This window comes from Akebia trifoliata, chromosome 8 (genome assembly GCF_017979445.1).
Source record: "Akebia trifoliata isolate Shusen 1 chromosome 8, ASM1797944v1, whole genome shotgun sequence".
Classification (NCBI taxonomy): Eukaryota; Viridiplantae; Streptophyta; class Magnoliopsida; order Ranunculales; family Lardizabalaceae; genus Akebia; species Akebia trifoliata.
The window spans coordinates 11,818,617-11,890,705 of NC_141382.1; the positions used below are offsets into that span (position 1 = coordinate 11,818,617).

Genomic DNA, 72,089 nt, shown 5'->3' on the forward strand with positions numbered 1-72,089 from the left:
TTTTGTGAGATATTTCTTTAAGAACCCCTCCATTTGAGGGTCCAAAGAATTAAAGATATAATAGAGGAGGGTTCTCCAAAAAATTAAAGTCAATCAAGCAAGACTAAGGTCAAGGTATTAAAGTCAATCAAGTGAGACTAAAGTCAAAATTAAAGTCAATTAAGCAAGACTAAAGTCAAGGTATTAAAGTCAATCAATTAAGACTAAAGTCAAAATCTTAAAGTCAATTAAATAAGACCAATCAAAACCCTAATAGAGTTTTAATTAAATAATAACTCTATTTAATAGAGTTCTAACTAAAATACAATTCTATCTAAAATAATTCTAATTAAAATACAACTCTACCTAAAACAAGTCTAACTAAAACACAACTCTAATTAAAAGAACTCTAATTAAACACTAACTCTATCTAAATCAACCCCTAAAAAAATCTATAAATAGAGGTCCTCATACCCTATTTTCGTATCAAATCATAAACCCTAAGAGAAGTAGGTCAAAAAGCCTCCCTAACCTCCCATAAACCTCAATTTTGAAGTCCCAACTCCTTACCTAACACCCATACCTCAATTTTAGCTCAAAAAACACCTAGAAGCCCTTCAAAAATACCCCAAAGCCCATAAACAAATCCGAAGAATTCATATATAAGAAAGAGATACTTCAACTTGGAGATTAGAAATCAGATCCGATGAGAGAACGAAGCGAGGAATACTGTATAAGAAGTTGTCCTATCAGATCTGAGGGAAAAAAATCATTGCGTTCGAAAAAAGTAAGTATTTTTGTTGTTTTATTGATTAGGTCTTTTTAGCAATGTAGTTTTATTTGGGAATTAGTAGAGACCGGCGTTTGCCGGGGCGGGGTTGCTGCCTAACACCTTCCAACTCCGTAACGTGATCCCCGGACTTAGTTTCTTATTTTTCGTAGATTAGTTTCTTTTGTCTTTTAGAGTCAATGTTCGGTTCCTAGACCTAATAACTAGGTGGCGACTCCCAAACCTCAAAGGTCAAAAGCGGATCCGTGCACCCCGCATATCGAAGGCGCTTTCACTAGTATAGCATATCCAATCACAAAGATCCCCATTCCGTTTATGGTCCTGAGAATCAGGGGGGTTGTCGGGATCACCTCCCCGTGACAAAGGTCCCCTTAATTCGAAGAAAGCATCTATAAATAACACGATATGCATAGATTTGGGGGAGCTTTTGGTGGATTGGAGGTCTGTTCAATTTTATCTATTATTTTTATGTTACTCTAACTTGAGCATTGGAGAGCTTTTGGTAGGTACCATGTCGAATGGCGCAATGAGATGGAATGAGTGACTTCAGACTTGTGAGACAGAATCTATCAACATCATTCACCGAAATCTAACCTCACAATAATAATAATGGATTTTATGATGACTAGAAAATTTAATTATTGATGAAAATCATAACTTGTAAATGGGTAGTACAACTCTTAAAGAAATAACGATGGAGGATAACAAAACATTCATCTCATATTACAATAATCAAAGAAATTTCATAGTAAAAATAAATCCAGAAAAACAAATGACCTTATGAAAAGTAGGCACATAATAAAATTTAGCAAGGAAAAAAATGAACTTTTTGAAATGTGAAAACCCACAATCCATAAAGAATCTCACAAAAGTTGCACATAGTATTTATAAATATCAAGATTTAAAATCGTGATGTGGTACCCTCATCGGCTCAACCTTACCTTCTTTTGGTAAGTTAAAGCATACATCTCCAATTTAATTCAGATTTAGTTACCAAATCAAGTTAACAAGTAATATATTTGATTTTTCCTCAATAGGTTGCCCATTTATATTAAATCTCACAGGAATACCTATACATGTTACAAATAGTCGATAAATTACAAAATTAGACATCTAATCAAAAATACAAAATATGTCAATATTATGAATCACTAGTAACATACTCTGAGAAGAAGTAAACCCATAAGAAGCGAATGCAGATGATCTATCACTTGACATAGTACCTGTCAAACAAATCCATACACTTACAATTAAGATTAACATGCATATAAAATTAATTTGTTAAAATTAAAAATAAATAAAATGTCTAACCATTGATTACTAGCATTGTCAATAATTATTTTACATGTTATCATCTTCTATGATATCAACTCATAATGTTGTTGTTAAAGTATCTTCATTCATTTTTGCCTCAAACACAAAGGAATCTTCATAAGAGTATATGTCTCAATTCAATATCTTCAGAACTTCTAATACAACATGCCAATCATTTATATGTCTACTATGATCTTTGCAATAGAAGATTTGAGTTCCTTGAGAAGCAAGAATAAATGGTTCATCAGTTTCTCTTCTATTTTTCATCAATATTTTAAAATTAACATAAATCAAATTTGTTTCTTGATCAACTACATATCCATTTGCATCTTTTATGTGCACCCAATCACAATAGAATACTGTAACTCTAAAGTCATGATAATCGAGATCTAGAATTTGTTTCACAATGTCATAGTAAGTAATTTCTTCATTCATCAGATTCGTATCTCTGATACTTGACCTAAAATTATTTATGACTTTCATAGAGACCCTGTTGTTCTGTGTTGTTTTATTCATATCTGAATCTATTGTACAAAAAATATATCCATTTATTAAATATGTACTATATGAAATGACTTCAAACTTCGACTCATCAACAAGTCTTTTTAGGGGACAACTTGGTTCATTTTGTAATTGTTGTCTAAACTAAGGAATATAATCCATTACCTTTTCTTGTCGTAAATTTTCTCTCCGAATTTGACTGTCGAATGTGTGGTTCTGAATGTAGTATACTTTCTATACACGAAAGTAATGTGAATATATTAAATAATCTTTAACACAATGTTCAAGTGTATAGGAAGATTAAATTTTACATACCTTTCGCACTCGATGTTTTTAGGTGATTGGCGGAGTACCCATTTACGTGCTTGTTGGTATTGAACATTTTTAAGAATGCAAACCTTATACTTTTTGTCAATAAGATAGGGTCCTTCACTACTAGCATCCATTACAGAAAGTGCCCTCGATCCGCGAGGTGCGCGGATCCGTTTTTGACCTTTGAAGTTTGGGAGTCGCCACCTAGTTATTACGGTCTAGGAACTGAATACTGACTCTAAACGGATAAAGAAACTAATCTACTAAAGAAAAATTAAATCCGGGGATCACGTTACGGGGTTGGAAGGTGTTAGGCACCAACCCCGCCCAGCCAATGCCGGTCTCTACTTATCCCAAATAAGACTACATTGCTAATAAAAACCTAGATAGAAAAAATAAAAGAGATTTTACCTTCGAACGCAACAATTTTATTCCCTAAGATTTGATAAAACTGCTTCTTGTACCATACTCTTTACTTCGTTCTGTCTCCGGATCTGATTTCAAATTTTCGAGGCAATGTATCTCTTCCTTAGATCTGGATTCTTCGAATTTTGTTATCGATTTTGGAATGTTTTTGAAGGGCTTCTAGGTGTTTTTCAGGCTAAAATCGAAGTATGGGTGTTAGGTAAGGAGTTAGGACTTCAAAATTAGGGTTTGTGAGAGGCTATGGAAGCTTTTTGACATACTTCTCTTAGGGTTTTTCCTTTGATACGAAAAATAGGGTGTGGGAAACTCCTATTTATAAAGTTTTTTAGAAGAATTAGGGTTTGATTAGGGTTTCTTTAGGATTTTGACTTTAGTCTTATGAGATTGACTTGATTAGTTTAGATTAGGGTTTTGATTTAGGGTTTTGACTTTAGTCTTATGAGATTGACTTGATTAGTTTAAATTAGGATTTTGATTTAGGATTTTGACTTTAGTCTTATGAGATTGACTTGATTAGTTTAGATTAGGGTTTTGGCTTTAGTCTTATGAGATTGACTTTAATACTTTGACTTTAGTCTTTCTTGGTTGACTTTTAATATCTTGACTTTAGCCTTACTTGATTGACTTTAATATTCGGAGAACCCCCTTTTATTATATCTTTAATTCTTTGGGGCTCTAGATGGAGGGGTCCTTAAATAAATATCAAGGCAACCATCACAATTTTACCTGAAAACTTGATTGATCGATTTTTTGGTTCAAAATTTTAAATTAATTTTATTAATGTTTCACTTTACATTATTTAATGGTTTATTTATTAATTTCAAAAATTTTAATTATTAAAATTGTAAAATTACCGTTTTGCCCTCAGAGATGATTTTTTTGCGTTTTAAGTCGTTTTTTCAATTATCTAAGATGTTTTGGAATTAGTTTTTCATAAAGAATTCAATGGGAATGTTGGTTTTTGTTATTTATGAAATTTTTTGTATGAAATGGTTGTAAATTTTATGAGAGGCACTTTCGTAATTTTGTCGAATTCTGTGAGAATTGGCGAAATGATTTATTTGATTTCGATTTGTTATTTTCTGTGTTTGAATGAGTTTTCCTAAGCGTAACATTTTTTTTTAGGTTGTTTTGATGTTAGAGGTATTTTGGTAATTTGGTCATTTTTAGTGTTTTTTATCGTGAAACTTCTTTTTTGGTCTGCAAGATGATCATTTCTATGTTTCTAGGGTCGTATTTTCCTAGCGTAGCATGATTTATAAGGTTTGTTCAGTTCGAGATTCCTCATCCGATTTCTGAAATATATCTGATAACAAAATAAAGTGTTGGAATAATCATCCATCATTGGGAATCGTTGTGATCGGGTTAACGAGTTGATTAATCAGGCGAGTGCAAAAATGAGGTGTCTACAATTACTATCTCACATGCTTACTTATGACATCATTTTCTATCATTAGACATGTAATTTATGGAGTACATCATTGCCCCATCCCTGGGGAAACATTCAATAATAGATCCCTCTGGGTATGTATGATTTAATACATATTTTTTGTACATTTTTATCATCTTGATATGCGTGTGTTGTCGAATATTAAATCTTGACTAAGATCTCTTAAGACCATGCAGATGATTCATTTTCATCTATAGAGGCTTTTTTGTTTATTGTTTGATATTTTTCTAAATTTTGTTTGGATATTTTTCATATTTTTTAATACCTCAAAACTACTCAAACATCGATAATGTTTTCTATATTCTTCATTTCCATTAAATTGCGATTTTTGACTTTTGAAAATATGTCTTGAATTTGTTAAAAATCTTCTATGTCACATATAAGCAAACTTTTGTTTTCATGTTTTAACTACAATACATCTGTTCCTTCGCTACAAACAGGACAATCATATTTTCCTACAATCCTACAACCCGACAAATAATCATACACGGGAAAATCATGTATTGCATATAACAAAATTGCTTTCATTGTAAAATTACTTTTTTTATGTGAATTATATATTATTGTTCCACTAGACCACAATTCTTTCAATTTTACAATCAATGACTGTAAGTAAACGTCAATATCGTACCTAGGACCTTTTTTTTTTCTTCTAGGAATTAATAATGTTAACATTGTAAACTCCTTTTGCATGCATAGAGATGGAGGAAAAATGTACAGGACAATCATAATATGCTAAAAACTATAAGAATTGTTATTGTTCACAAAAGGATTAAATCCATTTGTTACAAGTCCTAATTGAACATTACGTACTTTTATAACAAATGTGTCCCACTTACGATTTACTTGTTACCAATAAGAAGAATATCTTGGATGGCACATACTTAATTCATTTAGTACTGAATTTACATCTTCATGTCATATCATATTCTCTACAATCCACGGTATATTGTACATTTTTTTAAGTCATAGTGTTAATGGAAAATATATTAATTTTTCCACGGTAAACGTGAGTTTCTCAGTTTCAAATCATTTATCATTTTCCATCTACTTTTACCACACGTAGGAAAACTATCATTATTTTCATGTCCTTTCCAATATAGTATGCAATCATTACGACATGCATAAATAATCTCGCACTTCATATGTAAAGATTTGACCATCTTCTTAGTAGTAAAAGTATTATCTAGCAAAGTATTCTCATCGAACAAAATCATTTTAATTAATTGTAACAACTCTAAAAAACTCTTATTAGACCATTGATGTCTAGCCTTCATACTTAACAAATCAATTATTACAGATAATTTTATATTCTCAATTCGACAAGATGGATATAAAGATTGCATTGAATCCTCCATCAATTTCTTATATTGAATATCCTCTAGTGAATCATCATGAACTTGAACATTTTTTTCGTTATTAACTTCATCCACGTATGCAGTCGTATTAGCCCTTATATGATCTTGAACATTATCCTCATTACAAATACACTCAAATGTGTCATTTACCATATCAATAATTCTTGAGAATGCATCTTTATTACGATTACTAGTATACGAACTAATACCGATATTGACATCACTTACGGGGAATTCTTCGTGGTAGATGAATATCTTGTAAAAAGTATCTACACCCCAATTTAACACAAGGACAACAATACTAATTATCACTCCCCAATTTATGTGTATTATTTCTTATGAATATAAAGAATGAATTAATCCCTTTTAGGTATTTAACATATAGTTTTGGTGTCGTCATCCATTTTTTAGTTGGGGATATAGATGACGAAGATATTTTCTACGAATCAAAATAAAAATGACTTTATTATTGATGAAATAATATGAATAAAAAATTGAAATAGAAAGAGAAGTAAGTAGAACATTACCTGTTGATGACGAACCTTAAGTAGGTTGAAAAAAAGTAATCAAAGATAGTTTTAGTGAAGATTTTAAGGAAAAAACAATTGAAGAGAAACTAATAAAGATTACAACTCCTCCATTAACAAATCCCCCATCATATTTAAATTAAGAATAAACCTTTTATATGTGTTTGTTTGGTCATACCATCTATTAATTTAATTAGAAAAAAAGTAAGACATTTTTCTTACTACATTAGTTAGATGTGAAATCTTACTGAGGGTTGTTTAGCTCAGATATATTAGCAAATTGGTAATCCAACACAATAACCCTTTAGATTTTATAGAAATCTTACTAATTTGTCATATATTAGGGAGAAAATTTAAACATATCTATACAACAAATGGTGACTACCGAATAATCTATCATACAAATTGTTAACAATCACATTGGATTTGATTATCGCATCCAAAACATCATCAAGTGAAACCTTTTCTAAAGAGAGTCATGGTATTGAAACCATTTTATCCTTAAAAAAAAATAAAACTATTTTTCCATACAAATAAGGTTAGTGTTTAACTAAACTAACTTTCCTTTCAAATAATGTGATTTCTGCCTTGTATCGTAATCAAGAAAATAGAAAAAAGCATTATAGATCAATTTTGAATTTATAACTCGATATGCGCACTAGATTTTCTAAAAATCATACTAATAAACAATCATCATTGTCGATTATACTCAAAAATATTAATCATTCTTATCAAAGTTCTTTCTTCATTACTCTTCAATTATATATTGGAAGTTGAAAGAATGTTTCGTAAATTAAATTCAAACACAATTTCATGAATTTGGAATCAAAGTTGTACTTAATTACACCACAACAATTTCTTTATATTTGAAATAAAGAATATTTATGAAACTTTAAAATAATTAAGAAAAAATATGATATTCAATCAAAAGCTTTGACATACTTAAAGATTCGATCACAAACCCAGTATAAATTTACTTCAAATTTGAAAGTAAGTAAAAATGATTAAAGAGGGGGATATCGAACAAAGCCCTAAAACTCGCAACATGAAATCACTTTAATCTTCTTCTCCAGTTCAGACCAAATCGAAATCAAACCAAAAGGAAATCACTTAATCTTCTTCTCCAGTTTAGACCAGATCAAGTTCAAACAAAATCAAAATCAAACCAAATTGAGTTCAAACCAAATCGAAATGACTTTAATCTTCTTTTGAATTCAAACCAAATCGAAGCAACCCTAAAAATCACAAATTGAAATTTGAATGCGTTTGACTAGATATTCAAAACCCTAGTTATCTTTTTTCAAAATCCAATATTTGTGAATGAGAGATTGAACAAAGAATCAACGATTTTTGTTCAAAATCCAATCGAGATGGAAAGAAAGAGTCAAAATTCGAGATTTGTGAGTAAGAAACTGAGTGAAGAATCAAAGATTTTTGTTCAAAATTCGATCGAGATGGAGAGAAAAAGTCAAAATCCAAGATTTGTGAGTGAGAGATGAGCGAAGAATCGAAGATTTTTTATCAAAATCTAATCGAGAGAGAGAGAGTCAATTGATTTTTATTCTTCGTTCAAAATCGATCAAAAGAGAGAGAGAGGACAGAGTCAAACAAATAGTTTGTGAGTGAGAGAGAATTAAGAGTTGAGTTGTGAAAAAATAGTGATTTGCGACTGTTGGAATTCATCGCTTAAAACGATGTCTTGAAGTAGTAGTTTTTTCCGTAAAACTAGGGTTGTTATTTGCCCCTTATGATGTAGTGGATTGATATGTGCAACAAACTAATAGCAATAAAGACTAAAGATGGTACATGAGGGTAAACTTTTGATCAAATATATGAAATGCAAACGATTAAGATGGTGCAGTTATACCATAGGATAAGGCCATATGTAGTGAGAGTTCCATCAATCCAGCAATATCATTCTTGCTTCCTTTGATAATTTCATTTTTTTTCATCTTTTTCAAAAACTCCTTCCTAGGACTGAAATACAGCTGTTTTAGCTCATCGTCACCTGGATTGTGACAGTATGATTCTTGCCCTTTTGATGATTCCAACCCTCCACATCTTAGCTCATCTTTTGAAGACATAGTTGCTTCATCTAAAAGAAAAATTAAATGCTAAACAATCACAAATCACACTATATAATTGAATAAATAAATAATAATTTTAAGTAAATCACAATTTGATTGATGTAACTAAAGTTCCTAAAATTTAATATAATATTAAAAAAATGCCAAAATCAAGGATGGAGATGGGAGTAAGCTCAAAAAATAAACTCAAATCCACTCTTACCCTCCAAATAAAGAAAATGATTAAAAATTCAGGACAATCATAAAATAAAGAAAGCTAATACACTATTTTAAACATCAACTTTCTCACTTCCACACATTACACCCATTCATTGGAGAAATTTCACTTCTTTTAGCGACTACTTGAAACCTTAATCGGTCATGATTCATAACCATCAAAATAAGAGAAATCAAAACTAAATTTATACAATTCCCAAATCAAATAAGTCTTAATCTAATTCATTGTGTTGAATTAATCAAAGTTATTTTTTTTTATTTGATCATTTAATTGTTCGTTGTATTTTCCTAGTTTTTAGGCAATTTGTTGAGTTTATTTTATTATTGCAGAAGTGGCAGGTTGTTGCCTAGTCTATAGGTGTTAGTGGTCAAGTGTCTGTTGTGGTGGTTTTTCGTTAATATATTTACCTATATAAAGGTTATTAATTAATGAATTCAATAATAGTAGAAAAACATTTATCTTCATTGTGCTTTATTTTCTTTATGGTATATTATTCTTCCTCTATAAAAGTGTAACAGTGGTATCAAAGCTTGGTTGTAGTGCATGACAGAGTGAGATAGTAGTAGCATTTTTTCTATTTTATTTTTTCTTCTTTTTGTAACAAGAGTGTGATAAATGGCGTTTGAGACAACATTTATGCAACCAGTTATTCTTCACTTTGATGGTCACTACGATCATTAGAGCATGATGATAGAGAACTTCTTGAGATCCAAAGAGTACTAGTAGGTGGTTGAGTCTGGTGTAACAGAACTAGCTGTTGGTGTTGTGCAATCGAAGATGCAAATGGTAAAGTTAAAAGGCTGAAGCTAAAGGATTTGAAGGCTAAGAACTATCTTGGAAACAATTCTTATCAAATAAAATTTCAAGTAGATTTGGGATTCTATGAAAAATAAATTTCAAGACTCAACAAAAGTCAAGAGGTAACAACTTCAAATACTTCGTTCATAGTTCAAAACACTTCGAATGAAATCGGGAGAGTTGATTTCAGATTTTTTTCTCAAAAACGATGGCGATTATCAACAAAATGTGTATCCATAGTAAGAAGATAGATGATGTGACTATGATAGAAAAAATTCTTCGAACAATGATACTAAAGTTTAATTATGTGGCTTGTTTGATTGAAATGTCAAATGATCTAGATGATTTTTCAATTGATGAACTACAAGGTTCGTTGTTGGTTCATGAACAAAAAATGTTCCAACAAGACAAAGAAGAGCAAGCATTATAGGCCTCCACCAACAACTACCCATCTTTACCATCAAACAACGTAAATCGAAGAAGAAAAAAAAGAAGAGGCAAAGGTAACAATGATAGTAGAAATTCACACAAAAATCTGAAGATAATCAAGGGAAAATAAGAGATCAAGGTGGTCACCATTCAACTGTTTACAGATAAAAGTTAGTAGACAAATCCAATATAGAGTGCTTCAGATGTCACAAGTTTGGCCATTATAAGTATAAATGTAGAGTTAATTTATCTACAAGTCATGGTGAAAAGTCTAACTATGCAGAGAAGGAAGAAGAAGTATCTTTGTTGATGGTTTGTCATGCCAAGGAAGAAACCCACAAGAACCTGTGATACTTACACAAGTTGCAGCAATCATATGTGTGGAGATACTTATGCATTCTTTGAATTGGATGACACCTTTCGTGATAGTGTAAAGTTTGATGACAATTCTAAAGTCTTTGTTATGGGAAAAGGAAAGGTAACAGTCCAAACCAAAGAAAACTATGTTCAGACTACCTGTAATATTCTTATTCTTTTTGTTCCAGATTTAAAAACAAAATTTGCTTTGTGTTGGTCAATTTCAAGAAAAGGGATATGAGATCTCTATTAAAGATAGAATTTGCAGAATTCAAGATGAGAAATTGGGCATAATTGCTCAAGTCAATATGACAGCAAACTGAATGTTCTCGTTGTATCAGCACAACACAACTCCAACATGTTTTTTTGCTAGATTGAAGGATGAGACATGGTTATGGAATTTTCTTTATGGGCATCTGAACTTTGACGGATTGAAAATTCTTTAACAAAAGCATATGGTGACAGGTCTTCTTCAAATTGAATTTTCCTCTCAAATTTGTGAAGAATATGTTGTTAGCAAACAACATTGAAATCAATTTCCGCAAGGAAAATCTTGGAAAGCAAAGAAAGTGTTGGAGTTGGTCCATTCTGACATTTGCGAGCCGATAAATCCATCTTTGAATAGAGATAAAAGATACATAATTACCTTCATTGATAATTATACTTGAAAAATATGGGTATATTTTTTGCAGGACAAATCTAAAGTTTTTGCAGTCTTTAAGAATTATAAAGTGCGTATTGAGAAAGAAGCTAGCTGCCCAATTAAAGTTCTTCGTACTGATCATGGTGGAGAGTACAACTCACAAGAATTTACAAATTTTTGTGAAATACATAGCATTAAAAGGAAACTTACAATAACTTATACGCCCCAACAGAATGGCGTTTGCGAGAGGAAGAATCGCACAATTCTGAATATGGTGCAAAACCGTTTGACGAGGAATGGCATTTGATTTTATTTTTTGGGCCCAAACCAGTCAACTGGAGCATTCACATTTTGAGCAGAAGTCCTATACTTGCTATTCAAAATATGACACCTGAAGAAAATTGGAATAGATGTAAACCTACTGTAAACCACTTCAAATTTTTTGAATGCATTGCGTATTCTTATATTTTGGATCAAAAGAGGAAAAAACTAGATGACAATGGAGAAAAATACATTTTTCTTGGTGTTAGTGATCCGTCAAAAGCTTATAAAATATACAATCTTATCACTAAGAAAATCATTATTAGTTGCAATGTAGTTTTTTATGAAGACAGGTTATAGACATGGGAAGACAATAGAGTTAGATAAGAGATTCCAACAAACTTTGATGGAGATGGAGAAGAAAAAAAGGACTAGCATGTGGAGATTGAGCAACAATCAGCAAACTTGATTTCCACAATCCCACAAAGTCTACCAGTAGCTATCGTTGATGTATTATCAAGGGAACAATCTAATGCAGCAAGCAGTTCACGCTCTAAACGTATTCGAAGGTGACCCGCATAGATGGAGGATTATAAGGTACAAGGAATAGACTACAATGAAAACCCACTTACTCATTTTGATTTGTTTTCAGATTGTGACCCTATAGTTTTTGAAAACGTTATTAAAGAATCAAAATAGCAGAAGGCGATGGATGACGAAATTGTAACTATTGAAAGGAATAACACTTAGGAGTTGACAAAACTTCCAAAAAGTCAAAAGACGATTGGTGTGAAGTGGGTTTATAAGACCAAGCTGAAGGAGAATGGAAAAGTCGATAAATACAATGAGCGTTTGGTAGCAAAAGGCTACAAGCAAGAGTTCAACGTCGATTATAAAAAAGTTTTTGCTCTGATTGCGAGGCATGATACAATTAGATTGGTGATCGCGTTAGCAGTGCAAAATTCATGGCCTATCTTCTAGTTGAACGTGAAATCGACATTCATACATGGAGAATTGTAAGAAGAGGTATTTATCGATCAACCTCCTAGTTATGTGAAATTTGAAATGAACATAAGGTGTATAAATTAAAAAATGCTCTACATGGATTAAAACAAGCTTCATGAGCTTGGTATAGTTGTATAGAAGTTTATCTTTTGAAGGAAGGATTTTAAAAATATCCTTATGAACATACACTTTTTATGAACATACACTTTTTACGAAAATAAGAGGAAAAATGCTTATTGTTTGCTTATATGTTGATGATCTTATATTCACTGGTAATGATAGTGTCATATTTAAAAAATTCAAGGAGTCCATTATGCTTGAGTTTGATATGTCTGATCTCGGCAAAATGCATTATTTTTTTGGTATTGAAGTAGTGCAATCTATTAGTGAAATTTTTATTTCTCAAAAAAAATATATCCAAGAAATACTAGACAGGTTTTAAATGTAGAATTGTAATTTTGTATTCATTCCAACAGAGTTTGGTTTGAAGCTAACCAAAGATCATGAAGGAAAGAAGGTTGATAGCACTCTTTACAAGCAAATTGTTAGAAGTCTAATGTATTTGATAGCAACAAGACCAGATATTATGTATTTTGTGAGTCTCATTAGTAGATACATGGAGAATCCTACAGAGATGCATCTTCTAGCTACCAAGAGAATCTTTTGGTACTTGCAAGATACAATGGAATTTGGCCTATTCTACAAGATAGGAGTTTTTATGCTGGGTTCAAGGGTTGTTTCATGGCCATCAAAGATACAGTCAATCATCACTTTGTCAACCACTAAGGTTGAATTTGTTGCTGCAACTTCATGTGCATGTCAGGCTATATGGCTGTAGAAAATTCGTAAAAAGTTTCATTTCAAGAGACAAAGGCCTACTACATTTTTTTGTGACGATAGCTCAACAATCAAACTCTCTAAGAATCATGTCCTACATGGAATAAGCAAGCACATTGATATGAAATATCATTTCTAAAGAGATTTCATAAGTGATCTCATCTACTACAAGAGTGAAGACTAGGTTGTAGATATATTTACCAAGTCCCTCAAACTGCCTGCATTTCAGAAGCTAAGGAAGTTGCTTTGTGTTTGCATGTTAGATAATCCAGTTTGAGGGAGGGTGCTTTGGAACTTACTCTTATGAAACTAATATTATGCTTATCTTTTTAAGGGAGGGGTTGTTGAATTAGTCGAAGTTATTTTTTTAATTTGATCATTTAATTGTCCGTTATGTTATCCTAGTTTTTAGGCATTTTGTTGAGTTTGGTTTATTATTGCAGAGGTGGCAGGTTGTTGCCTAGTCCATAGGTTTTAGTGGTCAAGTGTCTATTGTGGTGGTTTTTCGTTGGTATATTTGCCTATATAAAGGTTATTGATTAATGAATGCAATAATAGTAGAAAAACATTTCTTTTCATTGTACTTTATTTGTCTTTATGTTATATTGTTCATTTGTAAAAGCGTAACAAATTAACATTGTCAACATCAACACCTAGCAAGAGTAAACTATGGACAAGCTAAGCTTAACAAGTATTCATCCAACCATCACATGCTTGTGCATGTGTGCATAGAAAGGAAACTATATCTTCTGGTGTGTAAAGCAGTTATTTTATGAGTTTCCCATTTTTCCCACATTTAACTACTAATAAGAAGATCATATTATATAGAAAGAAAAACAAGAGAGTATTGCACATAGAAAAAGGGGAGTTATGCAAAGGAAAAGCACTTCAAATTTATAGTGTGTTTGGATTGAGAGAAATGAAGAGAAAAGCAAAGAAAAAAAAGTGAGTTTCTCTCAATTTCTCTTGTTTGAATTGAAAGTGAGGAGGGAGAAAAAAAATAGAGCGAAAAATGGGCCAATTTTTCCTCTCTCTTTTTCTCTTCAAATCAAAGAGAAATGGATAGAAAATAAAGTCTCATGACTAATAAGAGCACTAAAAATTACTATTCTAGGATTTTTTCTCTCCAAAATTAAGTTTTTCTACCGTTAAACCAAACAAGATGGAAACAAACTAGATTTGTTCTTTCTTTTTCTTTGCTTTTTCTTCTTTTAATGAGTTTCATTTCTCTAAATCCAAACAAAGCGTTAAACTAATTCTTGTCACATTGTTTGAGCTTCTTCTTCTTCTTTAAGTTGATCTTTCTAAAACTTGAGAGAATTGGGAGTTTCAACACTTAGGATTGCTTCTTCTTGGATCAAAACTGAGATCCTTTTTCCTAGAATTTATTGGCTATTTTATAGCCTAATTCACAAGGTTAAAACAATCAAATTATGTCCTTTTGAAAGGAATTATTTGAATTTTAGTATATGAATTGGTAAATTATCCTTTCAATTACATGAAATTTACATCATTTTTTAGGGACAAACAAATTGCACACCACCTATTACCAATTGCACTCCATCACTTACAAATTCTCCTTTTCCCTCCATTTGGATGATTACACTCCAAAATTAATTTAAAAATGTGTTTCACTCCTTTTAAAAAAAAATTCCTTCTTCCTTACCATGCCCACCAAAATTATTGTTGGTTTAGTAATTTTTGCAAAAAGTACTTTGTCATTTTGGAATTAAATTTATTTTAATTTTTAAACAACTATTAGAAAATTAGTACCTTAAGTTGAAGCTAAAGAGAACGAACAAAATCAATCACAAAGCACGAGCAAAGTAGTGTACAATAAGAGAATACAAAGCTACAAAGAGAAAAAAAAAAACACACAGAGGGTTGGTATCTCAAATATTAAAAAATCAAAACAAAAATGGAAGGTTATTTAACATCATTTTTTTGATGGGTTTAAAACTTGATTTCGCTTCTCGTCCATGCTAGATATCGAGTCGTCTTGGACGAGTTTTCCGATACGTTTGAGACGTTTCGCTAAAAAACAATGTTTTAAAAATCAAACCAATAATCAAACATAATTTTTATCTAATTGGTCGGATTGAAGTCCAATCGAGGTTCAATTTGATTGAGTTGCTTGTATAATACAACTTTCATATAAAATATATACCCATAATTGAGGTATAAAATTGGTAATTCTTGAAGGTAACAATCTAAATTTGATCTAACTGAGCTTGATAGAGCAAATGCTCTCATTTAAGTAAGATAGATTTTGGTTCTTGAGACAGACTTTGGTTGAGTGAGACACATTTCCCTAAGAAATGACAAAAATGCCCAACTAATCACAATGCCCTCATAGTTCACAAATATTGATCACCTATTAATTTATATACATCTGATGCACATGATCATTCCCACAATTTATGGGAAGAAGACTTGGAACGATATTGTAACACCCCGGATTTTCAACTCATATCTCGAGAAAATTAAATGATGAGATTTGGAGGAAAGTATCGAAGGAGAGACTTAGAGTAAAATACTCGAATATTATTATGATTACTTTCAAGGAAAAATGACTTTGCCATTAGATCCAAAATGATCGGAATATATACATTAGCCTGTAAGCAAGTTCGAATTCGAGTTCGGATGAAAAAGTTATAAAATCCTCGAATTTCTCGTTAAGTGGGACCAAAAATAGTGAAATTTCGTTAGAGTGAGAATCGAAAAGATTTGATGACACCGTTAGGTCTACAATGAAAAATTATTCGAAATGGTATATTCACTTGTCAATTTTCGAGTCCGAATAGTTAAGTTACGATCGAAACTAGAAATGAGGGAAAAATTACAAGTATGCCCTCAGCTTTGCTATAAAAGAAATTTGATTTCTTTTATTTCATTCATTACTCATCTTCTCCAAAAAACCAAACGACAGCCACTTTCAACCCAAGGGTTTCGACCCATTTTCGTCAAGTTCTAGCGCAAACGAAGCTGAGTTGAACCTCGACGAAGAAGGCAAAGTTGTCCACCACGACGAGAGCTACAACTTCACCATCTTTGGTTGTCTATTCTGGTTCGTTTTGTCCATCCTCCATCAAAACCAACCGGGTAGCTCGAGTGAACCTCAACACATTCCATTCGAGGGCTTCATCGAGTTAGGAGTGAGGTCTATCTTTCGTTATAGAAGAGAAGGAGAACGTCGTTGTCGGATACCTCGCAAACCCTCGTTCGTCTTACATCCAAGTTAGCCCAACCTCGACTCTCTTGCCACCAACCTTGATCCTTGTACGAGTTCATCACCTTTGGCGTCCACAAACAAGTAGGGGACTTTCAATTCCTATTGGTAACTTTAGATTTCCGAAATGTGCATTTAGGTTTTGAAACAAAACGTATTGTTTGCATTTAAATTGTAGAAATTTGTGGTTTCATGGTAGAAGTAGATGTTTTGATGATGTTTTATCAAATTTTAACTACAAACTCGTGGGTGGGTCGAATGGTTCGAAAAATGAAAGAAGAAATCAAAAATAGGATCGAAAACTCGAAGGTTCGAGTGAGGTTCAGGCTGTAGGCGGAAAGAGTCGGTGCCACCGACACCTGCCGAAGGCATTTTATCGGTCCCACCGACAGAATGAAGCTTCTGCCACCGACGAAATCAAGAAGTCGTCAAAAATTTTGTTCTGTCGGCAGATGCCATCGGTCCCACCGACACCTGCCAATGAGTATTCTGTCGGTTCCACCGACAGAACAATGGTTCCTCCACCGACAGCCACCGACAAAAACAGTTCTCTTCAGAACTGTGCTCTAACTCTTGGCTTGACTTCCCCATTGCTTATACTGGATTTCCCACTCTTTATTTCATTAAAAATAAGTAAATGTCCTCTTTAATTTTTACTTTCTATTTACTTTAATTTCTTTAATAAAATTAGGGTTTTACCCCCCATTTCGGAACAATGGGAATGGTTTCAAGATCCAAATCTCAAATGATCAAAATCTGAATTTTGATTTCAAGACCAAAACGTAAATTTCAACGTTTTCGGCAAGTTTTCAAAATGTAATAACTTTAGCACTACTTTGAATTAGATTACAAAAACTATATGGTGTCGAATCTCGTGATCGAGACTTTCATTTCGAAAAACTCGTTTTCAATTTCGAGAACTTTGAAAAATTGAGTTTCCGACACTTAGCCAAATTTTCACCAACTTTCCTTGTTTTTAACAGCTTTGGTCCCGTGCATCGCCGGGACCTTATTTTTTTAATAAACTTTGATGATTTTCAATGGAAAGACCAAAAGAATGACTTTGAAATATTGGAAATGGATGGTTGATTTGAAAAGATGAAAAGTGAGAATGTCAAGAAAATGGGAAAAGGGAATGAACGGTAAAATGTCAGAATCACACCCAAGGGGTGATGTCTGCATTTTACATTGTATGTTGTGTGTAGGTTGGTGAAAGGATATCCAGGTTTTTAATGAAAGGGTTGCATGCATGTTTATTTCCGATTATGTTAGCGTGTGTGCTGAGTACTGTTATTTATTTTTAGGCTGGGTGGCCACAGTTGCATGGTAGGAACTGGATATCCATTCTCAACCATGTTCTGTTAAATTTTTTCTTTATTTTAAATAAAAAATCATATATATATATATATATATATATATACGTAGCTATTTTGTGAGCTGTTAAAGGGTTTGTAAATGCCTGAAGGGATAGTGCGTCACATCATCCGGAGGGGTGTACTATCCTGGGATGTACGGTAGGGACCACCAAGCTCATACGTGGTATGGGACACGTATGAGAGTGGAGTCACAACTGAAATCCTGGTCTATTTCTTTATTATCTTTACCAGTGAACGTGTATTGTAAAGGTGATCGTATACAAGTGGAGTGTCATTTGGGAATCACATGCACACCTGATAGGCATAGACGAAGATGATTGGTCGGTAATCACTAACAATCTAGCAGTAGTCGAACGTTCTAACACATCGAAAAGAGACCCATTGCTTACGATCACGTCAAACGACCAGCCTGAGCCGGATAAATGGTCCCGCAAGCGTGGTAAACAGCGACCAGCCACAAAATTAGGAATTGCAATGTTATTGAAGAATATCATGTCCCGACTGGGAGCGATCCAGTCATGAATCCCAACTCTTTAATTCCAATACTCCACCACTTGTATTATGTATTTGTTATTATATTTCAAATTATAAACTGAAAAGCATATCTATTATTTCAATGTTGTCAACAACTATATTTGCATAAAATGGAAAATGTATAATGAGTATGGATGATTGATGCTATGTGAAACTTTAAAACTGTTTAGTTGCTCATCCCTGACTATGTGTACCAGTTGATCGTATTTTATTCTGTAAAACCTTGCATGTGTTAAAATGTTCAGTATGCTTTATTCGATTATGTTTAGGGAGGGTTATTAGTAGGAATTGTTTGTGGACCTACTGGGTAACCATTGTTTCTCACCCTTTCCTTCCTATTTTTTTTAGTTTTAGCACTTGCAGTTACGGAGGCATGCACAAAGTCGGTAAGTGAGGAGTGCCTAGTCGGTCAGATCGACGGCTAGAATTTGTTGCCCGATGAGCACTAAGGCCATACCCTTTTTGTATAGTCAATTCATCCAGGGGTATACATATTTTGAAGTTGAGTGTTAGAGTTGTATTAGAGTGAGGCTGGATTTTTGTAATCATGTATATCACTAAACTTTCGCACTCTGATCTATTTACATGTTAGATGTAATTAGTCTTCCGCTGTTATTTTCTGTATCTACGTCTTTATATATAGGTTTTGTTGTAACTTGGATTATCAGGTTTTGTGTTCCGTTGAATGCTAACATAAACAAAGGAGACCATGTCGAAATTTCGAAGGACCACCCAGTGCCTCAAGGTGGTCTTGGGATTTGTGTTAACGTTCGGCGGGGCGCCACAGATATGCATTTCTCCATTAAGGATTTGGTCAGTCTAATTTATCTTAGATATCTTAGATACAGGTTTCATGGGCGATTTGATCAATGCATCTAAGCCAAACAGTATCAAGAAACCTTTAATCTATTTATTTCTTCTCTATTTTTTGTTCCTTATTCATTACAAGAGAGATGGGAGGAGATGAAAGAAGATGAGAAGAGGGTTTTCAAAAAACCAATAGGTGATTTTGCAGTTGAACCTTCAGTTTGAAGAAAATTGTTGGTTCCACTTAATTTTATTGGTTCTTAATGAATCGAATCGATATTCTTAAAATATCCAGTTGGACTTGGTCTAACCGTCGATTCGATTTTTAAAATACTATTCAAAAAATAAACATGGGGTTTTAAATCTCGTTCGAAAAATTGACTTGTTTATTTGTCTCGTCCATGCTAGATGTTGAGATGAGTCAGGCGATAAGTCTCAGTCTTGGACAAGTTTTGAAACCAAATTTGTTTCATTTTTCGTGTTTTTTTATTATCGAGACCATGGTTTTAAAACTCGTCTGAGACTGAGGCGTATCGCCCGAGTTAACTCAGTATTAGGATTGAATGAGACCAACTCACAAACCTATTTGAGACGTCCACGTATCGTGAAATAAACGAGACGTCTCGGACCAAATTTTGCAAAATCTTGTTCGAGACAAACGATACCTAACAACAATGAATAAATAACGAGAAAAACAATATATATTGGACGAGATTTTCAAAATCTCGTTCGAGTTAAATGAGACAAATGAGTTAAACATTCTCAATTCTATATTTTTTCTCCAAAATTGATTTTTCTTCATCTTCTCAACCAAGTAAATAAAAAAAAAACAAAGTTTTGGGGGAATACTTCATCTTCTTCATTCAATTCAAGACAAAATCAGATGAAACATACGTGACAATGAAAATGAAAATGAAACATACATGATAATGTAAATATTTTATTTATTTTGATAGGTATATAATGATTTTTTTTTTAATTTTATATTTTTTTGATTTCATTTTTTAATAAGAATCATTTCAGAATTTTTAAATGGTTAACAACCATTATCTCAATGCTGAACAAGACAACTCAAACAAGATGAGACATATCGTCCAGTTAACTCTGTATCAGGGCTGAACGAGACGAGACATGAAACCAAGTTTAAAAATAATGATCGAAACAAAGAAAAACTGAGTGTGTGTTTGATTGTGCTTCAAAAAGCAAATTTTCACAGTTTTTGCAATCAAAACATGATTTCGTGCCTTGATTTGCATATGAAAGCATTTCAAAAAGTAGATTTGTTTGTGTGTGTGGCTTTTGACGAGCGAGTTATATGCACTTCTCACATTTGCGTTTGAAAAATGGCTCATGTAAAATGATCGTAATACCCTTCATCAAATAATGTATTTTCAACTTAAGTCCCATGACCTAAAACTCAATCGATCTTAGTCTCGGATAAGATTTTCCAATATCTTGTCCGAGACAAATGAGACCTTACAACAATGAATAAATTGTGAGTTAAACAATACTTATCAGACAAGATTTTCAAAATCTCATCCGAGTTAAGTGAGACAAAAGAGTTAAACGTCATCAATCCTATATTCTTTTATCCAAATCGATTTTTCTTCGTCTTCTCAACTAAGTGAACAAAAAATAGTAAGAATTTAGAGAAAAATTTCATGTTTAATTTATTTATTTTGATAAGTATATTATGATTCAAAAAAAAATTTTTTTTTTTATGAATTTTTGAATTCATTTTTTAATAGTAATCATTTGAGAATTTTTCAGATTTTTTAAATGGTTAAAAACCATTGTCTCATTGTCGAACGAGACGATACATGTCGTCCGAGTCAACTCGGTATCGGAGATGAACGAGACGAGACGAGAAACCAGTTTAAAAACCATGATCTCAGTCTCACTTCTTCGTTCGACCTAAACCACAGCATGTGATCTACGATCGACGCCATCGACGACGGAAGGCATCGCCGATCGACGCCACCGACGACGGCAGGCAACCCGATCGAACTCTATTGCTACATAGGTGAGCTCTCTCTCTCTCTCTCTCTCTCTCTCATCGATCTCCATTTGATAAGCAAGCACCTCCAAAGACCTCATAATTAAGCTCTCGCGATTTCTAAGCCCTAATCGAAAATTTCCTCGAAAAATTTGGATCTTCAGAGCTTCTCAAGTCCTTCAAACAAGATCCTACACAGATATTCCTCAACCACCTTTTATCGATCCCTCTTCTGTTCCACCAACACCTCCAAAAACCGAAAGAGCCGTCGAAAGGACTCCCATTTCTTCGTCTTTGAATGAGCTTGAACTCGTCAAGTTCTCCCCCATTGCTGAAACTTGGTCAGATTTTTATTTTTCTTATTTTTGTTTGTTTGATTATAAGAGATAGAGCTGATCACAATTCAGTTTTGTTTTGTTTTTTGGGATCTTTTCGATTATATTTGCTTTGCAAATCTGTAAAATTTTGTTATTGATTTATCAATCTCTATTATTATTATTTTTTTATCGGTAAATCTCTACTATTATTAGAGATGATTAGTAGTAAAATACTTAAATTAATTTATTGTAAAATAGTACTTATTGAATAAGATTAGGTTCATTTATTGTTCTAATCGTTTATTGGTGTAGAGGCTTTTTTTTTTGGGTTTAATTTTGAAGCATTGAAACTTTATTTGTTTTATAATTTAGGAAAAAATAGTACTTATTGAATAAGATTTTGATGCTCATGTTGGAAGTAGCAATATACTCGGACTAACAGATTCATCCTATATGAATTAAATCAAACCACGAGCAGGATTTCCTAACAAAAAAGTACAAAATTATTGGATATGGCGATTGGCGAGGCTTATGTTGAACACGATGTCCTAAAGGAGATAAATGCCTCCTAGGATTCAACGGCTTTTCTTCTTGCAAAACCCACATTTTTGGAGAATGTGGAACTAGTAAGAAAACCTAGAGGAAAGAACATGAATGAGAAACAAAAGGAACTATTTTTGATTGGTAGGGTTATTTTTATTGTAATATACATTACTTAGACTAGAGACAAATTCTTCTTACAAAAAATACATTAATTTGGTTAGAGCAATCTCCTAGTGGGACATGTGCTAGGGCAGCTGACCCACAAACCCTCCACTTCATTGAACGCTCAAGATGTTAAAAACCAAGTCTTTACAGACTTGTTATGTGGATTTGTTATGTATATATGATGTTATGTGGATGTTGGATTATGTATTATGCTTGTATTTTCTTTATTAAGAAAATTTCATATGTCCATTTTTAAGAGAAGATATTGTTGAAATTTTTATAGAATTATAAAATTTATTTAAATTAAAATAATTATTTTTATAATTTTTTAATATAAATTTAATATATTTATATATATTTAGTGTAATTATATATTTATAAGGGTATTCTGGTCATTTTACCATAATACAGCAGAATCCAACAGTTGTATCAAACAATAATTACCAAATTCTGGTAAACAACACAATACTTTTACAAGATTATCGAACAAGCTTTTCAGTGTTTCAGCTTTTTACAACAGAATCTGACAGCAAATTTTGGCAGTGTTATCAAACGGAGCTTGAAACTCTCCTCCTCTTCTCACTTCTTGGAAAGTCACTCATCAATATATTCGCCCCCATTTCAGGTTTGATATCTAAGTCCACAACTTAGGTAAATCGTACAAAACACAAACCCTAAACTTTATTTGTTTTCTAATGTAGGTTTTATTTTGTAAATCACCGATTTGCACTTTTATGTTCTCTCCAACAATTATCTTCACTGGTGTATTAAGAAAACTATTATCTTCCTATTGATCCTCGCGTAAATTATTTAATTTTTTGGCATAACTTATCCAAATTAAATTTCTTCAAAAAATCTAATCTTGTTTTGATTTTTTGCAAAATTTAAATCATCTTTTGTGCACCACTTGTTTGATAAAATGTCTCGTATAAAATTGGGTGAATTAAGAAAACTATTGCCTCCTTTTGTAGCAAATGTTAGGCCACCTTTTCGATTGGTCACAAACCAAATTTCAAAATTTTAACAAAATCCTAACTTTCCAATCTAGTAGTCAATATAGCATTAGCCGGATGGTTAGGGTTTTGGGTTCATGGTGATTTTCAATTCCTACCCAATTCAAATGCAACTACAAGAATTTGGATGGTTTGGGTTGATGGTTGTATGCCCATGTGTTAGAAACTTTGTGAAAGAAGTTCAAATAGTTGGTGGAGAAACCTTTTCCCTTTAATGTGGATGGGTTTTAAAGGATTGCTCTTATGAGTTAACTTATGCTTGTGTTAGAAACTTTGTGAATTAAGTTCAAATAGTTGGTGGAGAAATCTTTTCTCTTTAATGTTGATTGGTTTTAAAGGATTTTTCTCTTATGAGTGGACTCATACTTGTTTTTATCAGTTTGAATTTTGAAGGAAAATAGTATAAAATGCCTTCCCTCCAGACTGCATTGCCTCCTGAACTAGCCAATAATGTGATCAGGGTTAGTATTTTTTTTTCGGTGCTTCTCTTCTATTTATCTCACATGCAGAAATGCACACACGTACAATCTCTTTGTGTTTACTTTACACCAATTTTTTCCTGCATTCTAATCATCAGTTTTTTTTTTCCTTTTAGAATTTTCTTTAAATTCTTAAAAGTTGTTTCTTTGTAGCTCTATCGTGAGTGCCTCAGAAGAGCTAAGTTTGTTGGTCATCGGGTAAGATATTATGTTTGATCTCTCCCATTCTTTCTTTCTTTCTTTCTTTGGTAGTTTTTCTTGAATTATGTGATTCCTTCAATTTAATAAAGAACAAGATGTGACTAGTTGAATTTAAAACTTCTGTAATGTTGATAGCGGCAGTAAACCCAATGATGTAAGGGAAGTGTTAGAACAATTATTCCCATTTTATTATTTTGTTTGTTTAATTGTTGTCAACTATGAACTATCATGCCCATCTTTTTCTTAATGTTAATGTTTCAAGAAGTTGTAAAATATAAAACTAATTGTTTCTTTGTTTGTTGTAATGGTGGGAGAGTGATGCTCCTTATCCTGTTTACACATCTTGATATTGTTACGAGAAGAGTCATGATTGCAATGATTTTCACCGGGTTGAAGGAAAGATAGGTTGACAAAGCTCGAAATACCTTTGTGAAAAAGAGGCTACAAACCCACCCAAAGCGCCTAGGTGGGTTTTTAGTTGTGGTTCAGCCTGTTACTCTTCTTTGACGGATCTAGGAGTATTATTAAGAGAAAGTGGAACAATGGAATAATAACAGATTATAAAATGTAAATGTACCTAACTTCCTTACCCTCATGAAATCAATAACTTCCTTACCCTCATGTGCTTCAAATGGAGTGATGTGGTCAAAGATTTGCCTGGGCAAGCTCTTTGTCCAGCTGAACCGTAGTCCCTTCAGGTGCTAATACAAATGTAGTCATGGTCATGCTTTAAAGCAATAGGGTTTTGATGTTTGCTTCTGCTAGATACATGAAGTCAATATTACATTTACTCATCAGAACATTAATACAAATATACATACAAATTTATTTCATCCTCATCTTATCCTTATTTTTTATTTTTATTTTTTTACTTTTATTTTTGGTTCTGTTTTTAGTGGATTATTAGGTGTATTTGGTTGGTTTTTTCTCCCTTCCCCTTTTGTGCATTATGTCCTTTTCAACTTGGAGGTTCCTCCACCTCTGGGGAAAGTGTCCTCTCATAATGTTTTCTTCTCTTGGAATGCAAATTATATTTTTTGTAGAAGGATAAATGAAAATAGAAAATGCCAGGTAAGTTTGTTTATTCAGTTTCTAAATTTTAATTTATAATCTGACGCTTTTTTTCCCCAGTACATGGAAGTGCTCCAGACCAAAAAAAAGAAAAAGAAAAAGAAAAAAAGAAAATGGTTATATGCTAATTGTGCTCACTTTTACTTCGAGGCACTGAAGTTTTTGTGGACTCATCAATGCCTAAAGTACCGCTTCGCTTGTTAAAAAACTATGTTCCAAAAAAGTGTGCCTCAACCAACTCTGTAATTGTCTCTGAAAAACGTTAAAACGTTGCCCCTGGTTTTCTTCAAGTTCGATATCTCATCCTTTTTTCCCAGAGAGGCTTTCAGTTAGTTACAAAGAACTTCGATTTTATACGTCAGGATGTTTCTATTTTTTACCATTCTATAGTTAATTTTTCTTATCTCCCAATATTAACTCTATTAAATAACACAGTGAAGAGTATCTTTAATCTTCTCTATATTTGCTTATGTTTGTCTTAATTGTTCAGCATTGATGTATTCTCATGTTTTCCCTTTTCATGGTCATCTTGTACCATGTGATTATATGCCCAAATCCTTTTTCCCCTCCATTTAAAAGAAACAAATAGTTATAAATTTAACAATTTACATTTTAAAGTATGCAGCAAAATAATACTGAGCTCGTGGTTGATATGGTGAGGCAGCAATTCAAGAAAAACATGCTTGAGAAAGATCCAGAGAAGATTCAGAAAATGAAAGATGAGTAAGTTACAATTCACCTTAGTTACAGTTTCTTTGTTTTTATGTGCACTTTCATACTCATGGAGATCGTGCACTACATGAAGCTGCAAAATCACAGAGGTGTTATGGGTCATGATAAATGAGCCAAAAAAACTCCCAACTCCTTTTCTAGTTCTGCCCTTTCTACCTTCTCTTTGTTTTGTTTCTATTACATGCCAATTGGAGTCAATGATACTGGATTTTATTCTGAATGTGGTTATATTTCTGCAGTGCTGCACGAGGACTTATAAATCACATACTTTTTGAAGCTGAGAAGTTGTCTGGTCGAAAATTTAGCTCCAAATCTTGATGGTTGGAATGGCTATCTTTTACTCTTGTTTATTTACTTGGTGAATTTTAGCTCCTAGTGCCCTAATAAGCTCGAGTAACTTACAAAGCTGTCTTATTTATTTATTTATTTGTTGGTGTTTGAATGTGAAGGTATGCATCTTTTGTAACTCCATGAACTTGAGCAAGTCTTGATGAAGCTGCAATGTAATCTACAATTGGAAAATAGTTGTCGAACTGATTGCTAACAGCTAAACTTGCTTGCATATCAAGAAAAAAAAATGTTCACCCCACATTCTTTTTATGAGTAAAACTTCTTTTTATAACATTGAATTATATATTTTTTTCTGCCACATCAAGAAGCACATATGTTAAACAGTAATTTACAAGAGTTACTATGAGCCTATTTGGTAACACTATTGTAATTGTTAGCTCTCAGAATTGCTTAGAAAATGCGTGGGGTCAAAATTGTGTTCGATACTGTCATTGAAAACTGCTGTGTTTAGTGTTTGATAAAAACAACGGTAAATTCCCAAATAATTATAAAAGTTTTCGGTATTTTTGAAATGTTGTTAATGTTGACAAAGTCATCATGTAAAATTGATAATTTGATAACATTTTGTCAATATTACGTAGTAGTCGTGTCAACATTAGCGTGATAGTTGTGTCAACATTAGCAATATTTTGGAGATACCGAAAACTTTGGTAATTATTTGGGAATTTGCCCTAAAAACAACTCAAAAGTAAGATTTTTATAAATTGATCGAATACCCTTATATGTAATTAAAAAATTATATGTTTATTTTTACCTGATAAGATAAATAAATAAGTAAATTAAAAGGTAAAATTATCTAAATATTAATACATTATATTTAAATAGACAATCAAAATTTCGGCAACATCTCCTTTACAAATAATGATCATGAATTTTTTCACATATTCAACATCGCCTATTTAATCCCAAAATATAAATATCATCCATATCTATGCATTGAATCTTTTGTAAGCAAAATACTCAAACATGGTAAGGTAAACATCTTAAAATAACTATAATCAGTACAATATTATTAACAATTGCATCATATAAAAGAAAATGATCACATTTCTTCTTCTTCATCATCATTTTATTCTTAGTTACCTTTAGTTTCATCAGTCCAAATAAAACAACTTGCATGTTTCTGTAATAAAAAGTTAAACATTTAAAATAAGGATTAGTAATAAAAATATTATAACTTGCATTATCTCCCACGTTGGGCATGTATAAAACATCATTCAATTATTTTCTTTTGTGGTGGTCATGTATATCCTCATCACTCAATCATATGAACATGAGGCTTGTAGCGTGCAATACTATTATGTATCCCAATAAAATACCTTTATTAAAGATTAACAAAGAACAATAATTATTAAAAAGAACATAATATATGACTACAAATATTAATAAAGTTAAACATAATTGGTCAAATCCATACAAATTGGTTACACCAATGTTAAATCCACAATAAAACATTGTTTTAAAACTATGTTATTGTTTTTGTTTTGACTAATCATGATTGTATCTCTCTTTCTTTCTGCATGTTCGTGATGGTCTAGGTATTGTTTGAGGGATATTACCATCATAGTTACTATTTGTCCTCATGAGTTCTTTGAGATCCATATCTATATAGTCCTCATTATCATATATTGCGAACTCTAGATCTTCCAATACTTCTTTCTTGATGAAGTTGTGTAATGTCATACATGCAACACTATTGTCATGTTGCATCTCAAACTTATAGGACGTCATATTCTTCAAGACTGATCACCTTCCCACTTGTTCGTGCACTACTCTTATACTTTTGTAGATGGTAATAGACACCTCGATAAGGTGCAAGGTACCCATATATTAATGGGTATTCAACATCCACCAAATAAAATTTTCCTAGTGAAATAAATTACTCTTCTAATTAACTATGAGTAAAGAGTGCTGATAATATGATGTCGTTTTTCGCACACACCCTTGATACGCACTGACGTGTTTGCTCACAATCAACAATCGTTTGATATGTAGCGCGAATGACATCAACAATAGAAAGAACTTCTCTCTCTTGCACGTTGCCCACAAATTTATCTTTTTAGATTTTAAATCTTAAAAAAGGTCGTTGGGCCCATAGTGATTGTCACATTGACAATCCAACAATACAACCTTTTAGATTTCATGAAACTATTCATGTTAAAAAATATATATTTTTTTCGAGCTTGATCCAAGGTGTTGAAAATGGATGGCCACCGAGCACCCAAACTTAAAAATAAAATTCAACGGTGAAAAATAACTATTTTAAAAGTTTTTTTTTCAAGTTCATATAATTTTGTCCTTTACAACTCCATTGCACTGGATCATGTTTTTGAGTGTCACAAGGTGATCAGATTAAAATTTTTTCTTTTTTTTTACTATAAGCAAGAGGGAGAAAGGAGCGTCAGGATGTGTGCCAAAAACAATGTCATATTATCAAAAGTCATAAATAAACTAAATTGTAAATAATTTTATAGGGGTTTTACCTAGAGGTGGATGTGGGAATTTAGACGAAAGGTCATCGATGACATAGAGAAACAAACATGAATCATTTGCAGGTCCTTCCTAACCAGCACAAACATATACATAAATAGCATATCAAATGAACAAGCAGCCATACAATTATGCATTTTTTCTCCCTTACGTCCTCTATAAGGCGTTTGTAGACATGGATTTTTTTTGTTGAAAACCTAATCTCTACTTGGATTTAGGGTCGTCACCATTCTTTTTTAAAACAGGGTATGAATGAGCACTCGAATTTTTTTTATTATTTTAAAGATTAGTTTTGTTCTGACTCTCGTAAGGATTTGGCACTAGCCTACCTAAGATCTAGGTAAATGATCAATTTAGGAAATAGGGAAGGTGTTAGGCACTATATTTCCTCCACCTTAGGTGGTAATTTATGCATTGGTCAACTTTTATTTTTTGAAAAAATCTAATAAATAAAATTGATAAAAATAAAATTTGTACACTCAATCTTTGAGGGATTTTAAGATCAATCCTCTACTACCGCCTCTACTGTTGCAGTTGAGTTTTATGCTAATGTCTATCTTGAGGATGTGCTGTAGAAACAGCCACCAGAAGGTAGAAGGAAACTCTCCTTTCAATGGTCATTCCAGCTACTATAAATCCATGTGGGTTCATCGAGTGATTAGCTATCTCACCAGTAATAGATCGAAATCTTTATCCCTCGTGTTTCATGAAGTCCTTTCGGGCCTAGATCATGTGGTCACCTCATTAAAAGAGGGACCCTATGGTGACTAGACCACAAGAACTTAGATATTAACGAAGGTGAATCTCCAAAAATAAATGAAAAATAAAGGTAAAAGGGGAAGATAAAATATGGAGATGGAGAAGGAAAAGAGGGGGACTTATTTTTCTACACCCACCTTAAAGCTTTGAATCTCTTTTTTGAATTTTCTTCTTTGTATTCTTGAAGTGTTTATTGATATTAACTTCAATGTAGAATTTTAGGGTTGAGATACTTGTAGTATGAGGATTGAAGTTGATAGATTTTAGGTTGAGAGTTGAATGAGTTAAGGTAGTAAGTTGAGAGGTTTTAGTAGGTTTGAGGGTTATGTGAGTTGAGGTTGTGGGTTGAGAGGCCTTTGAGAGTTGAGAGAGATGAGAGTGTTGAAAGGTGAAAGAGTTGAAGAATGAGAGAGTTGAAGCTTGAACTAGGAAGTTCAATCATTGGGAGATTTGTGAGAAAATGGTCGGTTTATATAGATTTTTAAAAGGACTTTTTAAGGATAAAATTGGGTGAAAATAGAAAATGATGGTAAATGACTTGGGGTTTATGAATGAGGTATAGGGAATTTGTAGTTAGAGGAGAGTTAACTTGGTAAAAAAGGGTTGAAATGGATTACTTGACTCATATGGGTTGGATCTTTCAATCCATATGGGTTGACTGGTAGGCAAGATTAAGGGTTTGAGTGTTGGTTGGAAGAATGGTTATGCAAATGGGGGAGGTATTTTGATTTTAGAATGGTGAACGATATGGTGACACATGACAAAAAGGTATGGAGGTGTATGAGTTAGATGAGTTGATTAAGGAGAAATGGTATGAGAATTGCTTGTTATGAGGGTTTAGAGAAAATGATGGGGGTAGGTTATGACATGAGGTGTGGGTTAATGATGATATCAGGTTAGGTAAATTGATTTAGGGAGGTGGGTTGTGGTGACAAGTGTTCATCTTGATGATCATTGATTCTTTTTGTGGTGATTGATTGAGATTATGGATGTGGTTTTGATTTTGGGTTTGAGTAGAAGTGTAGAATTGGTTTTTGTGTATGTTGGGCTTAGGTTTAGGTTGGAATTGACTTAGGCTAGGGTTAGGTTTAAGTTAGAATTGGTTTAGGTTAGGGTTAGGTTTAGGTTGGAGTTGGTTTAAAGTTGATTAGATGGGGTAACCCTGGGACCGGAATGAGTTAGGGTTAGGGGTGTTCTTGGTGGGCTTGCAATGATATTGATAGTGGGTTGGAGTGAGGGGCTTAGGGTTTTGAGAGATATTTTGATGAAAATATTTTTGAAATGACCTTATAAGTTCGTTGGAACCTTTATTTGAATTGAAAAACAAATATCTTGGGGTTTTGGGCCTTTAGGCTCTTTTTGAATTTAAAACACAATTTTGGGTTGTTTTGCACTGGGCCCATTCAAATTGGAGTGTCTACAATGTTTGATTATCTTTTGTGATGATAGCATGTATGTGTGTGCCATCAATCATACTAATATAATCTTGTGTTATTTTAATTGGTTTGACATTAATAAAATATCCTTACCTATTATAAGATTATAAAAAAACTAATAATAGCTTAAATTATGGTTATGTCATCACGTTTGTAATTCATATTGTCTTAATATTCCGCTTCTCTATTATCATTTTGTCACTGTGCTACCTATTTATACTAATATCATCTTTGAATAGTGTTATTTAGTGCCTTGGATTTTAGCATAGAATAATGAGTGTTAAAATTTGGGGACGCTACAACAAAAGTCTAGGGGGATAAGACCACATGCATTTCAAGAGGGAATAACCCAAATTTCGCTTATTTCGCAAGGGATGTTACGAAAATACTTTTTTTTTTTTAAAGGGAAGTGTAATGAATGACATTTTCGTAAAAAAAAAAAAAATAGAAGGATATTTTCGATATTCAAAAATGATGACATCATCAAAATAAATATTGGTAACTGTCAACAAAAATCCAGGGAGTAGACCACATCTTGCAGTTTATAAGGGGTGACCCTAATTTTGACTATTTTGTAGGGGGTCTTACTAAATTACCCTTAAATTTATCTACAATAAATTAAGTCCATGCCAAAATAGACTATTTTAATATGGGAAATGCTCAGCAACAAACATTTTGGCAAAACATTTTTCAAAACATGGGTTAGAGGTTTTGGAATGGGCTGATTTTTTGTGAGGATGATCTCTACGGTGAGGAGATCATCATCACCAAAAATCAGCCAATTCCAAAACTTCTAATCCCATAAAAAATGATTTACAAAAAATGGACGGTCCAAGATTTTTCAACTTGTAAACTGGGGCTAGAAGTTTTGGAATGGGCTGATTTTTGGTGAGGATGATCTCCTCACCGTAGAGATCATTCTCACCAAAAATCAGCCCATTCCAAAACCTCTAACCCATGTTTTGAAAAATGTTTTGCCAAAATGTTTGTCAAAATATTTGTTGCTGAACTGGACCCTTTTAATATATATAGGACCAATTTAGGTGTAGGGCCCATTTTTAACTTTTAGGGATTCTTTTTATATTTTATAAAGAATAAAAGAGTTATCTGTACTTTTTGAAGGAAATTAGAGATAATGTAAATTTTTTATTCCTCCACGTTAACAAATAATGTGACATCTGCAGATAAATTATCAATAAATGAAGATACCTAAAAGAAAAAAAACGTAAAAAATAGGAATACACAATCACTAGTAAAAAAATAAGGACCAAACAGAATTCCAATATTGTTGGCTACATTCTTACCAAAAGGTATAATTCACCTTTGTTAAGTACTTACTGAGTTCTACATTGCTATTTCGATATTTAAATGCCGAAAATAGTTTGTAACATTTAATATAGTCATACTGAACCCAATTTTCACATAAATCCCGTGTTAAATTTGTTTCGATATACACCTACCAAATAAATGCTGAGGAATTCAGTAAAGATATACCAAACAAACTAGAAATTTTGGAAAAAACTTTTGGTGCAAACAATATTTGATAAAATCAAAGTTTTCTTATATTATTTATTTACAAAATAATAAAATAATTCAAAAGGAAACAATGAAAAAAAAAATCATGAAAAAAAAAAACTCACCTCTATTTATCAAACACTTAGGGCCGATTGATTGTGCTTTTAAACGTGGTTTTACCGGCGTTTGCGTCAAAAAGTTAGATTTTACGAAATTTTGCGTACTTGATATCGCTTCTAAATGCGGCGTTTTGAAGTTGTAAATGCAAATATGAAAAAAAAAACGGTGTTTTGAAAAGCACATGTGAGCCGCTTCGTGCATTTGCGTTTTAACGCGTCGTAGTGAAATGACAAATTTACCCTTCATCATTTATCAAATTTACACGTTCAGTCCACGATTATAACTTTGACTGTTTTCGATCCATATCACACACACACACTCTCTCTCATCGATTTCGACAGCTAACGGCGACCCAACTCTACGACGCCGATCAGTTTTCCGACCGTTTACCATCGAAGACTACGAAGATGTTGTCTTGGTTAAACTGACGATGACGCCGATTAGTTTTTCGAATGCGAACTCAATCTCTCCTTTGCCCCTTTTCCGATCGATGGCTTTCGATTCATTCGCACAGCAGCTTCTAAGAAGACCTGTAAGCTCTCTCTCTCTCTCTCTCTCTCTGTCATGGATTTCGATTTTTTACGAAATTCCAACTTGAATGTTTGATTAACAGAAAACTTTCTGTTATGGTTTTTGTAATTTTCAATTTCTTGTTAGATTTTTATTAAAAAATTATAATAGAAAAAAATAATATTCACCAATTTCTTGTTCGATTAACAGAATTTTTTGCATATTTTTGTTGTTTATTTTTATTCATAATTTATACCAAATTATAGCAAATATCAATTTATACCAAATTATACCAATGAATGTTTTTCCAATGTTTATTTACAAAATAATAAAACAATTCAAAAAGAACGAATGAAATAAAAAAACTCGCCTCCATCTATCAAACACTTCAAATTATACCAAATTACACTTCAAATTTCGTAAAAGGGGAAGATGAGGGGGTGTACGGAGTAAATTGCTAAGGGGTGGAATCGTAATTACACAATTTCACAATTAACGTAGTATTAGGGGTGTCAATGGATAGCCGAAATCCGAATCCGAATCCGAATTCAAAAATTCGGATATTATCCGAAATTTTCGGATATCGGATATCGGATATCGGATTCGGATGTTATTTTAACATTCGAATGAGTTTCGGATACGAATTCGGATATTACGAAATCCGATTCGATAATATCCGCTCCGAATTGAATATATGTGTTACGTATTCATGTCACACAACATAACTTATTTATATATATATCTCTGCTTGTGTATTTATGTTATACAACCAAATTTAATTTTAAATGTTATCTTCTCTCTCAACATAAACGCAAGAACAACGAGCAGGTGGGTTTCGCCGTTTCGAGTGCACGAGCTCCGTGGCCAGTAGCCACCCTCTTCTCCGGCGGCCGGCGAGCATTAAGTTAAGTTCTTCCCTCCTCTCTCTCTCTCTCTCACACACACACACACACAGAAAACCCTTTTTTTTCCCCTTCAAAATCCATCGGCTTCAAAGTTCAACCTCAATCAAATAATTTTGATTTATTTTTTGCAAATCTATTTCTTCAAGTTGATGTAAAAAATAATTGATGTTTTAATCAAATTTTTCATCATTTTTTTTTTCAAAAATTAAAGTTTATTTGATTTTAAAACCATTTTTTTTTATACAAAAAATCAAAGTTTATTTGATTTTAAGTATGAAATAGACTGAAGATTTTGAAAAAAATACGAAAATCGATTTGGTTTTTACAGATTTGTAGAATCGGATATCCGATATATTTTTCGAATTCGAATTCGAATCTTGGTTTGTGATATCCGATCGGATTCGAATTCGAATTCGGATATCAATATTTTTTTCGGATTCGAATTCGGATATAACACTATCCGATCGGATATCTATCCGTTGACAGCCCTAGAATTTCTAGGTTTGTAAAGTTGTTTTTAGCAGCCTTTTATATAATAAGTCTCAAAGAACAAGACGAAGTTACAGCGTTAAAAACTCTGTTTCACTTTCACTTTCTAGTTATTGTTTGTTTTATATTTATTTGCCGATTCAATTATCAAAAATCGTCTCTCAGTAACAGGGTCTAATGGCCATGTTTACTATCCTTGGTAGAAAGTCTCTCTCTTTAGTCCGTTTGGCATCTCGAGTTGGTTCTCAAAGAAATTATATAAAAAGTCCGAGTTTGAACAGAAGTCTTATACCATTGATCGACTCGGATTTGAAGTTGGCTCAGGAATCTTACCATCAAAATCAGGTTAGTCAGCACATCTCTAATTCTTTTATGGTTTAAAATATGTTATTTAAATACATATAATTTCTGATGTTTATAATGAGAAATTAATCTGCCAGCTATACATCATATCTTGGTAGAGTTTGATTTGGATATTTACATTTGTATGTAATACCTTACTCGGTAGGTTGATGATGCAACCCCTCAAGATCATCTTCTAATGCATTGGATGGGTCCTCTTGACCCGAATTACGTTAAAGGTCTAACCATATGTTACAGACCAACTACTAGGGGGCATCAATGGGGGGTATGTTCGGATGCGTTGGTAGGATTATTCACTCTCCTTGGATGTCCAACGAAAGATATTGGGGATGCTGCCAAAAGCTATCCAAAAGGCAAAGCTGCTAATTGCATGATCATCATATTTTTGCATGTTTATTTGATACTATATGCATAAAAGTGTGTGCTTTCTTATATTTTGCATTCTCCATCTTCTCTGTGTTTACCCAAGACTAGATATAAACCATGTTTCTAATTGGACAAAACAATAATTTTCTTAAGTTAAATTTAAAATGATAGATTCTAGCTTCATCTTCAAGAGATTAGTGTTTCTTTTGGTTGGGTTACTAAGTTAGAAAGGATGCAAAGAGACTTTCATGTGAGGGTAGAGTAGTAGGACTAACTACTACTTTTTTGATTGGAAGGCCAAGATGCTTGGACACACATATTGATAATGACATTGGTATCATAAATGGGGATACTACTACTTGTTTCTTGAAATCTAGATATAGGTATCCCTTCCAATATTCTGACATTGTGCTTTATTCTTCTTTTATTTTATTTTAAAAAAAGAGAGCTAAGAATCACTTTTTAAATTCACATCACACCAATAATGAAATGAAACTTCTAGTGGTGCAAAATGTGCTTTTTTTTTTTTAAAAAAAAAAAAAAAATTATTTTATACAATAATACTTGTAATAATATACATTTAGACATTATTGTGAACAAGGCCAAAAAACAACTTATAGTACAAAAATAAATGAGAAAACTTTAGTACAGAAGTATTCATTTGGTGATTGGTATTGGAATTTGTATCATATATTATTGATATGGGTACATTGCACATTGTAAGACGTGCATAACATAGCTATGTGAACATATATACAATTACAGTAAGCAAGGTTTGAAGGTGCCAACTTGGAGAGTTGGTAAAGTTTGTGAGTGGTTATACCACATAACTGGGATCAAAGCGCTGCCTACACCCTCTTATCTTTTCTGTCAAAAATAAAATAGAAATAATGAGTTAACTCTCAAGCACTAGAAATCATGTGTTTTATTTTGATTGTTTGAGAAGTTCTTGAAAGCCATTGAAGAAAATTCATTTATAATAAGTATTGTAATAGGGAGTAGGGATTGAGATTTGTAATAGGCTAATAGCAACCATGAAAGTAGATGGGGGTTTTACGGTCCATTTCTGAATTATTGGGTGTGTTGGAGTGGGTTTGTATATTAGTAAACTGTTTTGGAAGGACTAATGCTTTGGAAATTTTTGGTATAAAGGACTTGGTAGTTAAGGATTGTTATGTGGGTTTAGGTGTAGAAGTGACGTGGGATTGTTCTTGTTGGTTAGCCTAGTTTATGTTCTCATCCTTTGACTTGAGATGTGTACAAGGGTTTGAAATTGGAACACTAGGTATAATTTCTCTTCTAGGTCATTTTTCTGGAAACGTTCTTTGAGGGAGATGTTTAATGTGCTATAATTTTGATAGCTTTTGGTCCTTTTTGATGAATACATTTTGCTTTTGTTGGTCTAGAGCATTGTGCACGGTCTTGTAGACATATGGCTTTTGTTCAGAAAAAACAAAACTAAGGGAAAATCAAGTGTTGAACAAGAAAACCTATTTTCTATTTGTGGTTAGTATACACTTTTGGTTCAATGTGCAAAAATTGCTCATTCAACATTGATTCCAAATTAGGGGTTTCTAAAGGGCTCCATTACATAAATTATTTGAGATGAATACATGATCAACAATTGGATTGTATCATGATAAAGATTTTTACTGATGAGTGCAAGTTTTATATGCTGATGGATCCATTGGAATCTCAATCATCTTTTTTGTTAGACCTTTAGTAGTGTTGATGGTTGTTCGCCGTCTACAAATTAGCCATAAGAGTGGTGTTATATGCTGATGGGTCTATTGGAATCTCAATATTCAGGCTCATTGAAGTATGGGGAAGAATCGATTTAGGATGCCCTAGAAGAAATCAACTCTAGATAATGCAGCTGGGCATAGGAGTGCTTGAAGCAATTTCTTGTTAGAAAATCGGGAAAAATATATTGTAGATCCATAGCCCTTGTATTCTCTCATATCAGGTGGAGAGCCTCCATTCTTGGCAGATTTTGTTGATGTAGCCAAATTGGTGAATGTTGGGCATAATATTTCGTTTTGGTTTCGTAATTGTGTTCGTTCTAATCCAGACTGTTCTTTGTTATGGACATGGCTGAGCCCTTATATGGGAACTAGGGTTGTAGTGTCCACATTTCAAACTTGCAAAGGGCCGTATATCTATCCCTAGATTGTTCAATAATCTATCATTGATATACAAAATCATACTTGGAGTTCGCCTTTATTGGAAAGTCATATTTTTGTCCTTTTTGATTGATTTCAAGGAAACGAGTTCAGTGTTGTGCTACAAATGAGTTCATTGATCCTATGAAGTGGAGTCTCCGTCGATGCACCTTCACCGGCCTGAAGAAGTAATGGATAATCGCTTGCTTCTAGTTTGGAGGGAGACAAATAAATGTCTATAAGCGGTTGACAGCTCTTGAATCTCTTTCTTGGAATGGAATGGATGCCATATAAATTGTTATCCCTGTTCTCTAAGTGATTGAGTAATCTTTGGCTACCAACTCATTGAAATAAAGAAAACGGTGATGCTTGATGAAATAGTTATGAAAACATAGGTTAGCTTAATACTTGTCTAAGTATCAAGTCGAGAAAGGAGGCACCTACCTTATCTTTTTTTGATCGGTACCTACCTTATCCTTATATTGGATAGAGTCCTTTCCCATTTTTGGAGCCTTGGTTTTCAATCATCAAGTCGAATGCCCTAGAACTGGAACCTAAATAAAACATTGATTTGGTTTTTATCATTTGTGGGTATGAGATTCATGAGACATAATCGATCCTGCAAACACCTAATAAGATAGACTATTATTTTTAATTTAAAAATATTAAAAAAAAAAAACTAACTTATAATTCCTCATGTAATAGTTGATATCAACAATGGATTTTTTAAGAAAATTAAACTTTTGAGAAACAAACCTTAGAAAATTATGATTTGGGGTTTTTGCTTGTAATTCAGATTGAGTGGGGAATATGAATTTTTGTGTAAAGAGAGAGTAAAATCTAAGACTCCACATTCTCTTTGATATTAGTTGAAGTATTTACTTCTAGCTAGTTCAATTATTTTTTTTTGATAAGTTAAAAATTTATTAGAAAAAAGGACGAGATGTCCCAGTATTACCAACTCATCAAAAGAGGAAAAAGCAAGAAAACCAAAGAACCATTAAAGAGAAACAACTAGTCTCCCAAATTACAAACGAGATCCCAACAAGCTACAAAATCGTCAAAGAAAATCCCCTTCAACTCTTTAGAATTCTTTCCCCAGTAAAAAAACAGCCCCCAAACGTTGAACTTGAGATCTTCATAAGATACCTCATTTCATTCGAAGATCTAATGATTCCTTTCTTTCCATATTAATGCTAAACACAAATCAAGTTAACAGTCAAGGGTTCCGATAAAAAATTTGTAATTATTTAGGTTTTTTACTTAATTAGGTCTAAATTTATCGTTGAGATTATTTTATATTAGTTTTTTTTAGTTTTGAGTTGTTTTAGGGCTTTATTTTTATGTTTTTTGGATTTATTTTCATGTTTTTTGGCCCATAGTCTTAGTATAATATTTAGGAGCAATTTGATAACTTTATGATGTGTTTTATTTAAGTTTATTAGGGTTGAAAATTTAGGAGAGAGAAAGTTACGAAAATTATGTATTTTAGTTTTATTGAGAGCCTTGGTTGATTTTCCTTATTTATAGATTGTATTAGGATTTATTGAGAGAGAATGAATGGAACAAACAAATTACAGAAGTTTCTATTTTCTCTTGAATGTTGGTGCATTCAATGTGGTTGATGCCATGAAAATCATTGGGATGATTTTAAGGTAAATATCATTTTTTTTTTCTTTTATTTAATCTGCTTCTTATCCTTTATCTTCTTTTGTTTATTTGTGGGAGATTAAGAAACTATCAAGAACCCTCTAATCCTTTCAAGAACTCAACACAAATTTTGTTTGCTTGATTTTTCAAGAAATATTGAATTCTTGATTCTTGATTTCTTGGATTCTTGAAACCCCTTTCTTAATTCTTGCAACCTACAAGTCTCAACCCTTAATCCTTTCTCCATTCTCTTAACGTTTAATCACTACTCTATAAACCTTAACCTTTAACCCTTTTCATCTATCCCGTCATTATTGCGAGAATTTTTATTTTTTTTTAACTTTTGGGTTTATCCTATCTTAGCTCATATCCTTAACCCAATCTTAAACCAAATTTCCTAATTCTCCAAATTTTCTTTTCTCCCTTTACTGTCCTGAATCACATATACTCCAACAAAAATCAAAGGGCAAAAGGCTAAAAACTCCAAAGGATTCGCTTTGAACGACGAAGAGAGGTACCCCAAAACAGCCACAAATCCAAAAGCTCCTGAATGGTGTATGGTAAGCAACCCTCCAAACCAAAGAGACCAAGGTAATGAGACCACAATCGATACACCAACCCACAATGCAGAAAGAGATGCTCTACTGTCTCTTCATCTCCCATACACAAAATACAACAATTTGGCGTTTGAAGACCTCTTTTGATAAGTTGGTCCAAAGTGGTTAATCCCCAAAGAAGCTTGCCATAGAAAAATCAATATTTTGGAGGGAATCTTTGTGCCCCAAATCATGCTAGCGGGAAAGGTGGAGCTTGAAATCGATAATCCAGCCATATACATTGAACACATGGAAAAATTTCCCTCTCTCATACCCTCCCAAACCCTACGATCCTCGTTCTCAACAAGAGAAGTTCTCACTTTAACTAACTCCAGCAGACGTTCCATGCTACTCAATTTCCAATCATTAAAGTCTCTCCTAAAACCAAAATCTCACATTCTTTCCAAACCATTGCCTACCAAAAAGTTCTCTATAGTCATACCCTTTTTATTTGACACCGCAAAAAGATCCAAAAAGAGTCACCTGAACGAAATATCTCCACACCATTTATTTTCCCAAAAGGGAACCCTATTACCCCTTCCCACCTTAAACTTCACTTTCTTTAGAAACGAGGGTAAGCGACAAAAAATACCTTTCCAAACCCCACAACCATATTCTCATTTCACTTCTTTTGTTTCCCAACCCCACTCTTGTAACCTGAATTTATTAGCCACCACTTCTCTACACAAGCTACCCTATTCTTCACCAAATCTCCACAACTATTTGGACAATAAAGCATAATTCATCATAGCAAAACTTCTGAGCCCCAAACCCCCTCTAATTTTTGGCAAGCAAATCTTCCTCCAACTCACCATATGGTACTTTTTATTGTTCTCCTTATCATGCCAGAAAAAGTCCCTACAAATCTTATTCATCTTAACTTCCACACTACTAGGGATAGAGAAGAGAGACAGAAAATAGTTAGGAATACTAACAAGCGTACTCTTAATTATCAATATTTAATTACACTACTTAGTTATTAAGTTATAATTAAATTGAATTCACTTATATTAAATTAGACTTCTTAGTTATTTAGTTATAATAAAATTGAATTCACTAATATTTAACTAGGATACTTGGTAGATAAATTTAGATAGTTTGAATACTTTTACAATAACGTTTCTTTTCTCTTGATAAATAGATTGTAAACCTTTTATTATTGAAGAACTCAATGAAATAAGAAAAATTTTAGTGTTTTATTATTATTTTTTTATTTTGTTAGGTAAAGTGTTAATGGGTAGTGAAGTTGGGTTTAAGGGGGTTTGAATCACTCAACACGTTTTACCAACTTAGCTAAGTTGGCATTTCAAATTACTAGTTTTGAGGTTCTCCAATGATTGGAAGCTACATGGTGTGGTGCCATTGAAATGTTGGTGTGATTCCTAGACAAAACTATCACTTCTTCTACGCTTCTCTTGTTTTTTGTTTATTTATGAGCAATCAACCCTCAATACCATCTTGGCATCTTGGAAGGTGGTTGTAATAAATTCTAGCACCATTTGTACTGTCCAAACCTTCTTCTTCCCTTATACTCCTTCTCCCATCTCAACATAATCGCACCATATCTAGACCACCCAAACTTACCTAAAAACTTCCCCAAAATCATCAACAGCCTACCAAGCTCTTCTTGGGCCACAAGAAGGCACCTAAACCTATTGTATTGCTTATAAAACCTATCCAAACTCCTTTAAAAATTAGATCTATAACCCACACCCTAATCGACAGCCTTCAAACCCTCCTTCCAGCAGACGCAACACTATTCAATACCCCTAAATCTAATCACAACACCATTTTGCAAAATTTTGTGTATATCTTTTGCCACTTAATCCTTTAGGCCTTAAATTTTCACCTTTTTAACCCTATTCTTTGGTTATCCTATGAGGTGCTCAGAATATTGTTGATAGCTTGGTCAAACCTATTATGTGCACACATGTGTCATCTTGCAATTTTGTGCATCAAAAAGTGCAAAGAAAGGAGGACAAAAAGAATTGAAGAAGTTGCAACATTTGGTGTTGCTGCTTCAACAATACAACTAGGGTTGGCAATAGGCGGATTCGTGATGGGCGTGGTTAAGTCCTAAGCTGGCCCTACAGAGGTGTTCTCTACCTTAAACCTATCTTATACCCCTATTGGGCCTATGTTGACGAAGCATTGATGGTCTTGGATTAAATAAAAATAACAAGATATAAAATTCAACATTTTAATGGTAAAAAATTGTATTTCAAGTAATTCTTTTTTTGTATATAAAAATTATACAATGAAATCCGTTGGTATCTTAGTTAAATAAAATACATTTATTTTATTCAATTTTTGTGAGGGGTATGTCTTATGCCTTAACTGAGGTGCAACCAAGGTGTATGCATGGCGCATTGATTGAAGCATAGCCTAGGCATGTGCTTTGGTGCATCTCACTTACTGCCTCACTTCACATGTATCAAGGCAGCTTTTGTGTGCCCCCACCTAAGATGCACCAAAGCGCTCGCTTTGATTACATTGGAGTAGACTTTTTGTGTCCTAGTTTTTGTTAAGAGGTCAATATATTGGTGAAAGGGTCATGAAATGGGCAGAAAGAATAAAATACTCTATAGATTTTCTTGAGCAAATATTGTTCTAAATTCAAGTTTCAATTTTAGTTCCTCTAAGAAACCTTATCAATCAAAAAGAAAAAGAAACTTTGGCCCTGACGGTGGCCTGAGTGTTGCCCAACTTCTCGTCAAGCTGCAAAGGGGTGATTGTTTCTCTGAATTTTCGCTTGAGGAAATAATAACAAATGTACCCAATGAAGTTGAAGATATGTGCTTGGAGTATTGCAAGGCCTGGGTAATAGGGTGTAGTCATTCTCAAAAGTTCAATCAAGTAGTGGGGTGTTCATTTAGGGGCACTAAAGGAAACCAAGTTAGCCTTGTTGACTTTATATTAGAAATCTGTGCATCTTGGAAGGTCAAACCGAGTTGACTCAGTCAATTTGAATTGAGTCGTCAAACTGAATCAACTCGGTCAGATCTGGATACATTGATTTAGCCATGAAAAGTCTCTCCTCTTTACCTTTTTTATGGTTCATTTTCTCTAGAAAATCGAGAGCTGGTGATTGCTAAAGTGGTACACTAGGGTGACTAAAAGAATGGATGTTAGAGAGTTCTTTAAATTGCGAATCCTAGAGTCAATTTAGAGGCAGTCATATCACTTCAAGGTGTACGCCTCAGCTCAAGAACATAGTCTCACTTATTGATGCTAGGTAATCTTGAAAAACTTGCAGGATTTTTTTTTTTTTTTTTAATTTGAAGTAGGATTAAATTAATTAGTTCAGTAAACACGTGTAATCTTCATTTTTTAAATATGAGAATTTTTTGATGGATAAATAATTTCATAGTTTTCGTGTAATATAGAAATGTTTAGTGAGAATGTGATATACCTACCTCAAAATATGATTCTTCTTAAAGGGGTGATATCTAACTAAGGTTGAGTGATTATATTATCCTATTATTTGTTTGTAGAACAAAGTTTTATTGTGATATATCAATGGTAAGGAGATTTGAAGGTGCCACCTAGGTGAAATACTGAGATGGAAAAGTTTGTGTGTGGTAATACCACAGAGCTGAGATCAAATCTCCCCCAACTTCACACCTACATTTGTCCGAAAAAAAGTGACTAATTCCTAGTTGCAGATGCTATAGTTTAAGCATTTAGATCTTGGTGGTCCTGGTTCCTTTTACGCACCTCACCATGCCATTTTGTTGTAGTTTTTTATTATTATCTCTACTTGAGTTCATTATGCATTTTTAATTAAAAAAATAAAAAGAAATTATTGTAAAATTTCCTTTTACTTTTGTCAAGATTTACATGGATGAGTTTTTACATATATTATAGTTGAGACTTTGCGTAACATCAAGTGTTTTAATCCATGATTTTTCATCTTAACTATATATTAGGATGTTTCAGGTATCTAGACAATTCTTGAGCATGACCTGTCCTATGGCATATCTATCTCCAAACACTAGGTTGACTCGTCATTAAGTTGATTAATGCCCTTATTGGTACCATAGTCACCAAGTTGAGGTTCTGGAATAAGTCGGCAAGGGAAAAAATAGAAAAAAAACTGAGAAAAAATCGAAAATAGTGTAAAGATAATATATATTTTTTCTACTAAGTGATGTTATCATTTATATCATCAAATCTTATTTTAAACTTAAAGATAAAAGGTTTTCGAAAAACACCTTTTAAAATAGCTTGCTTAGCAAAAAAAAAAAAAAAAAAATTCACATTTTTTTTTGTTTAAATCGTGACTTTTTCAAAAAGTCATGATTTAATCGTCAGTCTTTAAAATCGCAATTTAAACACGATTTTTTGTAAAAGTCAACGACTTTGGTGATTATGATTGGTACCACTTGCATATATTCATATGAATTACACATATAGGAAGTTGTAAAGGGTAGAATCGGTATTGAACACGTGGCGTAAGTAAGACGAACTTCGATGACCGATCACACGATAATTATTGCATATCTCGAGGCATTGATATATCCTTGATTAGATTTTTGATTAAAATTGTCTCGCTATCTTTATAAAGAAAACAAATAGGTAGAAGAGAGGGGGTGTGGAGGAGAAAGAAAGTGGAGAGGAGGCTAGGGGCTTGTAAATCTTGTAATAGCTTGAAGAATAGTGGAATGGCTCTTTGGAGCTCGGGGACGTAGTTCGATTTTGGGAAGTTCGAATTAGAGAGAAGAAGATTAGATTAGATTAATTAGTCCTAATTAGGCTATATAAGAATTACATAAGATAACTAAAGAAATGAAAAGACTAAAATAACCCTACAGACTTATTTAACACTCCCCCTCAAGTTGGTGCGCGGATATCAACAATGCCCAACTTGGACAAGACATCTTCAAAGGAAGTTTTATTAACACCTTTAGTTAGAACATCAGCAAGTTGTTGAGAGGTAGGAAAAAAGGGAGTACAAATCTGTCCAGAAACTATCTTTTCTCTAATGAAATGACGATCAACTTCTATGTGCTTCGTTCTGTCATGCTGAACCGGATTTGCAGCTATGTTAATAGTTGATTTATTATCGCAATATAGTAAGAAGGGGACCGGCACAGGAAGACATAAATCAGCTAGTAAGATTTTGAGCCACAACAACTCGCATACTCCAAGTGCCATATTTCTGTATTCTGATTCAGCACTCGACCAAGAAACCACATCCTGCTTCTTACTACGCCAAGTTACCACCAACTTTAATACAATACCTAGAAGTAGACCTTCTATCAGTCACTGAATCAGCATAATCTGCACCTGTCCATGCCTTAATGCGAAGATGACCATGATTGTTGAATAAAATACCTCGACCAGGACATCCCTTAAGGTATCTAAGAATACGGTAAACAACAGCAAGATGAGATGTTCGAGGCGAGTACATAAACTAATTTACAACACTAACAGTGTAGGCAATGTTAGGGTGAGTCATAGACAAGTAGATCAACTTTCCCACAAGACGCTGATATTGGCCAATATCTGACACACTCCCCCCCAGAATCAGCCAACCTGTGATTCTGTTCAATAGGAGTATCAATTGGACAAGTTCCAAACTGACCAGAGGTACTGAGTAAATCAAGAACATACTTACGCTGAGAAATAAATATACCAGACTGGGACCGGGCAACCTCAATACCTAGAAAATAGCGAAGATGTCCAAGGTCCTTAATCTCAAATTGACGTCCAAAGTAAGTTTTGACCTCGATAAGGCCATCGTCATCATCTCCAGTAATGACAATATCATCCACATACACAATCAGAGCAATAGTTTTGCAGTGGGAGTGACGCAAGAACAAGGTATGATCAGCAGAACTCTGATGAAATCCAAACTGATGCATGGCCTTAGTGAAACGCTCAAACTAGGCACGAGGAGACTGCTTCAGGCCATAAAGAGACTGGCGAAGACGACAAACATAGGTAGGAGAAGCAGAAGTAAGAAACCCAGGAGGTTGAACCATATAGACTTCTTCCTGAAGATCACCATTGAGAAAAACATTCTTGACATCTAACTGAAAGAGAGGGCATCATTTGATAGCGGCAACAGAAAGGAGAACGCGAATGGTGGTCATCTTGGCAACTGGAGCAAAAGTTTCCTGATAATCAATCCCATAAGTCTGAGCATAACCCTTGGCTACCAGACAGGTTTTATAACGAGCAATGGAACCATCCGGATTATGCTTAAGCGTGAATACCCAGCGACATCCCACTGCTTTCCTTCCAAGCGGAAGGGGAACGCGTTCCCAAGTTTGAGTCTTTTCAAGAGCAGTCAACTCATCAATCATAGCTGCTCGCCACTCAGGATGGGCAATAGTATCTGTAACAGTAGTAGGAAGAGAAACAACGGAAACAAAAGCAAGAAAACTTCGATAGGGGGTGAGAGTGCTGAATCAGATATAGAATTAGAAATGGGATAAGCACAAGTGCGCTTACCCTTGCGAGTAACAATAGGACGATCATCACAGGGAACAAACGGAGGTGGAGGTGGAGGCGAGGAGGCAAGCAGGTCGGACATTGGAGTGATGGTAGTATCACGTGGACGTCGAGAGTAAACCTGTAATGGAGGAGGGGACGAACTGACAGGGAGTGGAGAAAGAGAAACAGGCATGGGAAGGGGCAATAAAGAAGGAAAGGGATCATCAGGTGAATCTAAAGGAAACCACTCATATTGAATGCCAACGGATCCACTATAATAAGGAGTATGCTCAAAAAAGGAAACATCTCAAGAAATGAAACGTCGTCGAGAAGGAGGATGGTAACAACGGTATCCTTTCTGAGTAGAGGAATAACCTAGAAATATACATTTTACGGCTTTAGGGTAAAGTTTAGTACGATTTTGATCAAGAATTTGAACAAAACAGACACACCTAAAAACACGTGGAGGAAGTGGAAACACGGGACGATTTGGAGAGAGCTTAGAGAGGGGTGCGACAAACTGAAGAACACTGGAGGGGGTCCGATTAATAAGGTAAACAACAGTAAGAACTGTATCGGCCCAATAGGATTGGGGCACGTTCATGCCAAAAGAAATGGCACGGGATAACTCTAGAATATGGCGATTTTTTCGTTCTGATCGACCATTCTGCTGAGGAGTCTGAACATTAGACATTTGATGCTCAATGCCAGACTCTAAACAAAGTTTCAAGACCTCACTATAGGTGTACTCAGTATCATGATCAGAACGGAAGGTCTTGATGGTACGACTAAATTGGGTATGAACCATAGCAAGAAATTGCTTGAAGATCCCATAAACCTCGCTTTTGTGTTTCATAAGATAAACCCAAGTGGTACGACTGTGGTCATCGATGAATAAGACAAAATAACGAAAATCAAGAGTGGATATGATGGGTGAAGGACCCCACACATCAGAATTAACTAAGTCAAACATAGTAGGTGTATTAGTATGCATACTAATAGGATAAGAAGAACGCACATGTTTAACTAATTGACAAGTTTCACAAGAAAAATCAAGCAAAATGTTATTATTAAATAAATTAGGGAACATGTGTTTCAAATATCCAAAAGAAATATGGCCTAAGCGTAAATGCTAACACATTGCAAGAGCCTTATTAGACTGACTACTACTACTACTAAGCTAAAGAGTAGAATGGGTGCTAGGTGAATCAGGAACGTTCAAGAGATACAATCCATTCACTTCATGTCCAGTGCCAATCGTCTTTTTCGACTCCAGATTCTAAAAGACACAATGAGAGGAATAAAAGGTTATACTGCAGTTCAAATTTTTTGTAAGACTACTAACAGAGACAAGGTTAGTAATAAGTCGAGGAACATGTAGTGTGTTTGTTAAGGATAAAGAGGATGTAACAGGTACAAGACCTTTACCAGCTATGAGAAACAAAAAACAATCAGCAAAGCGAACCTTGCGATGACCAAAGCAAATACTATAGGTGTTAAATAGAGAGGATGTACCGGTCATGTTATCAGAGGCACTAGAATCAACAATCCATGGTGAGGAAGTGGTGGAAACACTGTGTGCAGATGCAAAGGTACCTGAGTGAGCGAAGGTAGAAACCAGCTGAGATGAAGTCTATCTGATTGAAGAATTTCCTGAACTTGTCAAGTTTGGCTTGGGATAGAGATACCGAATCCGAGGAGGAGGTAGGAGCTGAAGGAGGTGCTAAGTCAGTTGTCTGCTGAGAAACTGCATGAGCTGAAGAGCGTTGAGACTGTTGACGATTCTGATTAGGACGACCATAAAGTGCATAGCAACGAGCCTTCACATGACCCAATTTTTCACAATGATCACACTTATGTCGCTGACGGGTAGGCAGAGACCCGTTGGAGGATTGTAGAGGTAGAGAAGGTAGGCGAGCAACCATAGCGTAGTGATCTCCTGAAGAAAGAGGTAGGACAGCTGCGCGACGACTCTCATAAGCCAAGACATAAGAATACGCAGTCTGTAGGGACGGAAAAGGATTCATTCCCAATAAATGAACTCTCGCATACTCAAACTCATCCCGGAGACCAGTCAGAAACTGAAAAACCCGATTCTTATCTATAATTGACGCCTACAATGTCTCATCAAGAGGGTCCTTCCAAGCATAGGACGAGGAATAGAAGATCAACTCCTCCCACCGAGCACGTAACTGTGATATATAGGTGGTAACTGAAGAATCACCCTGCGAAAGACGAGAAATCTCACGCTTTAAGTTAAAAATCCGAACGTTATTTTGACGTTACGAGTAAATGCTCTTAGCATAATCCCATATCTATTTTGCTGTAGAGGAGAACATAAAACCAGCTGCAATGTGTGGTTGCATAGATGTAACCAGCCACGATTGGACCATTGAATCATTAGCAAACCAATGGGAGTAGGACGTATCGGTCGGTGCAGGTTGTTTGTCAGCTCCCGTGAGGTAGTCGATCTTTCCTTTGCCACCAATGAACATTTCAACCGATCGTGCCTAAAGAAGATAATTAGAGCCATTTAATTTCACGGTGGTAATCTGAATTCCTGGAAAGTCGGTTGAGTGAGAAGGAAGACCACTTGAGTCATAATTATTACCAGTGACTGAGGAAGATGACGTCTCAGAGGCCATATTAAATATATATATATATATATATATATATATATATATATATATATATATATATATATATATATATAAAATCTACGTATTTTTGGTTTGAAGGGAGTTCAAAGAGAACAAGGGAAAGCTCTTAACAACACTCTTGCTGTAAGTACAACCTCCAAACAGCCTCTATGCTAATTGTAGCCCTCGAACCAGATCCAAATAACAACCTGTGTTGATCGCAGGTTTCAAACAAGGCTCCAAAACGATGAACCAGCCTTCTGTTATGGTCGCAAACAGTCAAACTACTCTCTGTAGTGATTAAAGATCTCTAACTGCTCCTCTGCAGTGATCGTATGCCTCAACTTAGCCTTCTGTTATGGCGCAAGTTGTCAAACTACTCTCTGCAGTGATCACAAGTCCAAAAATAGAGATCGTAGGTCTAAACCAAAGTTCTACTATGGTCTCAGCATATCAAACTGCCCTCTGCAGTGATCGTAAGTACAAAATAACTTCCTGCTATGGTCGCAGACAGCAGAACAGCAACCTGCTGTGACGCAGAAGCCAGAATAGCCTCTTACGATGTTCAAAAAATCAAAACCAGGTCACCTGCTGTGATCGCACAACTCATATAGCAACCTACGATGATCGCACACTAACAAAATCACTACCTTGAGTGTCGCAATACCCATAGATAGTCACCTTGGGTGTCGTAGGGCTTAGATACAGCCATTGCTGTGAGAACAGCCTGATCGCAGGCTTCGATTAGATGATACCTCCCTATCGCATGATGCGATTAGGGTTTGTAATGACAGAGAATGTGATTTATTTATTTTTTATTTTTTTATTTTTTAGAGAGTTTTGATGGAGGTAGAGAGCTTGGCTCTGATACCAAGTTCGAATTAGAGAGAAGAAGATTAGATTAGTTAGCCCTAATTAGGCTATATAAGAATTACATAAGATAACTAAAGAAATGAAAAGACTAAAATAACCCTACAGACTTATTTAACATGGGACGAATCCCGTAAACAAACCTTTCTTCTTGTCTTCTTTCTTTCCCTTCTCTTTGATCATTTTCTGTGTGCTTTTTGATTATTATTTAGTACATCAAGAACCATGAAGATTGATTGTTAGGGGTAAATCTCGAGGAACCAATGCCATATGAGATTTCACCTCTAAAAATTGGCGCCGTCTGTGGGATCGAATGAAGAACACTCACGAAAATCACAAGGTAAAGTGGATTGATGAACGGTGGGGGGATTTTGGGCACCCAATTGGGTTTTGATTTGGTTGATTAACCCTTTGATCAGTATGGGTTTAATTAGATCAAAAGTAGTGGCACATCAGGAAATCGCAAATAGCGATTTAATTGTGTCATTACGGTGGCAACGATCGGTTGTACAAGGTGATAAGCTAGAGTTGTTTTGGAGTAACAACTATTGGAAGATGCACAAAAGAAAAAAAATGTGCAGATTACAAAACTTTAAATATGGTGTTGCATCAACATTAAGAGAAAAAAGTAAATACAGAAAGTAAAAAGGTAAAGATAGTGCTATTGATATTACCAAGGTATTCTAACATAACTATGTGAAAGGTATGATGATTGGTTTGTGCACAACATGAAGGTATAAAATAAACGGCAGGTTGTAAGGTCTTTGCAACTTTACTTTAACCTGATGGGTAGAGCACAGAGTTGGGCACAACCGCTTAGCTCCTTTGGGGTTGCAAAGTCTCGAGTTGGGCATGACCTCTTGGTTCCATTGGGGTTGCAAAGTCTTTGCGACTTTACTCTGATATGATGGGCAGATCATAGAGTTAGGCACGACTACTTTGTTCCATTGGGGTTGCAAAGTCTTCGCGACTCTACTCTAACCTGATGGGCAAAGTGTAAAGTTGGGCGTAACCTTGCTCTATCTTGTGCGGCAGAGCAAAGCAGGATTGTGCAGGTAGAGTAGAGCTGAGCAGAACAGAGCAAGATTGCACAGGTAGAGCAGAGCAGATTGTGTAGGTAAAGCAGAGCAGACTGTGTAGGTAGAATAGAGCAGATTGTGCAAGTAGAGCAGGACTATGCAGATAAAGCAGAGCAGGACCATGCAGGTAGAGTAGGGCAGACTGTGCAGGTTGAGCAGAGCAGGGTAGACAAAGTTATCTTGCATGAAATAGCAACCTTGAGTGGTTTAAGGGTCTTGAATGGCTAATGTCCTGAGTGACAACTCTCTAGTGAGAAGATGAGGGCTGAATAACCAAGACATCCTGAGTAACCACAAGGTTCCAAGAGACCATCGTTTCCTGAGAGAAAGAGCAGGGGGCAATATTTTCATAAAACAATGTGAAGACATGAGAGTAGTATAATATTCTCATAAGTGGATCTCGGCCTCGCCAATCTCCACTGACGAGAAGGGGGTTAACTGTAAAGGGTAAAATCGGTATTGGACACGTGGTGTAAATAAAACGAATATCGATGACCGATCACACGATAATTAATGCATATCTCGAGGCATTGATATATCCTTGATTAGATTTTTAGTTAAGATTGTATTCTTACCAAGAAACAGAAAGTCTCTTAATTGACTAGAGAATATTTATTTCTAGATAAGGATAGATTTTGTAGAGAATCATGATTTGATTTGACTTTTCTTTTAGGGTTTGTCTCTATCTATATAAAGAGAACAAATAGGTAGAAGAGAGGGGGAGCAAAGGAGAAAGAAAGTGGAGAGGAGACTAGGGGCTTGTAAATCTTGTAATGGCTTGAAGAATAGTGGAATGGCTCTTCGGAGCCCGGGGATGTAGTCCGATTTTGGGACAATCCTTGTAAACAAATTTTGCTTCTTGTCTTCTCTCTCTTTTTTCCTTCTCTTTGATCATTTTTCTATGTGATTTTTGATCATTATTTAGTACATCAAGAACCATGAAGATCGATTGTTAGGGGTAAATCTCGAGGAACCGACGCCATCCGAGATTTCGCCTCTACAAAAGTGATACTATATTATGGCAAAACTCGTAAGTAAATTCCCACCTGGGATGACGATGATGTTGCAAATGTGGCATACATGAGCATTCCTCTTGCTTATCCAAACTTTAGCCCTTCTTTGGATTGATCACAAACAAAATTTCATTATTTTAACGATCCTTACTATATGATCTAAAGGCCTTTTTTTATAGGTAAAGAGTTGGTGGTTAGGTGTTAGCAAGTGTAGTTGGGTTCAAGGGGGTTTTAACCTAGGACGTGAGAACAACACTCCATGCATCTTACCAACTTAACTAAGTTAGTACTTCATATGATATATAGCTTTCATACAGGACATGAATTGCTTGTGATTATAATGAGCAAAACTGTAAACTTGGATGTTTTGTAGCCTTTCTATACAATGGGGTTTTTTCCACTTTTCTGTTTATGAGTGTACCCATAATTACTGACTGATTTTGAGGCCAATAAATGATACTTCACCAAATGCATTCAGTTCTATGTCATGCGTTGTTTTCTATATTAGACATTGATAAAATTTTCAAATATATAATCATTTTTTATCGTTGATATATTGGTAGGATTTTTTTTTTTTTTTCTGCTGTTTCTAATATTAATTAAGATGATTTTAAAGATGGATATTTATTTTTAGAAAATTTATTAATTGGTTATAGGGATCGTGCGATTGTGAGGACCTTTTATAATTTAAAATATTAATTAAGAGGATTTTGAAGACGACATGATAAAGGTTTTTTTTTTTTTTGAATACTAACAAATGTGATTATAAGAGTCGTGGTATAATTTTATTCCTTTTGACAGAAATGACCCTAATAGTAAAGATAAATGTGCTTTAGACCTATAGCCCAGTTGGTTTAATACGTTGCAAAGCAACTTTGAGGTTACAAGTCCAGCTTATCCATATAAAAAAGAATAGTAAGGATAAACGCAATTGTGGGGGTATTTTTGGTCTTATAAATTTTGGTGTCGAACCGCTTAACTCCGCCTTTTCTCACTATAAAAGTAAAGATTTTGAATACTAGAGTGGAAATTGCCTCCTTATTTTTGCAGGGAAATGTCTTTATCTTCTCTAGTATTCTATTTGTTTTTTAGGTTTTGTTGTTTAAATTGGGGAATGAACAGGTATATATTTTTAGATACATAATCAAATTTCGTCATGAGAACATTGGCATGGTTTTGGGAATTTTTTAACCTTATTTTACTTCTAGTTTATTAGGAAAATCTTGTGAATTGATGAATTGGATCTTGTATATAATTTCAACCAACCAATCAATATGCCTTGTCCCAAATATATGTCGGCAACTTGAATCCTGTTTTTGTACTTAACTCTGAATTCCAAGCCATATTTTCAGTAAAAAAATGTGGCTTCATATATTTCCTAACTACTTCCATCCATGTCATTTTTGACATACCTCTCTTCTTTTTAAATCCTTCAAAAAGCGCCCCTCACTGGTCTAGCTGTTGGTTCTTGTTTTATATGTTTGAACCCATCTCAAATTGACTTCCTTTTGCTTTATAGACATAAATATCTTAACCTATTTTCATGAGTTCATGCAGAATAGAAAGAAAAGTATCATTTTATATTTTACATATGGTACAGTAGTAGTTTATAAAGTATACATGCATAAACTTTGGAGAATTCACATCATTTAATGGATATTTTAAACTCTGAACTCTCAAAATTGATCACCTTGGGTTTCTAGTATGTTTTAAATACTTTAGGAATATCTGGAAATTTCAAGATATGTAAGTACATTGGTCATGATTCCAACACTGTTACCAAGTTTAAAAGTAGCTTTAAAAGGATGGGGTAATCTAGGCTGTAAAATCTTGAAGGCGGGTTAGGTTGATATGGTATATTGTACATAATTAAAGTATGCTTCTTCAACATGGTTCTTTATACAACTATATGTTGTTTCCTGTTTAGGTTTTGCAATCTCATATTTTGATTGCAAAGTTAATGACTGTAATGATTTTAAGAGGTGTATTTGGGAGTCCTCTACATTTAGGGTCTTAAACACTTGATAAAAGTATTTTAGAGGTTGTGAAGGTCATTAAAAAGATTTGCCAACTTTCCAATTGGCTGTTCCTTACAAATGGTTAGACATAGAATAAGGAGTTGAGTGTCTGGAGCATGGAAATGATGGCTGCTATCAACTTTTTGTTTCCTGCTGTTTTAAATATTTGCTTGCCTCTTTATTGTAATTGTAGTTCTCGAGGTTGGGAATGAAGTTTTTAAGGTGCTTCCTTCATTCGGAGATACACATTTGGGTGGTGATGAGTTTGATAAGGTTGGAATAATTTGCTTCAATTTTATTTACAACCAACTGTTTTTGGAATGTTAATGTGATTTTGTTTTGACTTCTTGTGATTGAATAACATTTAAGCTGCTCCAACTAAAAGAGAGAATTGTCAATTGGCTTGCTTCAAACATCAATAAAGATGGAGACATCTATATTTTGAAGGATAAACAATTACTTCAGTGTCTCACTGAGACAGCTGAGAAAGTCAAGATGGAGCTGTCATCTTTGGCTCTAACAAATATGATGTGGTGGGTCTACTATTTTTCAAGTTTGCTATCGTAACTATGACATTTATAGCTCATCTGAAAGTCCACTGGGACTTATTATTTGTATATTTGGGATTATGTTTTGTATGTTTAGAACCCCAATTAAAAATGTCTTGAGGGATGTAATGTTCTTCTGCAATGGCTTTTATGAGTTGATACCTGTTGATGGATCTTCATATATGCCAATTGTTCAGGAAGTTGTGAAGAAAATGACTGGAAAAGATCCCAATGTCAGTGTCATTTCTGAAGTTGCTGCTCGTGAGGCCGGACTTCCAGTTAGTTCTTTTATCCTTGTTATTTTTTCTCATTCATATGTTCTTAGTCCTCATCCATTGAGATAAAATCTTACATAATTTTTTAATTAAATTTGACAGAAGTGGGTTCATAATTATTGTTGTGGCAATTACATCTAGTTTTATTACATAGTAGAACATTAATTATTATTCTAATGGTATTCCTAAATTTATTCAAATTTCAGGCTGGTCTCCTGGTTGGAAATTCCAGCAATATTGTTCCCTTAGACATGACACCGTTATCTCTTGGTCTAGAGGCCTTGGATGGTACTATGACCAAAATTATTCCGAGGAACACAAAGCTGCCCTTCTCCATATCGGAGTTTTTCCGGACAAGTGAAGATGGTTTGACAAGTATTGAGATAAATATCCTTCAGGGTGAGGAAAAATTCGCAAGGTATAACAAATCTATCGGTAGCTTTTGTTTTAATTGGTCTTCCTCCAGAATGAGGGGTGTGGTAATTAAATTTGATATCGATGCCAATGGTACCCTTATTGTTACGGCCGAAGACTGGGAAAGCCGGAACATGAAGAGTATCACCATCACTGATGCTTGCGCTTTGCCCAACAAGGTATATTTCCAAAAAGAAAAAACAATATTCTTTAGAGGTTTAGCTCATGCATTGTTTATTTAGAAAAATGTATTTTGGAGGCCTAACTACTGAAACCCACCATCCTAGCTGTTTTATTAAACAAGTAAGTATTTTGACCTTGGATTGGAACCACCCACTGGCCTATTTATTCATAAAGCCCATAGTAGAAAAAAATGGACATGTTATTTTAGTACAGAAAAAAAATATTGAAAATCTCTTTGTACATGAATGATTGGTCATGTTTGGTAGTAGTCTTGCAAAACTTACATATATATTGTTCTATTGTTGCAGCTAGTCAATGATCAAGTTGGGATACACACAAGTAACCTGGAACCCACAGTTGGCATTTGTCCTAGTAGGTTTAGCATTGTCAGTTGTGGGCCAGATAAGGTTGTATCAGAAGAACAGGCCGCCATGCTCTTTCAACAATGGAAGGAGGAATATGGAAGGATTTATAGACCTGAAGAAGAAAAGAGGAGGTTTAAGAACTTTCAAGAATCCTTGGTGAGTGTAATAGAACACAATTCAAAGAGAGACTCATGGGTAAGTTGTTTAAACAATTTCGCTGATGATGACGCTAACTCATGGGCAAGTCGTTTTACTGATGGTGACGCTAGACCATGGACAAGGGAACACCCCTATCAGCCTCGTGTTTATTGATGTGAAGTTTTTAAGTGTTTAAAAGGTTATGGATTTTGTTTGGAATTCAGTGCTATCGCTTTTAATCTGATGCAATTTCAATTGACAGTTAACTTATCTGTTAAGGAACCAGATGCTTCTGAAGACAACATTCACTAGCCATTTTGACTCTCTTATTTAATGATGATTTGAAGCTTTTGGTTCCTTATATCAAATTGCTATTGCTTTCTTAATGCCCACTTGTCTTAAGAGAAGTTTTAAAGTACCCAAAATATCCTGTCACTTTTTTTTTTTATAACCGCCAAGGATTTGTGATGGCGAATGAGAATCAAGAACTACACATATTTGTAATTTCAAAGATTTAGATGTAACTTTCCATCTCTTCCGACGATTTGTGATAATGAATGATGAAGAAAAAACAATACACTCATAGTTTTGAAGATTTAGATGTAATATTGACCTCGTATTAACTCGTGTATTTGTCCAATTTTTTATTTCTATTACATTTCACTTTGTCTAAGCATTTTTCCTACCAATAGCTTTGATCCTTGTAAACCTTAAATCGATCCCCAAGTTTTCTGCCTTTCTCCTTACCTTTCTCTTGTAACAGAAACTAAACAACAAATCAACAACGGAAGTTCACATAAACAAAAACTACAATTTACAAAAATTGATAGTGAAATTGAACATGTGTTTGTGTTTTACACATTTTATCACCCCCATAAACATATTTATTGATCTGAGATCTATTTGGTAAGATCTAACGGTAGAGAACATTCCCCTTTAAACCCAACACAACCGTCTGAAACCATCACAATTCCCATCCCTCGCCATGTATTTAGTAGTGTTAGATGCATTTGCACAAATCTTATGGCAGAAAACACTTCCCACTAAAATAAAATAAAAGCTACCTAAAACTACCCCCATCTCTTTATCTCTTTAAATGCACACCAAATCCTAAGGTGGTGGAAGATCTTTTTGGGATGTTTTTGAGTCTATGATTGGAACTGTCCCCTACGCCCCATATTTCTCTTCACGCAACTCATACCCTCACCATTCTCCATCATCTTTCCCTAAGCCTATTCAACTCTCAAAAAATCTGTTCTTGCCCCTCCTAAAATCTCCCATGCTCTCAAATCTTTGGATTGATTTACAAAATCTCTAGGTCAGGATTTGTAGACTCTTGAAAAATGAACTCATATGTTCACAAACAATTTCAATTATATTTTTGTGAGATCCAATGGTTGGGATAAAAGATGTATCTCGAGAATATATTACGAATCTCTAAGATAAATCTCAACCATTGGATTTCTCTCTCTATATAGGATTGGGATCCATAGACAAAATTAGAGATAAAGTGTTTTGTCCTATATGGGTTAAAAGTTTTAGAATGACATGATTTTTTGTGAGCAGGATCTCTATGATGAGGAAATCATCTTTACAAAAAGTCTTAGCAAGGTCTAAGCAAAATCTGGGAAAAATCTCAATAGGATTTAACAAAATCTAAGAAAAATCTTAACAAAGTCTAAGAAAAATCTCAGTAGGGTCTGAGCATAATTTGAGAAAAATCTCAACAGAGTCTGAACAAAATCTGAGAAAAAAATCTCAGAAAGGTCTGAGCAAAATCTGAGAAAAATCTCAATAGGGTCTGAGCAAAATCTGAAAAAAAAAAAAAAAAAAAAATCTCAGTAGAGTCTGAGCATAGTCTGAGAAAAATCTTAACAAGGTTTGAGCAAAATTTGAGAAAGATTTAATGTCCTATTCTACCTATTTTGAGTGAAAGGGTGATGAACTATTTTTTTGGCAAAATCAAATGTAAGATCAGAAACGTTTCTGTTTAAACCTTAGGGATTTAAAAAAAATTGTTATCAAGTGGATAACCTTAAATTTAGAGTTACTATTATCTTTTAGGATTGAAATTGATCAAGCTTGAGAACAAAATGCATCTAATTTGACAAGGAAATTGCACTGGAGATAATTGAACATAGTCTAAAAAAGAATGCCCCTAGTGTAAAGGGAAAACTTCACGCTTTAAAAAAGAAAAGTGTCCCTTGTTATAAATGTTTAAAATCCTTGATTACCACAAACACAATAAAGATTTAACTTTTATTTTCGACTTTTTATATTGAAGATTTTGAGTCAAGCTCAAGAAACAAAAATATTTTCTTTTGAGATTAGAAGAATTGTAGAATTGTCAAGTCTCTAATTAAGAGCTTGGTAGATATATATATAATAATAAAAAAGGTGAATGGACAAAAATGCCCTTACATAGGTGAATGGACATAAATGTCCTTATACAGAAAAAAAAACATAGAAATAACAAAATTAGACTACTACTATTTACTATTTTCTAATACTCCCCCTCAAGCTGGAATAAATATATCAACTAAACTCAGCTTGATAAGATGAGAGTTAGAAATAGAAGGACCAACAGATTTTGTAAACATGTCAGCGAGTTGATTTGAAGAAGATACAAAGACTGTCTGAATGGCACCAGATCGAACTTTCTCCCTGAGAAAGTGAACATTAACCTCTATATGTTTAGTTCGTTCATGAAGAACTGAGTCAGAAGCAAGCATGATAACAGACTTGTTGTTACAGAACAACAGGGAAGAACCAGAAAGAGGAAATCCCAATTCTATTAGTAAAGATCGAAGTCAGAGAAGCTCACATGTCCCAAGAGCCATAGCACGATACTCAGCTTCAGTAAAAGAACGAGAGACCACACTCTGTTTCTTATTTTTCCATGAGATAAGGTTACCTCCATGGAATGTACATAAACCAGAGGTAGATCTCCTATCTGTAAAAGAGCCCGCATGAGTAGCATCAGTGAAACATGACAAATGTGGTTGAGCAGTGGATGAGTAGAAAAGTCCAAGGCCAGGATGTGACTTTAAGTAACGAAGAATACAATGGACGACTTCCAAGGTGAGATGTACGCGGAACATGCATAAACTGATTGACTACACTAACCGCAAAAGTCAAATCCGATCTAGTATTAGTCAAATAAATCAGACGACCAACAAGTCTCTAATAAGAAGTCGGATAAGATAATAGATCACCAAATTCGATATGAAGTCGATGATTCTGATCCATAGGAGAAGAGGCAAGACGACAACCAAGCATACCAATATCCTGAAAAAGGTCCAATGTGTATTTGCGCTGAGATAGTGAAATACCTCGTCGAGAGCGAGCTACTTCTATCCCCAAGAAGTACTTGAGAGGACCCAAGTCCTTAACCTCAAAAACACGACCCAATATCATCTTTACTCTATCAATCCACTGGGCATCATCTCCTGTCAAAATAATATCATCTACATATACTAAAATAATGGCACATCGACCATCCAATCCTCGATGAACAAAACAAGTATGATCTGAGTAGCATCTGGTAAACTCCACAGACAAAATAACTTCTGAAAAACGCTAAAACCAAGCTCGTGGTGACTGTTTCAAATCATACAGAGATTTGAGAAGGCGGCATACCTTCCCACAATATTCCCCCTGAAGACGAAACCCAGGAGGAGGGTTCATATATATAACTTCAATCAAATCACCGTTCAAGAAAACGTTCTTCACATCGAGTTGATGAAGAAATCATGAGTGACAAGCAACTAAAGAGATAAGAAGACGAATAGTGGAAAGTTTGGCAACAGGAGCAAATGTAGCACCAAAATCCTTCCCTAGAGTCTGCGTAAACCCCTTAGCAACTAGTCGCGCCTTATTCCGATCAACAGTGCCATCTGCAAGGTATTTCACCGTAAAGACCCATTTACAACCAACTGTTCGCTCCCCAGATGGAAGGGTAACAAGTTCCCAAGTATTATTTTTCTGCAAAGCATCCATCTCAACAATCATAGCTCTAGTCCACTAAGGATCTTGCAAAGCCTTTGATATAGATCGAGGAACTCTAATAGAATCAATAAGAGTAAGGTAGGCCTGATAAGAAGGAGAAAGACCTTGATAGGAGACAAACTAGACAATGGGATGATCAGTAACAAAAGGAATAGGAGCAGGTATAGGTGTAAAAGTAGGAGATGATATACCTGATTCCAAGGAGAAGGTTGGCAAAGGTGGAGATAGACGAGGGTGACGAGTGTAGACCTGAAACTTTGACGGAGGTGAAGGAAAGATCGGAGAGGGTAGCATTATAGGTGATGGGTCCTGCAAAGTAAAAGTAGTACGAAAATATGAAATATTTTCAAAGAATGTAACATCAAGAGAATGTATGATACGGTGAGAAATTAGATCATAACACTGATACCCCTTGGATATAGTAGAATAACCCAAGAAGATGCACCGAATGGCTTTATCATCTAATTTAGTACGAGTGGGAGTCCTATCTTGAACAAAGCATGTGCAACCAAAGACTCTAGGAGTAATGGGGAAGAGAGTACAGTCGGGTTGAAAAACATGAAAAGGTACCTATTCTCCTAAGGTGCGACTCAGAACGTGGTTAATAAGAAAAGCCGTAGTTAGAACTGCCATATTCCAATATGCCTTAGGAACATGCATACCTCGAAAAAGACACCTGCCTGTATTCATGAGATGACGATTCTTACGTTCTACCACCCCATTCTGCTCAGGAGTGTATGGACATGTCAACTGATGGAGCATACTATTCTCATAATGGTCATAGTATCTATAACCATTAAATGCAGTAACAGGGGAAGGCCCCCAAACGTCAGAATGAACTAAATCAAATATTGAATTAAACTGATGCATACGAGGAATATACGAGGTACGAGTGTGTTTAGAGAGTTCACACACAGAACACTGAAATTTGTGTCTACTACAAGAAATTTTTAAAGCAGAAAATAAAGAACACAAGTGTTGAAAATTAACATGTCCTAAGCGAGCATGCCATAAATTTAAAGACTGAGATAAAAAAGTGTGGCTCCCAGACGATGGAAGCACAGAAGCTAGAGCCGCAATCGATTGAGATCCAAATATGTACAACCCATCCTTTTCATACCCTTTGTCAAAAATCCTCTTCGAAGTCAGGTCTTGAAAAATACAGTGAGTAAGAAAAAATGTTACAGAATAATTTAAAGATTTAGTAATGCTACACACAGATAAAAGGTTAAGAGATAGGTGAGGGACATGAAGTACAAAGTCAAGAGAAAAATTAGACGATAATGAGATAGTACCTTTTCTGTGGATAGGTGTGAGTGATCCATCAACAAGACGAACCTCCCTATGAGTAGTATGGAAAATAGAGGATGTAAAATGACTAGACTCACTAGTCATGTGATCAGAGGCATCAGAATCAATTACCCATGTCAGTGGAGTAGAGCCAGACTGAGTAGCATGAAGTGCAGAGGATGTACCTTGAGGTGTAATAACCGACGCAACAATCGAAGATGAGGGAGTGTGAGCCTGGATCTGATCTCGTACAATGGTTGTAATCTGAGTCTGGAGATGTTGCAAATCGATGGTGCCAAGAGTCGCTTGAGAAACTGATGCAGACTCTACAGTAGCAGCGCGAGGAGAAGGATGTCCTACAGGAGGCTATCCCACAGAAGATCTCAAAAGGTGGGGATAAAGCTGAAAGAAACAGATCTTCTCATGTCCAACCTTCCCACAATGGCTGCAAGTAAGGCCACTCCCTTTATCACGTCCACGACCTCCACGGGCTCGACTGCCATGTTCTTGAGTACGAGAATCAGAGAACCCTAAATTGATTGCTAGAGCCATCTGATCTGTAGCCAGGACAGAGATAATCCCAAGGACTTGAGTCTGAGAAGAAGCTACACGACGACGATGCTCATCACTATCAATGGTCGTAAATGTCTCAAATAAAGATGGTAAATAAGTGGTGTTAAGAATCTGTGTTCGAAGTACTTCAAACTCAGAACGTAGACCCATGAGGAATTGGTATGTCTGATGTCGACCAATCCGCTTAATCACATACCTAGCTGCTTCTGCAGACAACTCAGCCATAGACTCATAGTATGAGAGCTCCTCCCAACGAGACTGAAGGAAACCAAAGTAATCTGTCACACTCTAAGTGCCTAGGGTAGCTTGAGCAATATCCCGATACAACTCATAAATCCTCGAGTCATTCATAGCATGCGCATATGTCTAAGTGAGGGCCGACCACAAAGAAGAGACAGTCTCATGGTACATGAACATGGTATAGATGCGTTGTTCCATAGAGTTAAATAACTATCCAAAAATGGTATAGTTATCGATTTTTCATTGTTCAAATTTGGGATCAGTGGGGGGTGGCTTAGGGATGGTGCCCAATAACCAACCAGATTTACCTCTACTACCCAAATAAAGTCGCACAGACCGAGATCAGAACTGAAAGTTGTGACTATCTAACAAAGCAGTAGTAATCCGTTGTGCAGAAGAATTTCTCCCAAGAGCAGTGTGGGAGTCATTTATCTCGTGAGTAGATGTCATGGTTTATGCTAAACAAGAAGTGACATAACTTGTGGATTGAAAGGAGATCTTGTATAGTCAAAAATAAGGAGGGTCACCTGGGGCTATCAACGGTTAGCTATCTGATCGGATAGTGCTATATCCAAATTCGAAATAAAAGAAATATCGGATATCTGATAATATTCTAACCGATAAAAAATCCTGAACGATCGTCGATTGGAGAATACGGTGGTTATGGTTGGTTTGTCTGTGTTCTAGCTGTCGAGAATCAAAGCCAGGAAGTCGTAGTTGCTGTCGTTGATCACACACAACACTAGTACTATATCCGAATTCGAATCCGAAAAAAAATATCGGATATCTGATAATATCCGAATAGATAAAAAATCCTGAATGATCACCGACTAGAGAAGACGGTGGTTATGGCTGGTTCGTCTGCGTTCTAGCTATCGAGAATCAAAGCCACTAGTGCTATATCCGAATTCGAATCCGAAAAAAATTTCTAATATCCGATAATATCCGAACCGATATCGTATGTCTCTAAAGGCACCCTAAGTACTGTCGCACGCCTCCACAGGCTGTAGTACTGCTATCGCAGATAAAAAAGGGACCCAATAGTCCAGCCAATAGGCTAATGATGAACAAAATAGGGTATGCAACACAACGCAGAGAGTTATCGTAGCATGTGATCAAAAAGATGAAAGAGATCGAAAGAGAACCAAAAAAGGAATTCTAATGGCTCTGATACCAAGAAGAATTGTAGAATTGTCAAGTCTCTAATTAAGAGCTTGGTAGATATATATAATAATACAAAAAGGTGAATGAACAAAAGTGCCCTTACATAGGTGAATGGACATAAATGTCCTTATATAGAAAAAGAAACATAGAAATAACAAAATTAGACTACTACTATCTACTATTTTCCAATAAGCTTCATCGTAGAATTCATCCTTCTTCCTTCTTCCTCTTGATTCACTTAGGAAAACGAAGATTTTTGGATCAATCATAGACAAGATACTCTTGACTTCTGAGTCTTTACTCGGTTTAAGCTGGGTATTGAAACTTGGTCATTTGAACTTCTAATGTTTCGGCTCGGATTGTATTTTTAGATTTTCAACTCGATGAAGATTTTATTTTGGTGGCTCTGACTTTGCCTAGATTACATTTTCAAATTTTCAATTTAGTGAGTATGCTCTAGCTTTTTACCTAAATCACTTTTTCAAGTTTTCGATTTAACGAGCTTACAAATTTTTTTTTACTTTAATTGTTGCCAAGGCCATTCTTTCGAATTTACAACCTTGCGAGTTTGCCTTAATTTTTGCCTAAGCTTCCCTTTCGGATTTTCAACCTAGCAGGCATTTTTTTTTTACTTCCTTTTTGAATTTCTGGAGTTACTACCTGATCATGTTTTGCTATTATCCTTAACTTTTTCACATAGTACTTAGGAGGACTTTCATAGGTAAACTTAGGACTGGGCATAGAAAGAAAGGTAATTTGAGGCTCAAAAACCCGAATGCCCCTTGTGTGGCATTTCTTTTTTTCTTTAGATTTTTTTCTTTTGAATTTTCTTCCCCATTTTAACATATCTTTTTTCTTTGGAGTTTTTTCTCTTTGTGGGAGAATATATATATATATATATATATATATATTTGGTATGGTCGAACTGAGAAAGAAAAAGATAATTATCTTTTTTTTAAAGGTTGCAAAGGGCTGAAAAAGGAGATGTTGAACTGGCTAACAAATAAATTGGTTCGGTCGAAGATGGCCTCCCTAAATGTAATACCTCTTAATTTGATCAAGGTTTGTTGGTTTTGGTAGTTTAATTCCATCATGATTTTGAAGTTTGAAGGCTTTTCCAAGCAGGATTTCTTTGATGATGAAAGGACCTCCCCAATTAGGTTTGAACTTCCCTTCAGAGTCAAAGACAAGAGTTCGGTTATTTTGAGTATCAAATCCCCAACTTGCAAGTAGCGAGCTTTGATCTTCTTGTCAAATGCACGGGTGACTCTTCTCTAATAAGCATGCACGTGGTACAGAGCACTAAGTCATTTTTCTTCGATCAAGTTTAGTTTTTCATACAATTGACAGACCTAGTCTACTTCTAACAATTGACTTTCCATCAAAACCTTGAGATATGAGATTTTCATTTCAAATGGTAAGACCACTTCCATACCATATACTAAAGAGTAGGGAGTGACTACTGTGGAAGATTGTATTGAAGTGCGATATGCCCAAAAAGCAAATGACAACTTTTCAGACCAATTTCTGTGCGATTGATACATCTTCCTGATGATTGCTTTGAGATTCTTATTGACTGTTTCGATTGCTTCATTGGTCCGAGGATGATAGGAAGATGATTTGTGATGTTGGATCTTGAACTTTGAACATAGAGTAATAACCTCAATTTTGAAGTGTAACCCATTATTAGAGATCAATTTTGAAGGTACGCTGTATCGATTAATGATATTTTCTTGGATGAACTTTGCAACTCGAGATGCAGTGAGGACATCATTGATACATTTTGTAACATCTTCTTGATATTTTTATTTTATCAGGTGAGTATTTATTCCGTGTTGGACAATACCCAAGCCTACACCCAACATGTCTTCATAAGACCACGTGAACTAGTCATTTGAAATTTCTGAGTGAATTCATCATCTCCCCGTGTTCCTCTAGGGATAGGATGGTTTCTATCTGAATTTTTTTGAAATTATTTTTTGTTCTGAGGTTAATGACATTTGCTTCCTCAATTAGAGGTTGAGCATAACCTTTATCTTCTCATTCAAGAGGGGGTTCCTTGTTAGAGAAATCTCTCTTTGAAGGCAGATTATTAGTTAATTCATTAATACGCTTAAGGTATTTAGAAATTTCCTCTATTCAATTAAATTCAAATAAGATGACAAACACCATTGTAGATTTGACAAACTAACTCGACTCAATGGAAATAAAACGAGCAAACTCGATTTAAAGTAAACATGAAATTCTTAAATTGACTCGACTCAAACTACCTCACATAACTCATGAAAACTAAAGACAAATACCAAATAGGTTTGATTACAAATTGAGGACTCGGGACATTGCTTACAATTGATTGGACTAAAGTACTGTGATCTTCAAAGAATAATTGGGTAATGTTGAGAAATTCTGAGGCCATTTTTGATTGTTGACTTGGTATTGATGTTTATTATCACTGTACTAACTTATGACTCTAGCTAAATGGTGGATAATTGAGCTTAGGTGCAATGATAACCATGTAATCTATTCGAAAGGGAATTACTAGTTGTGGACTTGGGAGTAGATTTTTAACAATTAGAAATAAAGGTCTCTTTTGATATCATTCGTTAAGTTAACCCATTAGATTCAGAGTCTTTAACTCGTAAAATATTTTGAGCAAGAAATATTACATGAAGATGATTTGCCAATTGATTAGGAATCTTAGAAAATTTTGAATCATAATTAAGCGTTGTACGATTTTCAAAAAGTAAGATCCAAATTGTGTTAATGGATATATCCCTTAATATGATTTTTTTATTGATCCCGATCTTGTTAAATATGAAATATTCAATCTATTGAATTAAAGTGACCAATATAAGGTGATTGGGATTATGTACCTATTTGAGTTTTAGTTGGTTTGATCCAATGAATCCGAATGTTATATTTGAATCACTTCATCTAATTAGTCCAATAGGTCCATGTGTTGATCTATAAGATCCATTTACTAATCAGGCTAACTAGTTTAACTTGATATTGATCAACATGTCTCATCAATTAAGTCTATTGGGTTGGACCGGTATTGCGGGTTCAATTTGAGCGGTATATATTGGTCCACCCACTTACCTTTTGGATGGATTGAATAGAGCAAGCCAGAAGCACCCATGATAATTTCAGGTCGCGAATAATAAGATTTCTAGACTCTAGGTTTATTACATGCAATGCAATTTATTTGATTACTCTTGCTCAAGTGCACCTATATACCTATTGAGCATACTCAATCAGATAGTACGTGATGACTTGGTTTGATATACCGTATAGGTACGAGACTAAGGTTGTAGCTTTCATAAATGGTTTGGTATCCCACAAGAGGACCGACCACGTACTAACACTACATTGGCAATAGGGCATGTGACTTTGCAGCTTACAATATAACACAAGCTCAGGTCCCTCCAGCATGGGTGCATCGATATACCTTTCAGGGTCACCTGATCAAATGATATAGATGCCTCAGTTTTATATACCATAGAGGTACATGACTAGAGTTGTAATTTTCATGAATGACGTCGCATCTCACGAGGAGATCAGGTCATGTATTAGTACCATGTTTACTATAAGGGATATGCAAGCGTGTAGTGCATCATAAATTAAACGTGTTAATGGTGTGTGCAAACATGCTTGAGTGTGCTTGGGACATTTTTCGGATAAATGGGCTCATGGGCCAGATCACATCACCAAAGTATGGATATCAGAAAAATATGATCACAAAGCATAAAAATATTCATAACATCAATTAAGACCAATGCACACACATCAAAGATATATATCAATCAGGATCACGCCATATCATATAGACAATCAATCAAGGTAGTGGAAAAAAGAGTAATGATGATCAATTAATCAGGATAAAACAAAAAAATATTAATCATTGATCAAACATTGAAATACGTACAAGAGAAAAAAAATTATTTTATTTATTATTATTATTTTTAAACTGGAAAAACAAAAAGACCTTTTTTTTTTCAAAACTGGATTATGTTTTACCAATCTAAACAAAACGATTATTTAAAAAAAAAATTACAATGCTTAATTGTAAATTAAATAGTATAATGGCCAAAATAAATTCATTACCCTTGCATATATCCATTAAAAGTAGAGCCAACACTTGCGATCACTGTGGCCAATAATCAAGTTTAATAGAGAGCAAAAAATCCTCCCAACAAAATATCAAAAAATAAAAATAAATAAATAAGTAAATTTTTTTAGAGAAACTCATTATTCAAAAAGGAAGATAAAATCTTACCTGACAGTCAAAAATGGAACTCAAATTTTCATCACCATCCATGGGGCTTGATGGGGAAATTAACTGCCTTCAGATCCATACTTCTTCCTAAACATGATTAGTTGAAGTTTGTCATCACCAGCAAGCACACCAGCACCTACAACAACACGGCGAATGTTTGCACTAACACCCTTGAAAAGAAACTTGGCACCCTCATTCTTTAAAATTTGATAGAAAGCATATAACGAGCCCTTGTATTTGATAGCTTCATCGGATGTCATCATCATTATTCTATGTACAATGTCGATAGGGTAAGATGCAGGGCCAGCACTGTTGGTGGTCAACCAACAGAGGGTGTAACTTGCACAAAAACTATCCTAAAAATCTCCAGTCAGTAACACCGATTTTAGAGAATCATACATTCAGAAGTAGAGACCTCGATAAATAATGATCCCAACACATGAGATGTTGAATCCACGGTAGAGTCCAGTGATGCCATCTGACTTGAGTGTCTTTCTATAGACATCAACCAAACCATTGAATTGCCTTTCTCCTCCTTTTTTTTGTAGCTTTTGCATCATTAGCAAGATGGATACGAGCATAATCCAGAGAAAAGAGGAGAGAAGAAGCACCAGCACCTTTTGTTCTCATGTTCATCGTCGTCGTCTTCATTATCGACTTAATCTTCATCTTGAGTGTGTATGAACCTAGTGGTGTGAAACTGGGTAAAAATTTTTGTAAAATTCATAGTTTTTATTTCATATAATGTTGAGGATAAGATTTGAACTCAAGACCTCTTGAGTGTTACTTGTAAAAAGTAATTTTTTTTTTTTGGGAAACATAAAAGAGTTTTTTCCTTTTTTCTTTTTTGCATTAGTAGAAAGTCAAAGATTCTTTTGCCTTTTTTATTATGAGAGTTGTAAAGACAACTCTTCATTCTTTAGTCCCACATTGGATAAATACAAGGAAAGTTCTCAACTTATATTTGATCCCTCTCTCTTTATTGCTTGAGTGTAAGAGAGATAAAAACTAGGCCTCGTGCGCACATGGGGGACCTAAGGCACTATGGGACTGTAGCCCATTGTGTTTGAGGCCAACCAGTCAGAAAACCTTAGTGTGCAGGTGCGCATACGATCGACGTATAAGGGGGTGAAAATCTTGAAATTTATACCTCACGTGGGTACGCCTGATAGGCCCATTTTTGTTAAACTTGGACCGATGACTTACTGCTTATAAAATAAGATTGTTCCCTTTTGTTTTAAAAAAAAAAAACAAATATAGAATATACACAGAACAGAAATCTCTGATTTCTCTTGTCTTTCTGATACAAAATCTCTTGTTGATGTACAAAGTTCGATCAAATCGAGTTCGTTGCAAATCTACTATTTTCGAGTGCATGATTAGCAGACAATGATTATTGAATCTTGGAAACAGACGCCTGAAATCTGAATGGACTAAGGATGTATTCTTAAGGGGGCGAAATTGGTTTTAAGGACAATGGTTTCTCCATGCCTCAATTACCGATAAGTTATTCCAATTTCTACAAGTTGTTTACATTATACTATTGCTTATAATATATTGTGTCAACGAACCAGATTCAGAATTTACAACAGTCTTAAAACTAATTATACCTATATCCTATTTCTGTTTCTGAACTTTGAAACATGGATTTCAAACTCGAACATGTGAAACCTAACTTGTTGAAACCAGAACCCTTTAATGGGAAATTTTACAAAAAATGCTCTTCTTCTTTAAAGCCCTTAATGTATTATTCGTACTCAAAATAGAAAACCTATAGAAACATACCCTAATATGTAGAACTGGATTAAAGTATATGGAATTTGTAGGAATTATATTTTATCTTGTCTTTTAAAAACTTTGTATGGTATTTACTATGTGTATGGGACTTCTATAGAATTGTGGGGGGGGGGGGTATTAAAGAAGAAATATGTAACAGAAAATTCGGGTGTCAAAAAATATGTAGTTAAAACATTCCTAAATTTTTTAATTGTCGATGGGAAGTCGATTATAGATAAAGTAAATGAATTTCAAAACATTATTCAAGAGTTAACGTATGAAGGTATTAAATTGCCAAAACATTTTATAGTGTTATCTCTAATTGAGAAATTTCCCGAAAGCTAGAATAAATACAAGATTAATTTGAGATAGAAAAAGAAAGATAAATCTCTTGAAGACCTCATCGTCGACGTTAACATAGAAGACATGAGTAGACAAAAAGAGAAAAATGGTAAGGTTAAATAATTTATTACCCAAGTCATCTCATAAAAGGAGATTCTCAACCATTTATGTTCAAACCTAAGAAAGTGTTTAAAAAAGAGGGACCAAGGACAAAGAATACTGTTGGCTTCAAGAAGCCAAAAGACAATTATTTCATGTGTGATAAACTTGGTCATCATGCAATTAAGTGCAGATTTAGGAAAACTAAGGAAAAATTGAAAGGAAATCATGTGAATCTAACTGAAATTAATAATGATACTATTATTGTAGTTTTTTTCGATTTCAGCCTTGTGAAAATCTTAAGGAGTGGGCGATTGACACTGGTGCTACGAGACATATATGTGGAAATAGAGAGATGTTGACTTCCTACAATTCTGTGGAAAACGAAGTAATCTATTTAGAAGACTCAAGAATATCTCAGGTTGCTGGATATGACAAAATGATCATTAAGCTGAATTCTGGGAAGATGCTAGTAGTACTCATAGATGTTCTTCATGTTCCTACCATTAGATAAAAAATCTTGTATCTGGGTCTCTTTTGAATAAAATTGGAATTAAACTTGTGTTTGAGTCTAACAAACTAGTATTGACTAAAAATGGGATATTTCTAGGAAAAAAATATTATAATTGAGGTTTATTTGTACTTAATATTATGAATGAAATTGCATCGTCTGCTGCTTATCTTGTTGAGTCAATTTCTTTATGGCATGCTAGACTAGGTCACACCAGTTTAAGAAAATTAAAGAAATTGAAGAACTTAAATATTTTACCCAATTTAGAAATTAAGGAATTAGATAAATACGAGATTTGTGTAGAATCAAAATTACACATAAGCCACACTATAATATATCAAGAACATCTTCATAACTTCTTAGTCTTATTCATACTGATCTTGGAGATTTTAAAAATCTTGAGTCTAGAGGAGGTAAAAGATATTACATTATTTTTATAAATGATTATTCTAGATTTACAAGAGTCTATCTTCTTAGAAATAAAAATGAAGTAGAAGATATGTTTCTAAAAGATAAAAGTAAAGTAGAAAATCAATTAGATAAGAAGATTAAAAGACTAAGATATGTAGAGGAGGAGAATATGATTCTAATATCTTTAGTAAATTTTGTGAATTAAATGATATTATACTTGAAATCACACCTCTATACTCACTTGAGTCAAATGGAATAACAAAAAAGAAAAACAGATATTTAAAGAAAATGTTAAATGCACTATGTATAAACTCTGGAATGCCTAGTAATATGTGGGGAGAGGCTATATTGATTGCATATCACATTACTAATAGGAGTCTTCATAGGAAATTAGGAAAAACTCCTTATACGTTTTGGAAATATTATGCACCTAACTTAAGTTACCTAAAAGTGTGGAGGTGTTTATTGATAAAGTCCCAATAATTTCACTTTGGGACCGTAATTTTACCAAGATTATCAAAGTTTAAATACTAGTTCCTTAAAAATAATAATAAATTATATCAAAATCACAAATTACTATAGCTAACAAATATTTGTTACTAATTTCAGATGAAAAAGGTACATTCGGAAGATGTAACAATTACTGTTACAACATACGAGCAAAGAGGAAGCAACCAGCCAAAGGCCAGTTAATTTGGGTGCCACGTCACTGCACTATGGCTAGGCAAGATCGCACCACGGTCATCTCGAAGAATTTATCCTCGAGATTCGCACAAAAGCTTCCAATTGCTTCGGTGGTTGTAACTGAATGGGTCATTCGAATCAAATCATCTGTCAAATCAACCCGATTACCCGAATACGAATGTTATAAATTGAAAAGTTAATTTTAGAGAGAGGGACTCTTTTCTTCTGTATTTTTTAGTTTCTTTCTTTAGAATTCTCTGTAATTTTCCTTTGGGTGAGCTTTTGAGTGTAGTGAGAACATCAAGATTGATCCATTAGCTCCTATTATAACTCTTTTGAGAGACCATCAAGGAAGGAATCAAGTTGCAACACTGTTCTACATTCTCTCCATCTATTATCTTCTTATTTTTATTACTGTTGTAATATGATCCTTGCGATGATCGGCTAGACTCTCCTTAGAAAGGTCAAGAATGTCGGAGTAATTTCATCCTACCAATGTTGTTTTAATTCTTTATTTCTACTTTACATGTTAATTCTGAAAATCCTCTTAGGATAAGATTAGCAAACTTATACATTCAAATCAAGCTTTGATGATTGTTACTTAGATAAGCTCAAGAACAATCATGCTCTGTGATGAATTGAAGTATAAGTCAGCTACACTTGTTTGAATTTGGAATTCTCATGAATACTCTTTGGTTACCATGAATGTTCAATTCGATTTATCTTTCGATCCACGAGCAATGATTTGCTACGTGGATTGAGTTATAATTAGAATAAATCAGCATTTTGGATGAATTGCAAAGTTGAATTGACCTCTCCAAGCTCTTTTCCTTATATCTTCAATCTCTATTGTTAGTTTTAATTTCATTTACAAATTAATTGCTACTTTCTTCTTTGTTTTTACAAATCAATTTCATTTTTAAGGAATCTATTTTCTTATTCACTTTTAGTATTTTAATCCGAATGAGCTTTTGAATCTCAAACTGTCCCTGTGGAACAAATTCGACTTACCCAAAGTCTTATTTACATTTCTATCTTTGCATTTATATATCAACTTTTACAATCGATTATTTATGTAAAGTAGTACTCCTAGAAATAAAATAAAAAAAAAGAAGATATGAACTAAAATAATTGATTGTGCATTTTTAAGATATTATGAAAATAATATTTCATATAGATTCTTAATCCTAAGATTTAATGAAGAAAGTATTAATAGCAATGTAATCATTGAAGTTAGGGATGCTAAATTTTTTGAGGATATTTTTC

At 34.2% G+C, this 72,089-nt stretch overlaps 2 protein-coding genes and 1 pseudogene across 5 annotated transcripts; 2 read left to right on the top strand and 1 right to left on the bottom strand.

Annotated features, from left to right (window-relative positions):
* Positions 1-21,120: 21,120 nt before the first annotated feature.
* On the top strand, positions 21,121-26,378 carry LOC147396125 (uncharacterized). Of its 4 annotated transcripts, XM_086451447.1 has the most exons (7): positions 21,123-21,260; positions 22,802-22,883; positions 23,651-23,732; positions 23,904-23,948; positions 25,648-25,745; positions 25,994-26,074; positions 26,204-26,378. In XM_086451447.1, exons 3-6 carry the CDS (start codon positions 23,679-23,681, stop codon positions 26,070-26,072), a joined length of 276 nt encoding a protein of 91 aa, XP_086307573.1. In that variant the 5' UTR covers positions 21,123-21,260; positions 22,802-22,883; positions 23,651-23,678; the 3' UTR covers positions 26,073-26,074; positions 26,204-26,378. The 4 variants fall into 4 exon arrangements, with proteins under 4 accessions (XP_086307572.1, XP_086307573.1, XP_086307571.1 ...); XM_086451445.1 differs by having other exon boundaries at positions 21,124-21,260; positions 22,802-22,909; positions 25,994-26,378; XM_086451444.1 differs by having other exon boundaries at positions 21,124-21,260; positions 25,994-26,378.
* An 8,160-nt stretch (positions 26,379-34,538) lies between these two features.
* Positions 34,539-55,817, top strand: LOC147396126 (stromal 70 kDa heat shock-related protein, chloroplastic-like). Its single transcript, XM_086449892.1, has 5 exons — positions 34,539-34,674; positions 53,720-53,799; positions 54,272-54,352; positions 54,556-54,942; positions 55,255-55,817. The coding sequence occupies exons 3-5, from the start codon at positions 54,287-54,289 to the stop codon at positions 55,621-55,623; spliced, it is 822 nt and encodes a 273-aa protein (XP_086306018.1). The 5' UTR covers positions 34,539-34,674; positions 53,720-53,799; positions 54,272-54,286; the 3' UTR covers positions 55,624-55,817.
* An 11,242-nt stretch (positions 55,818-67,059) lies between these two features.
* Positions 67,060-67,651, bottom strand: LOC147396127 (ADP/ATP translocase 1, mitochondrial pseudogene; annotated as a pseudogene).
* Between the last annotated feature and the right edge of the window lie 4,438 nt (positions 67,652-72,089).

Excerpts from the sequence above, each read along its gene's own strand:
- LOC147396125 (XM_086451446.1), top strand. The coding sequence starts at position 23,679 with ATGCCTTCCCTCCAGACTGCATTGCCTCCTGAACTAGCCAATAATGTG. Across the intron at positions 23,733-23,903 it reads TAGCCAATAATGTGATCAGG|CTCTATCGTGAGTGCCTCAG; the intron begins GTTAGTATTTTT and ends GTTTCTTTGTAG. Across the intron at positions 23,949-25,647 it reads CTAAGTTTGTTGGTCATCGG|CAAAATAATACTGAGCTCGT; the intron begins GTAAGATATTAT and ends TAAAGTATGCAG.
- LOC147396126 (XM_086449892.1), top strand. The coding sequence starts at position 54,287 with ATGACTGGAAAAGATCCCAATGTCAGTGTCATTTCTGAAGTTGCTGCT. Across the intron at positions 54,353-54,555 it reads CTCGTGAGGCCGGACTTCCA|GCTGGTCTCCTGGTTGGAAA; the intron begins GTTAGTTCTTTT and ends TTCAAATTTCAG. Across the intron at positions 54,943-55,254 it reads CTTGCGCTTTGCCCAACAAG|CTAGTCAATGATCAAGTTGG; the intron begins GTATATTTCCAA and ends CTATTGTTGCAG.